The following is a 72,089-nucleotide window of genomic DNA, read 5'->3' as shown; positions in this document are numbered from 1 at the left end:
ATGTCTCTAAATCCAGGATGCAGAGTCTGGTCTTTAATAACTTGGAGGCAATGCCCTCTGCTCTCTCTAACACCCCCACTCCAGTGGTCCGACACAGGGCTCCTGGTTGGGAGGAATTGCTCTTACTCTTTGGCAAGGTTATTCTATTGGATTTCAGAGCTGGTTTTCAAGTCTCTGTCATTCCGGAGAGACTCCCCTTGGTTCTCAGTCACCCAGCAGAGGAGGCTCACATCCTCTCTCCACATGTTACTGTGGATGCATGTGTCAGAGCAAGTTGAGTCATGGGAAAGGCATGAGCTCTCCTACCTGCTCCCCAGGCGGGTCCCTCCAGGGCTATTTTCTCTGGAACCAAGCTTAGTCACTTGCCAAGCTTTCAAAACAGAGATGTCTCTAAAATTCCAGGAGGACTGTTTGTTCCCAGACAAAGTACCTTATTTGGTGGTAAACATAATGGATAGAAGGTCTCTTCTGAGAAAAACCACCCATTGAGTGATGAAAACCGGCTACCCAGAATATAACTGGGCACTTACTAGCACAAGCAAGCATAATCACCATTGCTACAATTTTAAAGCCCTTGCCCATTGATGAAGCCCTTTTACATGCTTTGCATCAGCTTGCTGGCCTCACCACAACTCTATCTAATAGATGGTATTATTTTAAAATTAATTAATTAATTATTGTTATTTTTGAGATGGAGTCTTGCTCTGTTGCCCAGGCTGGAGGGTAGTGGTATAATCTCAGCTCACTGCAACCTCTGCCTCCTGGGTTCAAGCTATTCTCCTGCCTCAGCCTCCCGAGTAGCTGGGATTACAGGCTCCAGCCACCACGCCCAGCTTATTTTTGTAATTTTTAGTAGAAACGGGGTTTCACTATGTTGCTCAGGCTGGTCTTGAACTCCTAGCCTCAGGTGATCCGCCTGCCTTGGCCTCCCAAAGTGCTGGGATTACAGGCGTGAGCTATCGCATCCAGCCTTTTTTTTTTTTTTTTTTTTTTTTGAGACACAGGGTCTTACTCTGTGACCCAGGCTGGATTGTAATGACAGGTATTAAACCTATTTTACCCATGAGGAAAGTGAAGTTTAGGAAGACTAATTTTTGTCCCAAGTCACATAACAGATAAAGAGTGAGTCTGGGACCTTAACTCAAGTCTTCTGACCCTGAGTTCAGTGTTTTTACCATCAATACAACAGAACCAGGAAGTCAATTCAAACCTACATCCCCATATAAGCAGGAAGAACTCCGTGAATACTTCTTGGTCAATGATCTTGTGATTCATCAGCCCAATTTTCTTGACAATATCATTTTTATAGCCGTTTAGTCATTTTCCTGACACAGTATGGCTCATGCACAACAAAATTAATCAGATAAGATATTGGAGCTGCTCTTGAGAAGTTTACATTCCAGAGAAACATTCTTTCTCATTCCAGAAAAAATGAGAGAACAATGTTTTATGATTTTGGTTTAAAGTCAGTGCAGAATTTTTAAGAGACTAAAAAAAAACTTCTTATGGAAAAATTATTTCACTAAGGCAAGTTAAAATCATCAATACATTCTTTTTTTTTTTTTTGAAATAGAGTCATACTGTCACCCAGGCTGGAATGCAGTGGTGCAATCTTGGCTCACTGCAAGCTCCGCCTCCTGGGTTCATACCATTCTCCTGCCTCAGCCTCCCAAGCAGCTGGGACTACAGGTGCCCGCCACCACGCCTGGCTAATGTTTTGTATTTTTAGTAGAGACGGGGTTTCACTGTGTTAGCCAGGATGGTCTCGATCTCCTGACCTCGCGATCCGCCCACCTCAGCCTCCCAAAGTGTTGGAATTACAGGTGTGAGCCACCACGCCCGGCCAATACATTCTTTAATTCACCAAGTATTTGCTAAGCATCTGTTATGTGTCAAGTTCTGTACTAGCAACTAAGGACCAATGACAAATAAGACTTAGTCCCCACTAGGTAACTTAACAGTTCTCAGGGGTAGGTAGAGATGTCAATAAGTCATTGCAATAGAGTGTGATAAGGGCCCCAGGAGAGACACAAAGTTTTGTGGCACATAGAAGCAGAGAAGGTTTAACAGAAGAGGTATTTTTTTTTTTTTTTGAGACAGGATCTCACTGTGTTGCCCAGGCTGGAGTGCAGTGGTGCAGTTATAGCTCACTGCAACTTCCACCTCACGGGTTCAAGTGATTCTCCCACCTCAACCTCCTGAGTAGCTGGGACTACAGGTACATGCCACCATACCTAACTAATTTCTGTACTTTTGTAAAGATGGGTTTTCACCCCATTGGCCAGGCTGGTCTCCAACTGCTGACCTCAAGTTATCCTCCCACCTGAGCCTCCCAAAGTGCTGGGATTACAAGCGTGAGCCACCACACCCAGCCTGAAGCAGTCATATTTTACCTGAGTTGTAAACAATTAATAAAAATTGCCAAATAAATAAGGGGTACATGATCATCTGAGAAAATCATCATCATCAGCACCATCATCATCAGTACCACCACCATCACTCTGTAATTACCTCCTATGTGCCAGACATTCTACTAAGCCTTCCGTATATATTAACTCATTTGATCCTCTCAGCAAACCACAAGGAGGTATTGTAATCCCCACTCTGGAGTCCTGTTTTCCAAAGGGAGGAGGAACTTCCCTTCTGGTCTCTAGGATAAGAGAGGAGGCCTGTCTGAGTAAATAAATATTTTGGAGTTGCAGTATGTCCCCAATTTTTCAGATGAGGAAAATGACGAGAGAGATTAAGTGGCTTACTCAAAGTCACCCAGAGTCAGGATATGAACCTGTGCCATCTGACTCCAGAGATCATATGGTTGATAATGGAAGGAACAACTGGTACAAAGATGAGAAGTTATGCATGGGTGTTTATGTGAAGGATTGAGAGCATTTCAGTGCAGCTGGAACATGGTATACAAATTGTGTCTACCTCAGTGGCTCTCCCAACCTCTGTGCCTCTTCTGTTTTCTCATCATTCTCTCTATGCAGTACTATTTTAAATACCTAGCTTGAGCTTTGGAACCACACTACAGATGCAGACTTGGGCTCCAAATCTGAAAAAAAAATGCTAGCCCATGGTTATAACCCCTTAGAGATCAGTGTTTTTTCTTTCCTTTCTCTCTGACTCTGACTGGTGCCGAGACCTCACTTTCCATCATCCCATGGGGTCTTGTGGGAGGGGCCAGTGTACTTCCGGTTCACGCGGACTTGAGGAGGTGACTGTGGAATCCCTGGTAATCCCTAGCCTTGACTTCTGTGTTCTTGCTTCCAGAATCCATCGAAACCACAGCTCAGTTTTGCAGCTTGGAGAATTCAGATGGACAAATGCCTTCACAGGAAATGTGGCTTTGATGTTCCACTTACTTCTCTGTGTTCTTGCTTTCTCTTAGACTTGAGGCTGGAATTTCTTACCATCCTGTCAGCAATTTAATGCTTTTATGAATATGAAAAGAGAATTATCCAACATGCTTAGTTATTTCCAGCAGGAGAGTTGGTCTAAATTACTACAGGAAACTCAACTACAGGAAATCAAAGTACCAAGACTCATCCAATTTTCACAACAACCCTATGATGTAGATGCAATTAACTTGATTTTTCCAATGAGGCAAATGTGATTCAGGGAGTTTAAATAACTTGCAAAAGGTCACACAGTTAATAGATAATAGGGCCAAGGTTCCAACCCAAATTTCTCTGACTTTAATTTCCACATCTCCCCCATCATATACCCAGGTTCACCACTCACTAGCTGTGTGGCCTTGGGGAAGTCACTTAACCTCTCTGTGTTTAAATTTTCTCATTTACAAAATGAAGGTAATAAAAGAATCAACATCAAAAAATTGTGCCAATGAAATGAATTAGTACATGTAAAGCATTTATAACTATGCCTTGCACATAAAAAGAACAAATGTTTGCAGTTTCTAACATTATTATTATAGTTCTCTAGGGAAATCAAACTTGTATAGAAGCTGGAAGTTTATGACCTATGACCTATTTAGAGAATACTTGCCAATCTCAATCGCTATCTCTCTGCCACACACGCGCGCGCGCACACACACACACACACACACTCCCTCTCTCATTCATTCTTTCATTCACCCTTTATAGGCAACCTTCAGTGTGTAAGGCCTTCTACACAGAGTACATTTATGTCTTGCAGAGCTTTGTGCCAAGGCCATGGGTGTCTCCCCAGTCTGGAGTCCTGTTTTCCAAAGGGAGGAGGAACTTCCCTTCTGGTCTCTAGGATAAGAGGGGAGGCCTGTCTGAGTAAATAAATATTTTGGAGTTACAGTATGTAACGATGCCCTTTCCTGTTTTCTTCTCCTGTTTCTGTAGCCTTGCTTCTTTCAGCCTCCTGGTACACAGTGGATAAACAGGGAGTTACTCTTGTGGAGGCTCTGCCATCAGGCCCTCACCTCCCCCAGATGACAGGAGTCCTAAAGCATTAGTTAGTTGCATCTTTTTTTCCCCAAGTGTCAGTTACCTCTTTAGAGACTGCCAGACCCTCTCTGAAGAGAGGCCAGACCCAGTGCAGCCAGAGAGTCATTCATCAGATGAATAGGTGACTAGCCACAAATATCCATCAATTACTTGCCATTTGCAAGGAATGCTGTGTTGAGGTTGTGGAGGACGGGAAGGTTATCATGACACAGCCTCGTGATGAGGTAAAGAGCACAACAGCTCATAAATAAGTTTCATTTAACAATGGAAGATTGTCATAAGGCAGTATTTGGGTACAAAGTGAATGAAATAGCTGTCGATGCTGGTACAAGGGATTCAGAGGGGAAGGAGGGAAGAGTGTGTGTGTGTGTGTGTGTGTGTGTGGTGGAGTGTGAGTGTATGTATTTTGTGATTGGTGTCAGGGTCCCACTTGGGAGGCAAGTTGAGTGAGAACACTGTCCATGGGATAGGGTGTGGGAAAATGGTGGGGTTCAGGGTCCAGGAAATACGGGGAAGGACTAGAGGCAATATAACTAGTTAGAGTACAAAGATTCTAGGTGTGAGCCAAGGTCACAGTAGGTATTTAATCTGAAGGGTGGTTCAAGGCAACCCATATGAAATCAAGCAGTGTCCACCTTGACCTTGTTCCTTTAAACCAGCTGATCTATCCATGCACCACACATTTATTGGTAAGGCTAGTCCTGGATGCATCAATACCTTTTCTTTTTGAGACAGGATCTCACTTTGTAGCACAGGCTGCAGTGCAGTTGCACAAACATGGCTCTTTGCAGCCTTGACCTCCTGGGGTCAGGTGATCCTCCTATAACTGGGACTATGGGCACGCGCCACCACGCCCATCTAGTTTTGTATTTTTAGTAGAGACGAGGTTTCGTCATGTTGCCCAGGTCGGTCTTGAATTCCTGGGCTCAAGTGATTGGCCCACCTCGGCCTCCCAAAGTGCTGGGATTACAGGCGTGAGCCACCGTGCCCAGTCCATCAACACCTTTTCTAATAATAATCTAGAATCCTTCACTGTTGCCCTTGAGAATAGGAAAGTGAAAGGCTTCCTAACTCAGAGACTTATTAGACAGTGAAAGTGAAACAGTCAGCTTCTGGTCATTCAAAATAAACTGAACCTAACCTCTCTTGTTCCAGCCTCTAAATCCCAAGTTTCATGAAGTTTGTTTCTGTTCTCTTACTACTTCCTGTGGATCCTTATTCCCATAGATGTAATCTTGGGCCTGGATGAAATGAAGCATAAAGATGGAGTCAAATACAGCGATTAAGAACTAAGACCAAGAAAAAGGCTCATCCTATAAGATTCCTGCTAAGCACTGCAGAGGTGGGCATGGCATTTCTTTTTCTTTTTTTGAGACGGAGTCTTGCTCTGTAGCCCGGGCTGGAGTGCAGTGGCCAGATCTCAGCTCACTGCAAGCTCCGCCTCCCGGGTTTACGCCATTCTCCTGCCTCAGCCTCCGGAGTAGCTGGGACCACAGGCGCCCGCCACCTCGCCCGGCTAGTTTTTTGTATTTTTAGTAGAGACGGGGTTTCACCATATTAGCCAGGATGGTCTCGATCTCCTGACCTCGTGATCCGCCCGTCTCGGCCTCCCAAAGTGCTGGGATTACAGGCTTGAGCCACCGCGCCTGGCCGCGAGGTGTTTTCAAGGTACTTCTTTCTTGTATTGCTTTGAGAGAAAGGATAAGGGAACAAAAATAGCAGAATGAGCAATGGAAAAAGGAGGGAGTGGGGTTTTAATCTTGGCCCCCAAGAGGCAGCAAAGGAAAAACAACACAAAGAGAATGAGAAATCCAGACAGTCATTGAAAGGAGAGGGAAACGCCTGAGGAAATGCAAGAGAAAGCAAAGGGTGAGGGGTAGGAAATAGAGACTGAGAGTCCCAAGCATGGGCACTAAAGGGACTGGGGTAGTCTCAGTTGGAGATGGAAGCATTTTCTAGAAAGATTAAAGCCCATTATTACCTTTAGAAACAAAAAGGATTTTGGAAGCAGAGGGCACAGTGGGGTGACTGCCCTGCCTTGGTTCATGAGCTAGATGCCAGCCGAGGTAAAATCCTCAGAGCAGGAGCTGAGAAGGGAAACATCCTCCACATGGGCAGACACATGCTGCAGAGCCTGGGAATCATCCCAACGCAGATCCCTTTTAAAAAGCCCACCAAACAGTGCGTGCAGGTACATTTCCAGCAACTGACTAGGGGTTCAGGTTTGCAGCCGAGCTGAGCTGGGAGTCTCGATAGATTCAAATGGACCAAGCCTTTGACCACAAAGGAGAAGAGAAGGCACATTTGTTGAGCACAATAATGCTGTGAAGAGGATGCTCTTACCTCCATTTTGCAAGTGAGCAAAGAGATGGAGTATACAGTGACAATACATTATTCATCCCTGTCCCAAGGTCACACGTGAGAAAGTGTGAAGCTGGGATTCAAACCCCAGCCTTTCTGTCCTCAAGCCTCACCACTTACGTCATGCTGGGCATCGTTTCACTTTTTGAAATCTCACCTAGGGCCAACTTCTTTATATACTTTCGCTGAGCTATAACAGGATCCAGCCATGCGCTTAAGTGTCAGCATGTCAGCATTTCAAAAACCTGCCACTTCCACATGACCCTAACACCTAGAGCTAAAACTGGGCAGGATCTCAGGGCCCAGGCATCTCTTTCCTTTTCTGATGATTTCATGAGGTGTGGGGGCAGGGATCCCTGAGTGGGTAGAGTCCAGATTAGGAAATATTTCCTTAACTGGCCCTAAGGCCTGTGCTTGTATATTTCTTTCTTTATATTCATAGACATTTAAGAAATATAGACCCCAGAAGATGAACACACTCAATAGATTTTCCTTCTGCTATTTGGAGGAATGATGTGGTTATGACTGATTTCTATCTTTGTTAAAACATTTAATTACATCTTTCATCTTAAATTATTTGAAAATAGAAGCATTTTTAATAACAATGGCTGTTTAGGGGAAAGTAACTAACATTCACTGTGAGCCTGTTTGTGTCAGGTGCTTTAATCCAGATGATTTCCTTCACTTCTAGGGGGAAGGTATTACTATGCCCACTTCATAGAGGAGGAAACTGAGGTTCAGAGACATTACCAAAATAGTAGGTGGTCAGAGCTGGGATTTGAACCCAAGGACACTTGAATCTTGACTAGGCAACATGTCAGGCTTTAAGAAGGAAGTCTTGGGATTAAAATAGAAAAAACATTTAAGGAGCTTAGGACAATATCTGGGACATAGTAAGCTTTAAATAAATGTTAAGTACTGTTACTGGTGTTACTATTGTTGAAAGATGAGCTGTAAGACCACCTTAAAATGTTTTTTTAAATTTTTTGAGACAGGGTTTGGCTCTGTCATCCAGGCTGAAGTACAGTGGTGCAATCACAGCTCACTGCAGCCTTGACCTCCTGGGCTCAAGCGATCCTCCCACCTCAGCCTCCTGAGTAGCTGGGACTACAGAAGCATGTTGCCATGTCTGACTAATTTTTAAAAAATGTTTTGTAGAGATGGTGTCTCGTTATGTTGCCCAGGTTGGTCTTGAACTCTTGGGCTGAAGTGATCCTCCTGCTTCTGCCTCCCAAAGTGCTACGATTATAGGTGTATAACCACACCCAACCAAAGACCACATTTTAAAGAGAATCTCTGGTGTATTAATTTTCAACCACATCTGGCAGATGAATGAATACCTGGAGATATGACAGCAATCGTTATTCTGATGGCAACACTGGCAGGTTACATTTACACAATGATTTGGGCTTTGCAGTCTTTCCATGGTGTCCCCATTCCTAGAGGAAACAGACCATCCTATAGGATTCCAGGAGGCTATTGACTTGTCTTTTGATAGTCAACAGCTGGAAGGAGAGATAGAGGGATTGTATGAGTTCTGAGTGCTGGTGGCAGTTGTAAAAACACAAGCTCAGGCCTTCCTTGTAATTAGCAGAAAACAGTCATAGGTCAGAGATAAGAAACAGAAGGGCTGAGTCCGTTGTGGGAAGCTTGCCTGGAACCCTCTCTGCTAAAGCATTCCCAAGGTTGGTGGAGAGGATCAGGGTGAGCTTCTTACTGAAGACCTGTCTAAAAGATCAGTGGAACGGCTGATATTTAAGGAATTTTTATCTCCATTTTCCCCCTTGAAGCTTGCTTCATGTGGGCTACTGGTTTGCTATTTCATTTTTCCAGTGTTTAGAAAAATAAGTTACATTTTGGTGACTATTTCCTTCCTCTGGCTCCTGCTCTTGGCCATGCTGTTTACCTTCCCTGCCTGAGCACCTCCTGCTGGCTCCTCAGGGCTTACTCAAGCATCTTTTTTTTCTTTTTTTTTTTTTTTTTTTTTGAGACGGAGTCTCGCTCTGTCGCCCAGGCTGGAGTGCAGTGGCCGGATCTCAGCTCACTGCAAGCTCCGCCTCCCGGGTTCATGCCATTCTCCGGCCTCAGCCTCCCGAGTAGCTGGGACTACAGGCGCCCGCCACCTCGCCCGGCTAGTTTTTTGTATTTCTTAATAGAGACGGGGTTTCACCGTGTTAGCCAGGATGGTCTCGATCTCCTGACCTCGTGATCCGCCCGTCTCGGCCTCCCAAAGTGCTGGGATTACAGGCTTGAGCCACCGCGCCCGGCCGCATCTTTTTTTTCTTTTTTCTTTGACTGTTGCCCAGGCTGGAGTGCAGTGGCACGATCTCGGCTCACTGCAACCTCTGCCTCCCGGGTTCGAGCGATTCTCCTGTCTCAGACTCCTGAGTAGCTGGGATTACAGGTATGCGCCACCATACCCGGCTTTTTTTTTTTTTGAGATGGAGTCTTGCTCTGTTGCCCAGGCTGGAGTGCAGTGGTGCAATCTCGGCTCACTGCAAGCTCCGCCTCCAAGCTTCACGCCGCTATCCTGCCTCAGCCTCCCGAGTAACTGGGACTACAGAAGCCCACTACCACGCCCGGCTAATTTTTTGTATTTTTATAGAGGCGGGGTTTCACTGTGTTAGCCAGGATGGCCTAGATCTCCTGACCTCATGATCCGCCTGCCTCGGCCTCCCAAAGTGCTGGGATTACAGGCGTGAGTCACCGCGCCCGGTCCCACACCCAGCTAATTTTTGTATTTTTAGTAGAGGGTTTCACCATGTTGATCAGGCTGATCTTGAACCCCTGACCTTGTGATCTGCCTGCCTTGGCCTCCCAAAGTTTTAGGGATTACAGGCATGAGCCACTGTGCCCGGCCTCAAGCATCTTAAGCCTCCCTGAACTGCCTGCTTCTCCTCCTCTCTCTTCCCACTCTGGGCTAAGTACCCCCTCTCAAGGAGATCCCGGGCATGCTTCTCTACCTATATCATAGCTCATATTACTTTGAAGTGATGTCTCTTTCTGCATTGAAAATATTTGGTAAGTGTCTGAATCTCCTTTCGGAGAGGAGTACCTGGGCCTTATACCCTTCACCAACAGAGCAACTGGTATGCAGTAAGTGCTCAGGAAAGAGGAGTCCAATGAAAATGCCTCCAAAACAGAGTGAACCCATCTCTCAGTCCACCATGCAGGCGATAGTCAGAATCACATGACTAAAAACAACCTACATCCAGATTTATTTATTTATTATTTTTAGTGTTCTCTAATTGCGAAATCTTATTTTGAGGGATGAAAAGTCAGAAAGGTGAATATGAAAATCTAGGTATAAATATAGATGAGCCGGGTGCAGTGGCTCACACCTGTAATCTCAGCACTTTGGGAAGCTGAGGCGGGCAGATCACAAGGTCAGGAGTTTGAGACCAGCCTGGCCAATATGATGATACCCTGTCTCTACTAAAAAAACTACAAAAATTAGCTGGCCGTGGGGCAGGCGCCTGTACTCCCAGCTACTTGGGAGGCCGAGGCAGGAGAATCGCTTGAACCCGGGAGGTGGAGGTTGCAGTGAGCAGAGATTGCACCACTGCACTCCAGCCTGGACAATAGAGTGATATTCTGTCTCAAAAAAAAATCTATATATATATAGATAGATATATAAATAGATATAGATAAATGACAAAATGACCTCGGATAATAAGGATGAAAGTTTGGGTGATGTATCTTCTCTTTCCCAGAGATAGACTTCCTTGGACCTGCCTAATGTTGTCACTATTCATTTTATGTCCCTTTAGGTCAACAGCCAGAAATGGAGACAGATGCTAGCTTCTATAGCAGCAGGCTGCCTCTAGCAATCTTTTTCCAGTTCTAAGCTGGGATCCAAGCCTGTTGTGGGCTACAGTACGCAGGATTTGCACTTCCCTGGCACATGGATCCAATTGGTAGCTGAAATTCCATGTTTATGCAGAAGAACATCTGTAGATTTTGTCTCTAGTACAGCCCAGTTACAGCCAGACTTGGTATTTAAAGAATGAAGCAAAGCAACCACAGAAAGAGATAAAATGGAAGAACTCTCTGTCTGGAGTCTTTGTAGTTGTTTCAAGTATGAATAGACAGGAAAAGAAAATAGGAAGATAGAGGGTGGGGGTGGGGACAGAGATATGAACATTTATCTACCAAAGCTGGCATATGATCAGTCCTGTGTCAGCTTTGGGGTGGAGAGAACCTAGACCATTTAGATCCAGATAGATGTGGGCTCCTGGCTCTGGCATGTGCATGCTGATGTTGGTACAAGGTTATTCACTGTAACATTGTCTATAGTAGCAAAAGACAGGAAACAACCCTATGCCCACCAATAGAAGACTGCTCCATTAAATTATGGTATGTCCATACAATGGAATACTGTGCAGCTGCAAAATAAAAGAATGAGGAAACTCTTTATGTGGTGGTAATGAAAAGATCTCAAGATATTTTGTTGATCTCAAGTTCTTTATGTGCTGAAAGAAAAAAAAGCAAGGCATGGAACAGTATGCATAGTATGCCATGTTTTGTGTAAAAATGGAGAAAAATAAGACTTTGTACTTTATTAACTGGAATATGCATAAAGAAATGCTAACAGTATACAAGGGACAAATGGTGGTTAGCTGTGTTTGTGGCAAGGAGACAGATGGGGGAAACTGACAATCTGGGGGTCAGTAGACAGGAGACTTCGTATTGTATACCTTTCTACCGTTTTGATTTTTTTTTTTTTTTTTTTTTTTGAGCCAGAGTCACACTCTGTCACCAAGGCTGGAGTGCAGTGGCATGATCTCGGCTCACTGCAACCTCTACCTCCTGGGCTCAAAAGATTCTCCTGCCTCAGCCTCCCCAGTGGCTGGGATTATAGGCACATGCCACCACGCCAGGCTAATTTTTGTATTTTTAATGGAGACGGGGTTTCACCATGTTGGTCATGCTGGTCCCGAACTCCTGACCTCAGGTGATCTGCTCACTTTGGCCTCCCAAAGTGCTGGGATTACAGGCGTGAGCCACCGTGCCTGGCCCCCTTTCTACGGTTTTGATTTTTGAATCATATGACTATATTAATTACTTACAAGCCAAATCAAACAAACAAGCATCATAGCTCTGTCACTGTTACCAGCTGACCCTGGCAAGTTACTTAACATCTTCCAGTCCTACTTTCCACATTAGGGAAATGGGGATATTTATATTTGCCCCACAGGGCTGTGAGGTCACTAAATATCACTGAACAATGGAACATAGAAAGCACTAAACACAGAGCAGGGCGGGGTGCGGGGGAACGGGTGCTCCCAAAGGGTGGGTCATACCCCTTCCCTATAGCAATGCCAGCGTCTCTCAGGCCTGGGCATAATTGTGATGTGTTGGCTAACATTTCTCAAGAAGCACTTCAGGAGCCACTTTCTGCTGCTTGCCTTGTTGTGAATCTGTCCGAGTCCTCACCCCAGTTAAAAATGTCCAGTGACCTTAAGAGTTCAAGCACCTCTGAACACTCCTCTGCTAGGCGGGGCAAGCCTCTAGAAACTTCTGCTTCATTTTTCTGCTTGGTTGATTTCTCCCACTCAGCTCCCCCTGCAGAGTCAACTCCCACTCACCCTCCCGGGGAGCAGTCCACACCTCAGGTACCTCACTGTGACGGAAGCTGCTTCATTGAACACTGAACATTCGGACAGTATTTGGGTCCGTTCTGTCTCCATCTCGCCCGATTGCCCTCTCTCTCAATCAGTTCTCTGGGCTTCAGAATCCTAGTGAAGTCAGAGGACAGTTGCCTCTTATCGGCTAACCAAAACCTTCTGCCCCCAGGCAGTCTCCCTTAGGAGGCCACCTGGCATATCCAGCGCTCCCTTGGTAACTGAGGGGCCCCGGGGTGCTCTAACTTCCAGGCTGGCATGTGATCTCCTGCATGCCTGTGTAGAGAGCCCTCAGCGGGGCGGGAGGATGTGAGGAAAGAACACAGTGTTCCGGGCAGAACAAAGCCAGCTGCAAATTTGCTCAGGCCCTTTCATTTCTTCCTTGAAGGGACCAAGTGCAGCCTCTAGCGGCTGCTTCTGGACATGGTCACCAGGGTCAGAACTGTGGAACTTGTGGGACTTGTTCACCTTAAACTGGGCCACAGCTCTGGAGCCCGAGGAGGCAGCAGGACTTGGTGACATGGTTCTCTGAAAACCTTCACCAGGCAGGGTTGTGGTCTGTTCCGCCGGCCCGTGCGTAAGTCAAACTGAACCTGCACCCCACACAGCTCAGGTCCAGGGTTCAGGACCAGGCTGATCTCTGCAGTGAGCTCAGCTTCCTAACCCACAAGGGCGTGTGGAACTCCCCCTTGCTCCTTCCTGTAGCTGCGCCCTTGGCCCTCCCAACCTCCCCACCAGCTCTGTATCCCTTCCCACCTCAATTGTCATGGGCTGTCTGCAGCGTTGGCAGGGGTTTGCAGCTGTTAGTGGCTGCTTTCCTTGAAGTTCTTCTTTGCACAGATCCTGAGACTTGATATTTGTTGAATGAACAACATCAATGCAATTTGAATAAGTTGAAAGCGGACCTGAAGTTGAACCGGACCCATTTGCCTTAATCTATTTTCTAGGTTATTTAAAAACTTATGACATCAACTCTTCTTACAAACTTTGGTATTGTGGAATGCTATGTTGGAAATACTAATCAAATAGATCTCTCTTGTTTCATGGAAGACCAGTATAAATTCTCTGTTCCCTAATGAAAACAAAGCCCCCAAACAAAAACACCAAACATTTGAGCTCTCATCGGGTACGTCAAACTATTTCAGGGGCTAGGCACGGCATTTCCTCTAACCCAGAGTGAATCCCTTTAGGGCACTCAAAGGACTGTAGCACAGCATTTACTTTTTTCCACATATTCCTTCAAATTTCTGTTTTCTATATTACCAGCTACTATCCACAGAGAGGCATAAATCCCCTGGAGGAGTCGTATGTGACCCCACGTGATTAACTTTGCATCTGTTTTGCAGCTGTTCACTCTGCGGTTTTATTTTGCCTTTTGGAAAACTCAGAGTAGTGCTTCTCAAATGCTAATGTGCATATGCCAAATCACGTGGGCATCTTGTTAAAATGTAGAGTTTTGAGTTGAGGGTCTGGGGAGGGCTGAGATTGTGCAGTTCTAAGGAGATGCCAGGTGGTGCCAATTCTGCTGCACTGGACACCACACTTAGAGTGGCGAGGTCACTAAATAATAGGAGCGAAAGGATTGTGAGAACACCGACATCAGTGAGAAGGAGGCTGGCTGCAGAGACTATGGTAGGAGGAGTTTTCCTTGGTGATTCTGCTCTTCTCTCCTCGCCCTTTCACTTTCCCTTTCCTTGTAAATATCCTTTACTGTGGTCTTTCTTTGATTAAAGAGAAACTGTGTGAGCAGAGCCAAAGGCCACATTCATCTATGGGTAGCATCTATGCTTCTTCAGGTCATCTGGGCTGGAAGAAAACAAAAAAGTTCTGCAGCCAGTGATAACTGAAACTAGTGAGACTTCTGTAGCCTGTGTGTACGCACCCGGAAACAGACCCAAAGCCAGCGGTTTCAGTTCCCTCAACTTTGTTTTACTAATGTGATAGAGAGGCAGCAAACATCTGCAAGGAACCAGAAATCCTTCCTTTACGTGTGCTGCAATCTAAAACAGTTTCTCAACCGTGGCACCGCTGATGTCTTGGGCTGTCTCATAGTTTGCTGATGGGGAGGCCAAGTGTCCTGTGCATTGCAGGCTGTTTCACAGCATCCCTGGACTCTGCCCACGAGATGCCAGCAGCACTCCCAAGCTGTGACAACCCAAAATACCTCCAGACATTGCCAGTGTCAACTGGAGGGGCAAAATTGCCCCCTGGTTGAGAACCACTGGTGTAGGATGGGATAAGGTATAATTTGTCAGTTCTACAGGAAGTCTACCTTCCCTATAGGGGAAGAAAGTTTTTTCTTCATACTTGTGGTAATTTCCAAATGTTTCTGTAATAAACATGTTTTACTTTTATAGTTAGAAACAACTATTTGGAAAAAAAAAAGAAAATATTTTAAGAAGAGTTTCATCATTCTTATGCTAGAAATATATATATCTATACACACACACACATACACACATATATATATATATATATATATATATATATATATATTTTTTTTTTTTTTTTTTTTTGAGACAGAGGCTCCCTTTATCGCCCAGGCTGGAGTGCAGAGGCACGATTGCGGCTCACTGCAACCTCTGCCTCCTGGGTTCAAACAATTCTCCTCCCTCAGCCTTCTGAGTAGCTGGGATTATAGGCGCCTGCCACTGTGCCCAGCGAAGTTTTGTATTTTTAGTAGAGACGGGGTTTCACCATGTGTCCAGGCTGGTCTGGAACTCCTGACCTCAGGTGTTCCATCCACCTCAGCCTCCCAAAGCGTTAGGATTACAAGTGTGAGCCACCACGCCTGGCCCTTAGTGAACTGGTTCTCAGTGAGACACCACCAAGTGAAATTTCCAGATAAGTGAAGCTAAGGCATGTGAGTTTGTAGTCTACGCCTCTTCTAACTAATTCGTTCTGGCTTCTAGAGAAAGAGATCTGAGGTTGTCTATACACAGCAGGAAAGAACACTGTCTACCATGGGTTTGGGTGTGGGTGGAGGTGCCATTATTGCTTGCTGTGGATTCATCTTTTTAAAAACTGAATTGCCATCTTTCCTTGCACCCCAACATTTGGTTTGCTCTCAATAAGGCAGTAGCTGTGGTCTAATGGAAAGCATGTTGGCCTCAGGGTCTGAAGATTTGAGTTGGAATCTCAGCTATGCCACTTACTATGACCTTGAATGAGTGGGTCATTGACTGTCCCCTCCTGAGCTTGGACTATGAGCTATTCATTCCCAGCTCATAAGGTGTGTGTGAGGGTTAGAGGAGATGACAGATGAAAGCATCTACTTAGTACCCGGCTTATGGGGAGTGCTCATTTATGTGCATTTATACAACCCTTATTTATTTATCATCCAATAAGTAGGTAACACAAATTTTGGGGCAGGGAATATGATCCTGTACTGAATACTGAGAAAATTTCTGAAGGTGAAAATAGGGCCCTATACGGGCTTGTTCAGGAGAAAGGAAGCATCCTTTCCTTTGGGCCAAACATCCTCTCGAAGTGAAGGTATATTTAGAAGCCTTCAAACTGGCTTCCTGCACTAAGGGAAGAAATATTTGCATTTGTAGAGATGACTCATTAGGGAAGCTCTAATAAGTTCTCAAAGTGTGGTTCCTTGACCTGCAGCATCAGGATCACGTAAGAACTTGTCAGGAATGAAATGACAAGGCCATTGGCCAGGCGCGGTGGCTCATGCCTGTAATCCCAGCACTTTGGGAGGCCGAGACGCGTGGATTACGAGGTCAGGAGATTGAGACCATCCCGGCTAACATGGTGAAACTCCGTCTCTACTAAAAAATACAAAAAACTAGCCAGGCGAGGTGGCGGGCGCCTGTAGTACCAGCTACTCGGGAGGCTGAGGCAGGAGAATGGCGTAAACCTGGGAGGAGGAGCTTGCAGTGAGCTAAGATCTGGCCACTGCACTCCAGCCTGGGCGACAGAGTGAGACTCCGTCTCAAAAAAAAAAAGAAATGACAAGGCCAGCCCCTAAAACTCAATCAATTTGTAGGTAAAATACTCAGGCCCTCGCTCATAGACTTGGTTCTTACAAACTTCAGATGCTTTTAATCCATAGCAGAGAAGAAACAGCATATAAGAAGTGAAGTGGAGCTATTAGAAGGTAGACCAATAAAGGCAGAGATAAGATGGCAATCGATGGAGAAAATTCAAATACTAACTCCAGCCTTAAGCTCTTTAAATGTAGGGTAAACAGTAACATACTTCCTCAATAGCCTATGGTCATTACTTAATATTCTAAAGGGAGTATCTGTAGTGCTGGCCTAGAATCATCAAGAAAAACTTAAACCATGTTTTCGTGTTCGGTTTAAAGTGGTAGGATGGTATAGATTTCAGAAAGTTTTTTTTTTTTTTTTTTTTAAGACAGAGATTTGCTTTTCTTGCTCGGGTTGGACTGCAATGGCGCAATCTCGGCCCACTGCCTCTTCCGCCTCCCGGGTTTAAGTGATTCTCTTGTCTCAGCCTCCCGAGTAGCTGAGATTACAAGTGTGCGCCACCACGCCCAGCTAATTTTTGTATTTTTAGTAGAGATGGGGTTTCACCGTGTGGGTCAGGTTGGTCTCAAACTCCTGACCTCAGGTGATCTGCCTGCCTCAGCCTCCCAAGGTGCTGGGATTACAGGCGTGAGCCACTGCGGTTGGCCAGAAGACTTTTTTTAAAATAAAAAATATACTTCAAATAACATTTGAGTACGTTAAGGAGTTAGCTTTACTTATTTGGGAATTTTACTTCGTGGCATGCTTCCTTCCCCAAAGAAACTGATCAATGAGGCATCACTGTAACTTGTTGAGGTCAAGAACCATTCCCCATGCTTTTACCCACTCCTGTTTGACCACACTGTAAGAACTCAATAAATATGTGTTACTGATTAAGCTTCCCTCTAGGCATGGGGATAAAAATGGGGTAAACTCAATTGTTTTGCAGTTGTCATGCTGTTGCCACCATGCCTGATTATTGCTTTTATCTTCAAAGCCCAATGTTCCCTGCTGATTTCTGTATTGTTTGCTTCTTTTCTTCTTTGCAGAAAATGAAATCTATGCATGGAGTGCAACCTTGCTGAGAATATTTGTTTCCTTTCTATATTGTCTCTCCATGGTCTGCTCGTTCCCTTCAGGTACTAATCATAATTATAGCTCTTCAAGATTCAGTGAATTTCATCATTCCTTGTTACCAGTTATGAAAATCACTGATTGTTTCAAGGATTGATTATTTGTCGAGATGACTTATTAGGGAAGCCCTAATGAATTATCAGAGCATGGTCCCTGGACCAGCAGCATTAGAATCACCTGGGAGCTTGTCAGAAATGCAAATTTTCAGGCCCCACTCAGACCTGCTGAATTAGAAACACAAGGAATGGGGCCCGGAAATCTTGGTTAACAAGACTGCCAGGTGATTCTGATGCCTGTTCAAGTTTGAGGTTGGCTGTTCTGGAGTACCGTCCTTTATCTCACCCCTTACTGTACCACAGGAAGTGGGTGGGGGTGGGGGAGACAAGTAGTCCTCAGTTCAGAACATTTGGAATATAAACCAACAGAGATAACTAAGCTTAGTAGAAACAACACAGGCTGAGATAAACCTCGGCTTAAATTCTGGCTCTGCCTACATGTCTTTGAGCATAGCATTAATACACCCTAAATGTCATTAACCATTTTGTGACTCAGTGTCCTTAATACTTTGCAGAAGCTAAATGTTAGGTCTCTTGCCCTTACATTGTTTAGGCACTAGAAGTGTTTCCACTTGGAAAAATGTGTCTTCCTATGAAAACCACATTTAGTGCCCAGAACCAAATGTATCTGAAATACTAACTTGGCATTATACTTTAGGTATATTATGAGTTAAAAACACACTTAACAGGCTTTTGTATGCTAGCTTGGGAACTTTATTATCCATTTATTTAATCATTTAGCCATGCCTTTTAAAAAAGCACAATACAATTTCCCTATGGGGAAATATATTCCAAGTTCCAAAAATGTAATTTACATATAACTTCTGTTCATTGGATGTCTCTATGCATCCGTTGTATCTTTAATGTAATCCAGATAGTCAAACTCAAGGAGCAGGGATTTGGAAGCTCCACACAATTAGTATCTTTCCTCAAAACTAGTAAATAGTCTTTGTAACTAAGTAAAACTCAAAAGCTGTGACTTGTTTTCAGTACTGACTATGCTCAACTGAAAAGGAATAATAAGACATTAGGGCAAACCTGGGCTGACTGAGGCATAGAAGAAAATGGAAACACAGAGTTTGGGCACCTGTTTGGCCATGAAGCCACATCCATTGTCTGCAGGGTAAGTTCTCACTGAGCCTCCTAGCACCTTAGCCACCACATCATAAGGTGACTTCAATGCTGTAATTCAAGGGCAAGAGCTCTAGACTTTTGAAATGAACCACTCATATGTTTTTTTCTAAGAGGAAATGCACAAATTGTGAAAAGAGAGCTCAGCTTTTGTTCTAGATCTGTGAGTTTTCTCCTCTTTAAAATTGGCCTGAGCCAGGCGTGGTCCCAGCTAGTCGGGAGGGACCTGTAGTCCCAGCTAGTCGGGAGGCTGAGGCAGGAGGATGGCTTGAGCCCAGGAGTTTCAGGCTGCAGTGAGCTGCGATCACACGGCTGCACTCCAGCCTGGGTGACAGAGCAAGATGTTGTCTCTAACAACAACAACAACAAAATTGGTCTGTGAAAATTTAAATAAAGACTGCCAATTTGTGTGAAGCAGTATGGTATAGTAGGTAGCATGTGCCTGAGGGGCAGAGGTCTGAGTAACCCTGGCCTTATTTCTTGCATATAATCTGATTTTCTTTTTCTTTTTTTTTTGAGATGGAGTCTCGCTCTGTTGACCAAGCTGGAGTGCAGTAGTGTGACCTCCACCTCCTCGGTTCAAGCCATTCTCCTGCCCCAGGCGCCAGAGTAGCTGGGACTACAGGTGTGAGCCACCACGCCCAGCTAACTTTTTTTTTTTTTTTGAGACCGAGTCTCACTCTGTCCCCCAGGTTAGAGTGCAATGGCACAATCTTGGCTCACTGCAAGCTCCGCCTCCCAGGTTCACGCCATTCTCCTGCCTCAGTCTCCCAAGCAACTGGGACTACAGGTGCCCACCACCACGCCCGGCTAATTTTTTGTATTTTTAGTAGAGACAGGGTTTCACCGTGTTAGCCAGGATGGTCTCGAACTCCTGACCTCAGGTGACCCACCCCCACCCCACCCCCCCCCCCCACCGCCCGCCTCAGCCTCCCAAAGTGCTGGGATTACAGGTGTGAGCTATCGCACCTGGCAGGATCTGATCTTTGACAAGTGATGCAACCTCTTTCAGCCTAAGTTTTCACATCTGTAAAGGGGTAATAATAATACTATGATACTCAACCTTCCTAATTCTCAGGGCTATTGTTGTAAGGAACAAATAAGACGATGTATATGAATATCTTAACCAGTCTATGCGGACATGGAATATTGATCTAGGAAAAAAACCTAGAAAGTCATCAAGGGGAGCTTTTTTGACCACAGGGGGCTCTTCTGATAGCAGAATGAACAGGAAGTAACCACAGATGGAATGGACTTGCATAATGAGAGAGATTTTTCCAGCCAATATTTAACCCTTTTTCCTGCTTACAGCCAATGACTCTCAATAGCTGGAGAAGGTGTTCATGTATGTTTCTCACAGGTGGTTTTAGGGGAGTTTCTGCAGAGGGCATTTGTGTGGAACTTTTCAACAGTTAGTGAGAATAAATTAGGGCAGTAGAAATACAGTTGAAGAATCTGAACTTGAAAAACTGTAAACGGCAAAGCCATACACAAGTGAACCTAGTGAAACAGTAAAATTATGTTTGTCCTGTCACTCATGACTGCCCTTGCCCGTCCAGAGGTCTGAAGGTTTAGTCTCTGAAGGGATCAAACAGAGAAGCCTCTGGATGGGATACTTGAGACTTATTTGTCTCAAGTGTGAGCACAATACCAGTGAATGCCATGCCAAAAACAGGGATTGAATGGCTATGTGCACACTCAATTCAGAATGGAGGCCGGGTGTGGTGGCTCATGTCTGTAATCCCAGCACTTTGGGAGGGCAGATCTCTTGAGGCCAGGAGTTGGAAACCAGCCTGGCCAACATGGCAAAACCCTGTCTCTACTAAAAATACAAAACTTAGTTGGGTGTGGTGGGACATACCTGTAATCACAGCTACTTGGGAGGCTGAGACATGAAAATCATTTGAGCCTGGTGGGTGGAGGTTGCATTAAGCTGAGATTGCACCACTGCACTCCATTCTGGGTGACAGAGGGAGACTCTGTCTTAAAAAAAAAAAAATCCAGAATGAAGGGACTCATTGTCTTGTTCCTCCAACAAGAACATTAGTACCAAGGACATTACCTCTAGGCAGGAGGATAGAAGGCTTTTCTTTAAGAAATTGACAAGATCAAGAAAAAAATGCCTGAATATACTGACATCAGTGTTTTACCCCAACAGGTACCATCTATACAATCCTAGAATGAAGTTCAAAGTCAACAAAGCTCATTATGTGCTCAGAGTTTCAAATCAGGTTTTCTTCTCTACTGGTTAGTATAAGTAGATGGCCAAGAAGTACTAGTTATCTGAGAAAGTCTCTAACATGATAGGTTGGAATGAAACAAGCAAAAAACCCACAACAGCTTAGAGAATACACAGGCAAGACAGGGAGAAAATGAAGTAATAGAAAATAACCTATTATTAAAACCCTCAGAAAGAAAGGAAAGGATACTCCATCTATGGAAAAAAAAATCAAGATGCTATCTATAAAAAGAAATATTTGGAGGACAAAAATGTGCTTCTGGAAATTAAAAACATGATACTAGAAACTAGAAACTCAGTAGAAGAAAAGGAAATCACCTGGAAAGTAGAATAAAAAATATAGAAATAGAAACTAAGCTAAAAGCGTAAGAAAGTTAAAGGATCAGGAGATCTAATATCTGAATAATGTGAGTTTCCAGAGTGAAAGAACAGAGAACACAAAGAGGAGGAAATCATCAAAGAAATAGTTCAAGACAATTTCTCTGCATTAAAAGACACGAGTTGTCAGATTGGAAGGGTCTGTTGAATTTACAACAAAATGAGTAAAGACAGATTTCCAACAATGCCCATGTTGTGAAGTTTCAGAACACTGGGAACAAATAAGTTTCTACAACCTTCCACAGGAAAAAAATATTATTTTTTTGTATTTATCATACAAAGGATTGGTAACAAAAGTGACTTTGAACTTTTGAGTCACAACCGTGAAGACAAGAAAATAAGAGCAGTGCCTTCAAAATTCTGAAGGAAAATTATTTCCATTCTAGATTTCTATACGTAAACTATCACTTCAATTTGAGAGGTGGAAAACTACATTTTCAGATGTGTAAAATCTGTAAAACTGGGTCTTATGCAACCTTTCTTAAGAGGAATTAGGAGATCCAGTTAGAAGAGAGTCCCCTGGAGGATGAGGAGATCCCAGAATGAGAGCTGTGCCAGTGGTGCAGATTAGAGGAGTTGACTAGAGAGACAGACTGAGTGCTGTCATCAACAATTCCTCTGCTGACATTTACTTTTTTTTCAACCTTAGGAAAGCATGCCTGGGTTTCATGCTAGCTTCTAATCTTGTCTTGACCGCATATTGATGAAATTCCTACATCACTGCTGCTTAGACCTTCTAAGGTCATTTATTTCACCCCACAGATTTTTTCTGTTTTCATTGACTCCTGAAGGCTAGTTGGCAAGGACTGAGGTCAGGTTACGGCAGGTTTAGAAGAAGAAAATACTCAATTCAGAGTATAGTCCATCCATTCAGAATGCTAGACATCCTTTGCCTGGCCCACAGGACAGTCCTGTCTGATGGCCCAGTTGTGGCAAGCCCTATGTTACTGAGGACTCACTGGTATGCCTGGCCCTACGACTTCACTGGAAGGGGCTCTCATAAACATTCAGGGCAACTGGAGACAGAGTGTGATCTGGAGACTTCTTCAGCTTTTCTTTTCTTGGAAGCCTTCATCTAAAAGTTGTGATATTATCTGGGTTTTGTTGTTGTTGTTGTTTGTTTGTTTGTTTGTTTAGACGGAGTCTCTCTCTGTCGCCCAGGCTGGAGTGCAGTGGAGGGACCTCGGCTCACTGCAACCTCTGCCTCCCGGGTTCACGGCATTCTCCTACCTCAGCCTCCCGAGTAGCTGGGATTACAGGCGCCTGCCACCATGCCCAGCTATTTTTTTTTTTTTTGTAGTTTTAGTAGAGATGGGGTTTCAACGTGTTAGCCGGGGTGGTCTCCATCTCCTGACCTCCTCATCCGCCCACCTGGGTCTTCCAAATTGTTGGGATTACAGGCATGAGCCACTGCGCCCGGCCGATATTATCTGTTCTGTGCAGGGCTAGGGTTGTGCTGACTACTGAGTTTTTCAAAATGAAACAATTATTTCTTAGAGGTACATACATTTGTGCTACAACTTAATAAAATGCAAAGAAATGCATAGCATTAAAGTCAGAACAGCGGTTAATTCTCTGGGGAGTGAGGGAGAACAGAGTGCAATTCGGGAACGGCAGGGAGAGCACTTTAAAATGACTTGTAATGTATTAATATTTTTCAACCTAGGTGGTGGGTACATCGTTGTGTAATTCTTACTATTTTGAAAGTGTAGGTTGGGCCTGGTGGCTCACGCCTGTAATGCCAGCATTTTGGGAGGCCGGGGAGGGCAGATCACTTGAGCTCAGGTGTTTGAGACCAGCCTGAGCAACATGGTGAAATCCCATCTCTACAAAAAAATGCAAAAATTAGCTGGGTGTGGTGGCATGTGCCTGTAGTCCCAGCTACTTGGTAGGCTGAGGTGGGAGGGTCACTTGAGCCCAGGAAGTTGAGGCTGCAAGTGAGCCAAGGTTACATCACTGCACTGCAGCCTGGGCAACTAAATGAGACACTGTCTCAAATAAAAGTGTACACATACATTTTATACATTCTTCTCTATATTGTAACACAATTTTTAAAAATTATTTTTAATTTTTATGGATACATAATAGTTGCATGTATTTATGGGGATACATGTGATATTTTGATACAATCATGTAATGTGTAATGATCAAATCAGGGTAATTGGAATATCCATCACTTCAAACATTTATCATTTCTTTGTGTTAGGAACATTCCAATTCTACTCTTTCATTGATTTTGAAATATGAAATAATTATTGTTAACTATTGTTTCCCTATTGTTATGTCAAATACTAGATCTCATTTTTTTTTACCTAACTGTATTTTTTACCCATTGACCAACTCCTCTTTGTCCCTGACCCCACTACCCTTCCCAGCCTCTGGTAACCATCCTTCTACTCTCTATCTCCAAGAGTTCAATTTTTTTTCTGCTCCCCCATATGAGTGATAACATGTGATATTTGTCTTTTTGTGCCTGGCTTATCTCACTTAACATAATGTCCTCCAGTTCCATCCATGTTGTTGCAAATGACAGGATCTCATTCTTTTTTCATGGCCAAATAGTATTCCATTGTGTATGTGTATCACATTTTAAAATCCATTCATTTGTTGGTGAACATTTAGGTTGATTCTCTACCTTGGCTGTGAATAGTGCTGCCATAAACATGAGTGCAGATAAGAGTGCATAAGAGAGTGGATATCTCTTCAATATACTGATTTCCTTTCTTTTGGGTATGTATCCAACAGTGGGATTGCTGGATCATATGGTAATTCTATTTTTAGATCTTTTGTGAACCTTCATGCTGCTCTCCACCTTGTCTGTACTAATTTGTATTCTCACCACCAGTGTATGAGGGTTCCCCTTTCTCCACATCCTTGCCAACTTTCGTTACTGTCTGCCTTTTGGATAAGAGATATATTAACTGGGGCGAGATGATATCTCATTGTAGTTTTGATATGCATTTCTGTTATGAGTAATGAGACTAAGGATTTTTTCATATAACTGTTGGTCATTTATATGTCTTTTTTTTGAGACAGAGTCTTGCTCTGTTGCCCAGGCTGGAGTGCAGTGGTACGATCTCAGCTCACTGCAACCTCCGCCTCCCAGGTTCAGGCAATTCTCCTGCCTCAGCCTCCTGAGTAGCTGGGATTACAGGCACGTGCCACCACACCCAGCTAATTTTTGTATTTTTAGTAGAGATGGGGATTTTGCCATATTGGCCAGGCTGGTCTTGAGCCCCTGACCTCAAGCAATCTGCCCGCTCCGACCTGCTAAAGTGCTGGGATTACAGGCATGAGCCACTGTGCCTGGCCTCATTTTGTATGTCTTCTTTTGAGAGATATCTATTCAGATCTTTAGCCCATTTTTAAATCGGATTTTTCTTTTTTCGCTGTAGAGTTGTTTGAGCTCCTTATATATTGTGGTTATTAATCCCTTGTCAGATGGGCAGTTTGCAGATATTTTCTCCCCTCTGTGAGTTGTCTCTTCACTTTGTGGATTGTTTCTTTTGCTGTGCAGAAACTTTTTAGCTTGAGATGTTCCCAGTTGTCTACTTTTGCTTTGGTCGTCTGTGCTTTTAAGGTCCTACTCAGGAAACATTCGCCCAGGGCAATGTCCTGGAACATTTCCCCAGTGTTTTCTTTTAGTAGTTTTATGGCTTCAGGTCTTAGATGTAAGTCTTTAATCCATTTTGATTTGATTTTTTTTTTTTTTTTTTGAGACTGAGTTTCACTCTTATTGCCCAGGCTGGAATGCAATGGCATGATCTCGGCTCACTGCAACCTCTGCCTCCTGGGTTCAAGTGATTCTCCTGCCTCAGCCTCCCACGTAGCTAGGATTACAGGCATGTGCCACCATGCCAGGCTAGTTTTGTAGTTTTAGTAGAGACAGGCTTTCTCCATGTTGGTCAGGCTGGTCTCGAACTCCCAACCTCAGGTGATCCTCCCGCCTCAGCCTCCCAAAGTACTGGGATTCCGGTGGGAGCCACCGCAATCGGCCGATTTGATTTTTATATACAGTGAGAGATAGGGGTCTAGTTTCATTCTTCTGCATATGGATACCTAGTCATAGTAGAGTTTTGAAATACAAATGGACCCAAAGTTATGCAGCAGATGGGGGGATTCCTAGAGTGGATGCTTGAGTTATGTTGAGCCCCAAACCCCAAGGCTTAAGATAGAATTATTCTGGTTCTGATAGGGGCGAGGAAACTCCCAATTTCTCAGTATTAAATTCTCCTAGGAAGCTGTTTTCTGACTTGCAGTGGCCTGTTCTGCAAGGACCAAGTCACGGGAAACATCAAGAAAGATGTGGTTAGTTCTTTTCCAACTGCTGGACTGCTGGAATATTCTCTGCCTTGATTCAGATGTTACTTGGAGTGGGAGGGAAGCCCCTAATTATAGTCAGTTACTGACTCATATCCATACTTTGCTCATGGTTATTTCTTCAGAGAAGAATATATGTGGTATTTTTGCCTACTGAGTGCGCATGTGTGTGTTGTTTATCATCTCTCCACAACGTCTTTACATGACCTTTAGCTGTAGGGTTGGGCCTTCCTAGGAGCTCTTAAGTCAGCCCCAGCTGTGCACACTGCTGCTGGATTGCTTTCACAGGCACACCCAGAATGTGGGTGTGGCTTTGAAATATACAGCTCTCTGGGGTGTCATTTCACACTACCTGCTGTGGTCAGTAGTAACTGAACAGGATCTGGAACCACACCTGCTCCTAGGAACTAGTCAGGACTCCCTAGGTTATAAGAAGCAGAAGCCCAATGCACAGATTTAAATGCAGAAAAGACATACTGGCATGCTTAACTGCACACGCGTTGAAGGAGATTCAGGTACAGCTGGATCCAGGCCCCCACAGGATCACTGGAAGCTATTTCTATCTGCTTTCTTCTGTATTGGCTTCTTTTCAGGTGCACTCTCCCCCATCTGGTGACCTGGGGCAGTTACAGTCTTGTATTAACATTTTACTTGCTTATTAACTCCAGCAGTTTTTATATACTGAGTTCTTTTTGAATTCTCTGTCTCTCAATAATTCGTATGGCGACTTTTAATGGTCCAGTTAGGGCTATGTAACCATCTCTGAAGCAATCGCATTGGCTAGGGCGATAGAGTGGTCTCACCAAGAGGACACACATGCCCACCCCATTTCTGAGGGAGGGGCTTAAATCCACATGACACGGATTGAGAAAAGAAAGGTAGTTTTTGTTATAACAACTATTTGTACATACAAACTTCTCTGGAGTGAATTTTAGTTAACTAATTTTTGAATACAGTGATGTTTGAAATGATAGATTATAAATCTAGTTTGTGAACATTGTCTTCCTCCCTAGCCATATTTTATGAATTTCCACACTTAATGAAAACATGCTTTAAAAACATAGAAGTTTTCAATTCAAATGAGTAAGAAAGTTTCTGTGCCGGGCGTGGTGGCTCATGCCTGTAATCCCAGAACTTTGGGAGGCTGAGGTGGGCAGATCACTTGAGGTCAGGAGTTTGCGACCAGCATAGACAACATGGTGAAACCTTGCCTCTACTAAAAGTACAAAAATTAGCTGGGCATGGTGGTGGGAGCCTGTAATTCCAGCTACCTGGAAGACTGAGGCAGAAGAATCACTTGAACCTGGGAGGCAGAGGTTGCACTTACCCAAGATCCTGCCACTACACTCCAGCCTGGGCGACAGAGCAAGACTCTGTCTCAAAAAAAAATAATATATATACACACACACACACACACACACACACACACACACATATATATATTAATAAAGCAATTGGGCAGCAACAGAGCTCTTTTTTTTTTTTTTTTTTTAAATTGAGACGGAGTCTTGCTCTGTGGCCCAGGCTGGATTGCAGTGGCACGATCTCGGCTCACTGCAAGCTCTGCCTCCCGGGTTCATGCCATTCTCCTGCCTCAGCCTCCTCAGTAGCTGGGACTACAGGCGCCCGCCACCACGCCGGGCTAATTTTTGTATTTTTTTAGTAGAGACGGGGTTTCACCGTGGTCTCGATCTCCTGACCTTGTGATCCGCCCGCCTCGGCCTTCCAAAGTGCTGGGATTACAGGCGTGAGCCACCGCGCCCGGCCAGAGCTCTTTTTTTTTTTTTTTTGAGACAGTCTCTCCCTGTCACCCAGGCTGGAGTGCAGGGGCACGATCTCGGCTCACTGAAAGCTCTGCCTCCCAGGTTCATGCCATTCTCCTGCCTCAGCCTCCCCAGTAACTGGGACTACAGGTGCCCGCCACCATGTCTGGCTAATTTTTTATTTGTATTTTTAGTAGAGGCAGGGTTTCCCTGCGTTAGTCAGGATGGTCTCGATCTCCTGACCTCGTGATCTGCCTGCCTCGGCCTCCCAAAGTGCTGGAATTACAGGCGTGAGCCACCGCGCCCGGCCGCAGGAGAGCTCTTATGTCTTTCTATTGAATGGAAGAAAAACTCAACAGAAGAAATCTACTGCTTCTGACAGATCTTAGGGTATAATTTATTCAGACTTGGGGGCCTTGAGTTCAATTTGATTCATTGAAAGCTCAGGACACATTTTGGTTTGGTTTAAAGGCTTGCCCATTTAGTTTTCTTACTGAAAGGATTTCTAACCCAGTACCTGGAAAAAGAAAGTGTTTCTAGATTGAAGGAGTTTGCTGCAAATGTTCTCTCTTATTAAAGAAATACTCGCATTTCTGACTTCATATTTCCCCTTCTCTGAGGGGACTTGTATTCTCTTTCATTGCGCAGGGGTAAGATGCATTTTGGAGATGCATTGCTTGATTTTAACTTCTGGCTCTGTTTCTCTGACTGTGACTTCGTCAGAAAGCTAGTCACTCAGTGCCTTTCTATGCTTCCATTCCCTCATCTGTAAAAACCTACATAGGATAACCTACTTAGGATGGTGCCTGGCACATAGTAAGCCCTTTATGGGTGTTGGCTGCCATTATTGTTATTTCATGAGCTCTCAAAGCACACAACCACAGGCCTGTTTTACTTCTGGTTGAGATGAAGCTTGGAGGGCAGAGGGCAGACGCCTGAAGCTAAGCAGCTTATTAAAAGTAGAATAGAAATAGATGAGAGGAAACCAAAGTGCTTTTCTCTTTAGATACTTATCAAAGCATGCTTCGCTGCAGACTGTGGGCTTGGGTATGGCCAGAGATCAAAGGCCCTCTTATGTGCAGTGACATTTCTGAGCACAGGGCTGAGTTATAAAACCCTTGAATGGAAGGTTTTGGCACTTGGAACACGGCTTGGGCTAGAAGGGCAGGGTTTTTATAGAGGCGATTCATGGAACTGCTTATGCTGGTGAAGAACCCAGACTGTTATGACTCACTTGTCTCTTTATTGCTTTGGACCAAGAACTGTTGTTTCCTTTTAAGTCCCTCTGTAGGAGCTGAGCTACAGACTAGGGCCAAGATAACCCTTTCAGGAAGACAGAGTGGCTTCAGTGAGTGTGAATGGGAATATTGCCTTGTTGGGCTCTGGGTCAAGTGTCCTGGACAAGCAGAATAAGGATTTTATTTTACCAGGGTAGAATTGCTTTTGGAAACTGGCAGCATCCTTAAAATCTTAAACTTCAGATAAGCTTTCCTTTTGTCTGTCTGCCATTTTCATTCTCTGAAAGCCCAAGCTAAAATTGATGGTGTGACAAATAGAGGACAGAAGAATGACTTTGGAAAGTAGAAATTAATGTGTCTGGGCTGCTACATATAGAAGTAGGGATAGCAAAAGGGGTCATTTGGAGTCCAGTTTTCCTGAGGTCCTGCTGGGTCTCCTGGGAAAAACTGAAAGGGACTTTTGGCCTGATGGTGAGGCCTCGTGCGGTAGGCAGACTTCTAAGATATATTTCAGTGCTCTCCAACTCCTGGTCCTTACCTCTTCAGGTAAGCTCCTCGCCTTGTGTTCAGGCCAGACCTATTGACCTTTGGATACCTTTGTGAGTTTGGAACTTATTGTGAAGTAGCAGATCATCCAGATTTCAAGGAGACGGTGGTTCTTGGTCCCTGAGGGATCCTAGGTAATGTTATGGTCTCCAATACAGTGCCTGGCAGTTATTCCAAGACATTTGAGAAAGGATGCTAAAGCCAAGAGCGCCAGGATTTCTTTGGGACTCCTAATTGAAGCTGAAGTCACTGGTTGGGAGAAAATCTCCTCCTTGGTGAACAGGAGCAGGAAGTATGAAGTGTGGGGAAAGACAGAGGCAAATCCAAGTCTTTATTTATTTATAATTCTGGTTTCAGAATGGGGCTACCACATGGTCAGGAGGAAGAGACTCACAAAGAAAGATGAAGGTTGCAGAGAGGTGCTGTGGAAATAGCACATGCTGAAGGAGTCTTGTAAACAGCCCAGAGGCGATGACATACCAGTGTCAGCAGAGGAGGAGAACCACGCTTCAGTATAACAAAAACTTCAGTGAATCATGCTCGATGTGGAAAAGTTGAATAGACATGGCTAAGGATAAAAGAAAAAAAATACACATAATCTCACTACCCAGAGAGGAGCAATGTTGATATATTTCTCTTCTTCAATGAATATTTATATATTGTTGATATTTTACTGTCTGTGCAATTTTGCTTTAATTAAACATTTAAATTATGAAATAATTCAAACATACCAAAACAATATGTCACCAAGTGTGGCAGTTTGGACTAAGATGGGTGGCAATAGAATGAGTTCCCCTTCATTCCAGGCAATAACTTTGGCTTAGACGAGAAAGACATTTATTTTTCTCTCACCTAAACTATGTCTGTAGATGGTCAGTCCAGGGCTGGTTTGGCAGTTCTGCATCATCATCACTGGGGATATAACTTCCAACTCTCTGATGTGCCATTCCTGGGATGCCTTTGTGTTTGCGAGATGGTTGTTGGAACTCCAGAAATCTCACCCACATCCTACCCCACAGGAAATCCTCTTTCTCTCTAAAGAAACTCCCAAGAATGTTTATGCCACACTTTCATTCATATCTTGTGGGCTAAAATGTAGTAACATGGCCACATCTAATTGCATGATAGGTGGGAAATGAAATTTTAATTCAAGATGATGTGACCAGCTAAAAAATTATTTGCCAGGCCATGGAGCCATCAACCAGATTTAACATATGACATCACTTCGCTAATTTGGATCTCTTCAAAAAATTTTTTAATTAAGAAATGAAGAGTTAGGCCAGATGTGGTGGCTCATGCCTGTAATCCCAGAACTTTGGGAGGCTGAGAGGGGCAGATCGCTTGAGCCCAGGAGTTTGATACCAGCCTGGGCAACATAACAAAACCCCGTCTCTACTAAAAATGCAAGAAATTAGCCAGGTGTGGTGGCACGTGTCTGTAATCCCAACTACTTGGGAAGCTGAGATGGGAGGATCTCTTGAGCCCAGAGAGTTTGAGGTTTCAGTGAGCTGTGATAGCGCCACTGTACTCTAGCCTGGGTGACAGTGAAACCCTATCTCAAAATTAAAAAAAAGAAATGAAGAGTTAAAGATATAGATAGACTCTACTTTCACCAAGGATATAGAAAGCTAAAAAAGTATTACTCCCACATAACAAGAAAAAGCCAGATACACTACAACATTATAACTTTTCTTAAACCCATCTGAGAATTGAGTTTGGAGGGTGACTAAGCACCTGAAATTCAAGCAAAGACCGGCCCCTCTGAGAAGAGAGAAGATCCACACATTGGCTCCCCTTTGGGCAGAGCATGGATGGTAGAAACATCGGGTGCCATATTAATAGGTAAGAAGAAGTCAAGTAAAATTTTTAATGATTTGGTAAAAGCTGAGTATGGGCTACAGTGACAGTATAGAAACCTTGGGATCCCAGACACCAGGGAAGTTCACAGTTATTGGTAGTTTCTTCTCCATGGACTTCTGTTGAGTGCTCAAAAGAAAGATTGAGTCAAGGAGGGAGAACAGAAAGTTCTCTAGTTGGTTAAGACCTGAAGGATGGAGGAAATTGGTCCCTGCCACAGGAGACTTCTCCCCTATGGAACCAAAGCCATGAGCTATTGAAGGAGAAGCAGCCAACTGAGAGGTAGCACCACAGTGAGGACCCAGGGAGCTGGGGGAAGGGTCAAAGACAACATTCTTTTTATGCCAGGGAAAGGGGTAGGAAAACATTCTGAGTAGGAATGCTATACTAATACAACCAGCAGCCTCCTACTGGTGGGGAAAGTGCAGGAAGCTATGTCTGGCACAAGACCTAAAGCAAAAAAGCAGAATTTGGCTTACAGTGGGGAAGAAAGGCAGGATCAGTAAGAAAGTCACACCTCTGAGACCCAGGCACAAACAGCTCACCAGTTTAACAGAAAATCCTCTTCCTTCCAACAGAGAATTTCCCCTTCTGTCCCTCCCCCTGCCCCACAAAATCAGGCAAGCAAGCACTGAGTTACAAGCAACACAGCTTACTACTGCGGAAGAGACAAGAGCATGGGAGGAGATCCTCCGTGTAGAGTGCATGCACACGGGAAGGCTGAAAGCTAAGGGTGGAGAAGAGATATTTAGAAAAACCCTCCAGGATCCAGCCCCCACACCAAGCACAAGGTCACACCAGAGGAATTTAAAGCCACTGGTTCACTAGTTACACTGAAGGTAACTATAGCAACAAAATCCCCTTCTCAGTTCCTAACCAGATTGATTCACCCTCCCTGCCCCACTAATAACCAATTTAAAAAATGTGTAAATGTGGCAGGGTGCAGTGGCTCATGCCTGTAATCCCAGCACTTTGGGAGGCCCAGGCAGGTAGATCACCTGAGGTCAGGAGTGCAAGATCAGCCTGGACAACATGATGAAACCCTGTCTCTACTGAAAATACAAAAATTAGCCAGGTGTGGTGGTGTGCATCTGTAATCCCAGCTACTCGGGAAGCTGAGGCATGAGAATCACTTGAACCCAGGAGGCAGAGGTTGCAGTGAGCCGAGATTGCACCATTGCATTCCAGCCTGGGTGACAGAGCAAGACTCTGTCTCAAAAAAATAAAAAGAGGTGTATCCATTTTCAGGTATAAGTACTATTTATCTTCATCTTTATTCTACACACACTGTCCAGTAGTCAGTAAAAAAAAAAAAAAAAAAAAAAATTGCAAGATATACACATAAGAAAAAAAAGCCAACCCATTATTAAAGAATGAATAAAACCAATTTATCTATTTTTATTTTTAATTTTTAAAAAATTTCAATAGCTTTTAAGGTACAGGTGGTTTTTGGCTAATGGAAGAATTATATGGTGGTGAATTCTGAGATTTTAGTGCACCCATCACCTGAATAGTGTACATCGAACCCAATAGGTAGTTTTTTTGTCTTACATCCTTTTCTTACTCTCCCTGTTCAGAGGTTCCAAAGTGCAGTATATCACTCTGTATGCCTTTGTGTCCTCATAGCTTAGCTCCCACTTATAAGTGAGAGCATATGATGTTTGATTTTCCATTCCTGAGTTACTTCACTTAGAATAATAGCCTCCAGTTTCATCCAAGTTGTTGCAGACATTATTTTGTTCCTTTTTATGGCAGAGTAGTATTCCATGGTGTATATATACCACATTTCCTTTATTCACTCATTAGTCGATGGGCACTTAGGTTGGTTCTATATCTTTGCAATTGTGAATTGGGCTGCAATAAACATACATGTACATGTTTTTTTCACATAATGACTTATTTTCCTTTGGGTAGATACCCTGGAGTGGGATTGCTGGATCAAATGGTAGATCTACTTTTAGATCTAGATTTCTTTAAGAAATCTCCATAGTGTTTCCCATAGAGGTTGTAATAATTTACATTCCCAGCAGCAGTGCATAAGCCTTCCCTTTTCACTACTTCCATGACAACATCTATTTTTTTGACTTTTTAATAATGACCATTCTGGCAGAAGTAAGGTGATATCTCATTGTGGTTTTGCATTCTCCTGATGATTACTGATGTTAAGTATTTTTTCATATATTTTTTGGCCACTTGTATATCTTCTTTTGAGAAGTATTTATTCATATCTTTTGCCCACTTTTTGATGGGGCTATTTTTTTTTCTTGCTGACTTCTTTGAGTTCCTTTTAGATTCTGGATACTAGTCCTTTCTCAGATACACAGTGTGCAAATATTTTCTCCTAATCTGTGGGTTATCTGCTTACTCCGATGATTATTTTTTTGTGCTGTGCAGAAGCTTTTAAATTTAATCAGGTCTCATTTATTTGTTTTTGTTTTTGTTGCAGTTGCTTTTGGGGTTTTAGTTATGAATTCTTTGTCTAAGCCAATGTCCAGAAGAGTTTTTTTAAGGTTACCTTCTAGAATTTTTATGGTTTTGAGTCTTAGATTTAAGTCTTTGATTCATCTTGAGTTGATTTTTATATAATGTGAGTGGTAAGGATTCAGTTTCATTCTTCTACATGTGGCTAGCCAGTTTTCCCAGCACCATTTATTAAATAGGGTGTCCTTTCTCCAATTTTTGTTTCTGTATGCTTTGTTGAAGATCAGTTGGCTGTAAGTATTGGACTTCATTTCTAGGTCCCCTATTCTGTTGCATTTGCCTAAGTGCCTGCTTTTATACCAGTACCACGCTGCTTTGGTAACTATAGCCTTGTAGTATAACTTGAAGTCTTGGTAATGCGATGCCTCCAGATTTGTTCTTTTTGATAGGATTGCTTTTACTATTCTGGATCTTTTTTGTTCCATATGAATTTTAGGATTGTTTTTCTAATTCTGTGAAAAATGATATTGGTATTTTGATGGAATTGCATTGAATCTGTAGATTTCTTTGGGCAGTATGTTCATTTTCACAAGATTGATTCTTCCAACCCACAGACATGGGATGCATTTCCATTTGTGTCATCCATGATTTCTTCCAACAGTGTTTTGAAGTTCTCCTTGCAGGTATCTTTCATCTCCTTGGTTAGGTGTATTCCTAGGTTTGGTTTTTTGTTTTGTTTTGTTTTGTTTTTTCCAGCTGTTGTAAAAGGGATTGAGTTCTTGATCTGATTCTTAGCTTGACCATTGTTGGTGTATAGCAGCGCTACTGATTTGTGTACCCTGATTTGGTAATCTGAGACTTTACTGAATTAATTTATCAAATCTAGGAGTCTTTTGGAGAAGTCTTTAGGGCATTCTAGGTATATGATAATATCATCAGTGGACAGTGATAGTTTGACTTCCTCTTTTCCAATTTGGATGCCCTATATTTCTTTCTCCTGTATGATTGCTCTGGCTAGGACTTACAGTAGTATGTTGAATAGAAGTGGTGAAAGTGGGCATCTTTGTCTTGTTCCAGCTCTCAGGGAAATGCTTTCAACTGTTTCTTATTCAGTATGGTTTTGGCTGTGGATTTGTCATATATGGCTGTTATTAATTTGAGTACTTTATTAATTTGAAAATGTATTAAGTACTTTCTATGCCTAGTTTGTTGAGGGTTTTTTTTTTAAATCAAAAAGTGATGCTGGATTTTATCAAATCCTTTTTCTGCATCTACTGAGATGATAATATGGTTTTTGTTTTTAATTCTATTTATGTGATGTATTACATTTATTGACTTGCATATGTTAAACCATCCCTGCATCCCTGGGATGAAACCAACTTGATCACAGTGTATTATCTTTTCGATGTGCTGTTGGATTCAGTTAGCTAGTGTTTTGGTGAGGATTTTGCATGTGTATTCATCAGGAATATTGGTCTGGAGTTTTTTGTTGTTGTTGTTATGTCTTTTCCTGGTTTTGGTATCAGGGTGATACTAGGTTCACAGAATGATTTAAAGAGGATTCCCTCTTCCTCATTCTTTTGGAATAGTTTCAGTAGTATTAGTACCAACTCTTCTTTGAATGTCTGGTAGAATTCAGCTATGAATCCATTTGGCCCTGGGATTTTTTGTTGTTGTTGGCATTTAAAAAAATGTACTGATTCAATCTCGCTGCTTGTTATTGGTCTGTTCAGGGTTTCTGTTTCTTCCTGATCTAATGTAGGAGGGTTGTATGCTTCTAGGAATTTACCCATTTCCTCTACGTTTTCTGTTTTGTGTGCATAGAGGTGTTCAAAATGACATTTTTGTGTGCATAGAAGTGTTCAAAATGACATTTTGTATTTCTGTAGTGTGGGTTGTATGTCTCCAGTTTCATTTCTAATTGAGCCTATTTGAATCTTCTCTCTTCTTTTCTTGGTTAATCTAACTAACGGGCTATCAATTTTGTTTATCTTTTCAAAGAATCAGCTTTTTGTTTCATTGTATTTTTGTATTTTTTTGGTTTCAATTTCATTTAGTTCTGCTCTCATCTTTGTTATTTCTCTTCTTTCTTCTTCTTCTTCCTCCTCCTTCTCCTCCTCCTCCTCCTCCTTCTTCTTCTCCTCCTCCTCCTTCTTCTTCTTCTTCCTTTGAGACAGAGTCTCACTATGTCATCCATGCTGCAGTGCAGTGGCATGGTCTTGGTTCACTGCAACCTCCAATTCCTGGGTTCAAGTGATTCTCATGCCTCAGCCTCCTGAGTACCTAGGATTACAGGTGCCTGTCATCATGCCTGGCTAATTTTTGTATTTTTAGTAGAGATGGGATTTCACCATGTTGGCCAGGCTGGTGTCGAACTCCTGACTTCAAGTGACCTGCTGTCCTCGGCCTCCCCAAAGTGCTGGGATCACAGATGTGAGCCACTGTGCCCAGTCTAACTGTATTTTTTAAAATTTCTTTTTCCTCCCTTAAGGATGTGACTTAAATGTTTATATTTTATTGTAGCCTAATTCAGGGGTGAAGGCTCTGTATGCTTTCAGGAGTGCTTTCAGGGGTGAAGGCTCTGTATGAGTTCCTTGGTTATAGAGTCTTTGGATGATGGCTTTTTCAGATGCTGGTTGTAGTAGCACTGTGCTCAGTGTGTGAGCAAGTTCACTGTCTCCCATAGGATTGGAATGACAGAGGTCTCTTTAAGCTTATCTCATTCCCCCATATTATGTACTTCTTTCTGTCTTTATTTTTTCCCCAGTATTTTATTTACTGGGTTGAATAGTCCAGGTGTCAGACCAAAAGGGGAGCTATCCATGGGTGAAAATTGGCTGTGGCTAAGGCAGGTGGGTAAATGCAATAACCGATGATGGGCAGAGGTCCCTGCCTTGACAGAGGTGGCTGGGGGAGTTCTCAGTGAAACATGCTGAGGTCTTATCAGAAGGAAGGACTGGAGCCACCTCAGCTCTTCTGCCAGGCCAGCAGGAAAGCTATCCACCTCCCAGACACATTCTTGACCCAGTGTTCTGGCTAGTCAGAGCAGGTAGGCACCTCTACTCATCTGCAGGAATGTTGGTGTTCCAAGTAGAGAGGAATTGTGACTCTGTCTCTTGGGCAAGCCTGCACCTGGAGGGTGCTCCTCCCGTAGGGATGCAGTCACCCTGAAGTGTTCCAGAGAGGCTGTCTAGAGGTGCAGCCACACTGAGTTCCCATGGGAAAAGCCCCAGCTGTGTTTGCAGTGGTGAATGAGGTGGAAAAGAAATCCCCCTCTCCAAGGCCCTTCACAAACACCAGCACTGCCTGACTCGTGGTGGGAGAGCTACAGATTTTCCCTGCTGATCCCAGTACTGCAATTGTGCCTCTGCTGAAGGAAACTTCCCACCAGCAGAAAGACCCAGGACTCAAGGCTTGCCACCTGGGTTCTTTTGTCCCACAGGGTGTTCCCTTGAAGGGGTGCACTCCCCCTTCCTTTAGGAGTGGGAGGCCCTGAGAGCCAGACTACTGTGAATGCTGTTACTCCTCTGGGTCTAGCCACCCAATGTGGCTGCCACACTGCAGCCTGCTACTAGGGAATATCTGCAAGGGATCCAGAATTGTGACCTGCCCTCAAGTCTCCCAGCAGCGGGTGCCAGCACCAGCTCTAATAGGAGTGGCAGGGGAGTGATGTAGACTCAGAGATTCCTTGGTTATGGATAGTCTTCGTGTATTGGCTTCCTCAAATGCCCATTTGGGTAGTAATACATAGGTCACATGGGCAGATTCACGACCTCCTGGTTAGCCAGAGTGGTGCAGGCAATGGTGATGGCTGGGGTCACATACAAATTTTCTCCTTCCTGGGCACAGTGTTATTCTACCTGCAGATGCTGTAATGGACTGTGTGAGTTGGCCTCCAGCCAGGAAATGATGCTTGCCAAAGAGCACCAACTGTAGCAGAAGTGATGGGATTTGTGCTTGCCTTATGCTACCCAGGGCTGGTACTTTGGATTAACAGGCAATGGGTGGGGCCATACAGCTTCGAAAAGTGTCTGTCCTTTGTGCTCCTAAAAGTTTCTGTCTTTGGCCGGGCGCGGTTGTTCACGCCTGTAATCCCAGCACTTTGGGAGGCCAAGACGGGCGGATCACGAGGTCGGGAGATCGAGACCACCCTGGCTAACACAGTGAAACCCCGCTCTACTGAAAATACAAAAATTAGCCGGGCGCGGTGGCGGGCGCCTGTAGTCCCAGCTACTCGGGAGGCTGAGGCAGGAGAATGGCGTGAATCCGGGAGGTGGAGCTTGCAGTGAGTGGAGATCGCACCACTGCACTTCAGCCTGGGCGACAGAGTGAGACTCCGTCTCAAAAAAAAAAGTTTCTGTCTTTTGTGTTAAGCTACCAGGGTAGGTGGTGGGCAAAGCCAGGTGGGGGCTGGGTCAGGCAGATCCATGTTTTGACTCTTCACATGCGGTGCTAGCAGTGGCCCCTGTGGGAGTTGGGGGGTGGTTCTCTAGAGGCCTTTGGGATAATGTTCCAGAGAGGAGAATAACTGCCTCTGCTGCACAGGAGAGTTCATGCAGGGAGTGGGGAGTAACAGGCAGCAGTAAGCCCCACCCAGCTCCCGTGCACTTGGCAAGGCAGACCCCTTACCTGCAGTATTCTGCTAGCAGCAGCCAGCTAAGTTCCTGGCCATCTATGCTTAGAACTCAAAACTTCCTTGGACCATAAGCCTTCCCCTGCAGAGACAAGAACCATGGCTTTCAGGCCATGCCCCTCCCAGTCTGCCTGCACAGCTCATTTGCTCGTGGCTGCAGCACACTTCCCATTCACTCCTGGGTTCTGGCCAAGGGAGTTCTTCCCCACTTGAGGTTATATCGCAAAATTCATTTGGGAGCTTCTTTTTTTTAATTATACTTTCAGTTCTAGGGTACATGTGCACAACGTGCAGCTTTGTTACATATGCATACATGTGCCATGTTGGTGTGCTGCACTCGTTAACTCATCATTTACATTAGGTATATCTCCTAATGCTATCCCTCCGCCCTCCCCCCTCCCCACAATAGGACCCGGTGTGTGATGTTCCCCTTCCTGTGTCCAAGTGATCTCATTGTTCAATTCCCACCTATGAGTGAGAATATGCGGTATTTGGTTTTCTGTTCTTGCGATAGTTTGCTGAGAATGATGGTTTCCAGCTGCATCCATGTCCTTACAAAGGATATGAACTCATCCTTTTTTATGGCTGCATAGTATTCCATGGTGTACATGTGCCACATTTTCTTAATCCAGTCTGTCACTGATGGACATTTGGGTTGATTCCAAGTTTTTGCTATTGTGAATAGTGCCGCAATAAACATACGTGTGCATGTGTCTTTATAGCAGCACAGGGAGCTTCTTTTAATTAACTCAGGCAATGGTTGCTGCCTGTGTAATTTGGCAGACTTTTGTGAGATCTCCTGGTGGCAGAATAAGGAATGGCTTCCCTTGGTCCATGCTGGAGACTGGGAGTGCATGCAAAGTTCTTCCTGCTGCCATTTGTGCTTTTATATTCCTCTCCACTCCCAAAATCAGTTCCAGTGTTGGGTAGGGTTAAGGCCTTTCCCTGTGGCCTGGATTACCAGGTTCCCTGGTGGGGATGTATACCCTGGAGGCAGTCTCTCCCCCTTTCACACTCTGGGGACTTACAGTTGTGTGTATTTTTTTGTTTGTTTGTTTGTTTTGATTTTTTTTTACCTAGCTCATGCCATAAGTTGCAGCCTGCTACTTTAAAAAAATAATCTGTGGGCCAGGTGTGGTGGCTCATGCCTGTAACCCCAGACTTTGGGAACCCAAGACAGGTGGATCACTTGAAGTCAGGGGTTTGAGACCAGCCTGGCCAACATGGTGAAACCCCATCTCTACTAAAAATACAAAAATTAACTGGTGATGATGCATGCCTGTAGTCCCAGCTACTCGGGAGGCTGAGGCAGGAGAATCGCTTGAACCTGAGAGGCAGAGGTTGCAGTGAGCTGAGATTGTGCCATGCCACTCCACTCCAGCCTGGGTGACAGAGTGAGACTCCATCTGTAAAATAAAATAAAATAATCTGTGGATTTTAGTTTTCCTGTTTAGTTCCTGCATTGTTTCTTGGGAAAAAAGTCACAGTGTGAATATCTACAGGTTATTTTGTCTTTCCAAGTGGGAGAAACATGCTAACACTGCCTCCAATTTGTCATCTTGGAGAATAAAAGCAATTCTAAAGGCTATCTAGATGTTGAAACTATCTGGTAATTTAAAATAACTATGATTAACATGTTAAAGGCTCCACTGGAAAATGTAAACAACATGTATGAATAGATGGATTTCAGTAGAGAAATAAAATATATGAAAGAGTCAAATTTAATTGATAGAAATAAAAAACAAGGTAACAGAGATGAATTATGTCAATGAGCAGTTCAGGAGACTTTACATTGCTGAGGAAAGAATATATGAACCTAAAGACAGGTCGTTAAAAATTATGCAAACCAAAACACAAAGAGAAAAAACTAAAAACCCCAGAGCACCCAAAAGCTATGGGACAATATTGAATGGTCTAACATAAGTCTAATTAGAATACCAGAAGGAGATGAGAGAAACAGTGAGGTAGAAGACATCAACTATATTACTCACCCCAGTTTTTCTTCTTGAAGCTAACCACTTATCCTAAAGTGAGTGTGTATTACTTCCATCCTGTTTTAATACTTCTTAGTATAGCTAAATGTACCACCAATTATGTGTATAGATTCAGACCTGAATGGGTTTGAAGCAATGGGATTGCTTTTGTTTTTAAATGTATATAAATGGCATCATGTATCCTTTTTTTAATTTACTTTTTTAAATTAAAAATTAACATTCATTAATTTTTACTGGGTGATATCCCATTATATAGTTTACTTATTCCCCAAATGATAGAAAAACTGGTTTTAGTTTTTATTATTATAAACAATGATGCAATAAACATATTTACACATGACATTGTGAACATGTGAGTTTCATAATATATTCCTCAGTGTGCAATTCTGAGTTGAGAAAAAGCAATTTTTTTTTTTTTAGAAGAGTATCAGTCTGTCACCCAGGCTGGAGAGCAGTGGTGTCATCTCCACTGCAACCTCCACCTCGCGGTTCAAGTAATTGTCCTGCCTCAGCCTCCTAAGTAGCTGGGATTATATGTGCCTGCCACCTTACCTGCGTAATTTTTGTATTTTTAGTAAAAATGAGGTCTCACCAGGTTGGCCAGGCTGATCGCAAACTCCTGACCTCAATTGATCCGTCTGCCTCTGCCTCTCAAAGTGCTAGGATTATAGGTGTGACCACCATGCCCCACAAGAAAAAGGAATTTTCAATATTACTATTGCCAAATTGTTCATTAAAGTGGTTAAACTGATTTACACCTCCACTAGCAGTGAATAATAATTTCTAATTCATGACATTTTCATAAACACTTAGTATTATCAGACTCTTAATTGCTGCTAAATTATAGGTGTAAAATTATTGTTGTTTTAATTTACATTTTCCCTGAACATTTTATTTTTTATTTTTTTTATTTTTTTGAGACAGAGTCTTGCTCTGTCACCCACGTTGGAGTGCAGTGGTGCCATCTCAGCTCTCTGCAACCTCCACCTCTCCGGTTCAAGCAATTCTCATGCCTCAGCCTCCCAAGAAGCTGGGATTACTGGCATCCGCCACCATGCCTGGCTAATTTCTTTTATATTTTTAGTATAGAGACAGTTGGCCAGGCTGGTCTCGAACTCCTGGCCTCAAGTGATCTGCTCACCTTGACCTTCCAGAGTGCTGAGATTATAGGCATGAGCCACTGCGCCCAGCCCTGAATATCTTTTTGTATCTTTATTGGACATTTACGTTTCCGTTTATGTAAATTCCATGATCATATTATTTGCCCATTTTTAATTGCATTGTTTGTCTTTTTCCTATTATTTTGTAAGATTTCTTCATCCCAGTTGATTAGATATTCTTATCTGTGGCTGGTCTTTTATTTTTGTTATGAGCTCCTTTTTTTATACAGATATTAGAATTTTAATTTGTAAAATTGAACAATTGTTCTCTTTGTGTTTTTGCTGCCTTATGAAGTGCTTTTTTGCTGTAATATCATACAATTACATTTTTCTCTATTTTCTTCCCAAAGTGCTAGAAGTGTTGTTTTTCACATTTGCAAGTTGTTATATGTGAGATAGGGTCTCATTTATCATTTTCTTCATGAAGCCAATTGTCCTGGTACTATATTTTCAATTGTGTTTTCTTTCCCCAGTGTTTTCAAATGCCACTGTTGTCTAGTTTCAAGTTGCCATTTATATGTGGGTGGGTCTATTTTTAGGCTTTTTATTCTGTTCTCTTGACCTGTTTTTCTGTCTTGGTGCCTCTTCTATTTTCTTCACTTAACATTATTTCATAGGAATATATGAGGAAATTTAGAGGTGGCCCACAGTGTCTGGACCACTGAGAGAACAGCTGTAAGAACTAGAGTGTTTATTTTTCTTCCCTTTTTTGGGCTTTATTTTTAATTGACAAATGATAATTGTACATATTTGTAGGGTATAATGTGATATGTTGATACATGTATGCATTGTGGAATGAGCAAATCAGGCTAATTTTGAGGAGTTTTGATTCCTGATGAGCTTACTGGGCATAGACTGGAGAACCAGAGAATACTCCAAAACCTTCTGGAACGCCGCTGTCATTAAGTATGATGAGCAAGCCACATGGCTGGTGCTGTGAGCATGATGATAGGCTTTGGGGAAAAGGAAAGGGGAACTTCAGCCTGTTCTCATCCCATATTCTTTCACCTGAAAGTTTATTTGAATTATTGAAATTCTTACCATAGCTTAGATTATTAAAAATTAAACCTTCTGATGGAAGAGGCAACATACTTACGTACCAGATTAGGGAATTGTTTTAAAGAAACACAAATGTTCCCTACTTTTCTTTTTTCTCATCCTGTAATAACACGTGACGGTGGAAGAAATCTTTGAGGTCATCTAGTATGGGTCACCTGGATGGAATTTTAAGAAGTTTGTTTTACTGATGTACTATGTTCTTATGACAGTTGTGGAGGAAGAGCAGGAGTCATTTTAAGTCAGAAGAAAGTGATTTCACTGATACTCCCTGGCTAGCTTGACATTTGTCTTCTGAAGTTGGAGGGTCTAGGGCAGCTCTATGACTCATATCTGAAAAGTCTAAAATCAGGAGGCCGTGGTTGGAGCTGTTCCTGCCTGACAACAGAGTGACAGGTGATGGCTGTACTCTGAGCTGCACTTTCACTAATGATAGGCCAAGAGGCCTGTTTTTAGAGCTGTGGAAAGGAAGATTTGATATAATATAAATTTATATTATTCATATTACATTGGACTACTCCCAAATTATGTAATTATTAGGTTATTTGAGATTTTATGCAGGAATAGGGAAGAAACTGCAGAGAAAGTTTGAAGGGGTGGGGAGAAATAATAAAGTAAGTTTTCTTTTTTCTTATATTCCTTTGGGTCCTGCTTAATGAAAACACTGGTTAAATACGAATCTTCAGGTCAGGTGCAGTGGTTCACCCCTGTGATCCCAGCACTTTGGGAGGCCAAGGCGGGTGGATCACCTGAGGCCAGGAGTTCGAGACCAGCCTGGCCAACACAGTGAAAACCCATCTCTATTAAAAATACAAAAATTAGCCAGGCATGGTGGCACACACCTGTAATCCCAGCTACTCAGGAGGCTGAGGCAGGAGAATGGCTTGAACCTGGGAGGTGGAGGTTCCAGTGAGCAGAGATCCTGCCACTGCACCCCAGCCTAGGTGACAGACCGAGAGAACATCTCAAAAAATATATATATATGTATATGTGTGTGTATATATATATATACACACACACACACATAAAAATCTTCAGATTGGGGAATCATAACAAGTCACAACTAAGAAAAAATAAACATTTAGGTAAAATCACAAAGAGAATACATTTTATAAATTCCTGCGTGCCCCCCGCAACCCCTCCGAGAATATCATGTGACTCTAAATTTGTGATACTCTGAGGATCCAACATCACCTATGTGATATTCTGGGCAAAAATGAATAACCCGAATCTAATAAAGAAATATCAGACAAACAAAATGAGAAACATTGTATTTAAAAATTTGGGGGAAAGGAGTATAATAAAACTGTCAGTGTAATAAAAGTCAAAAGCTACATAAATAGTCCAGATTCAGGAAGGCTTAAAATATATAACAACTAAATGCAATACCTGAGAAGAGATTGGGTTGTGTACTTGAGGTGGGGAGATCGGGGAAGAATGTGATAAAGGACATTACCAGGCCGATTGAAGAAACCAGGAGAAGAATGGAAGATTAATAAAAATGTATTGTTGTTAAATTTATTAAAGTTGATAACTGAGCTGAGGGTTATACAAGAGAGTGTCTGTACTCTTAGGAAATGCACACTGAAGTATTTAGGGGTAAAGAGCACAGTAGGCATACCATATCCTCAAGTGGTTCAGAAATAAATTTTTTTTTTTTTTTTTTTTTTTTTTGAGTTAGAGTCTTGCTCTTGTCGCCCAGGCTGGAGTGCAGTGATGCAATCTAGGCTCACTGCAAACCTCTGCCTCCTGGGTTCAAGCAGTTCTCCTGCCTCAACCTCCTGAGTAGCTGTGATTACAGGCACCCACCACCATGCCCGGCTAATTTTTTGTGTTTTTAGTAGAGATGAGCTTTCACCATGTTGGTCAGGCTGGTCTTGAACTCCTGACCTCAAATGATCCACCTGCCTCAGCCTCCCAATGTGATGGTATTACAGTCATGAGCCACCGCACCCAGCTGCAGAACTAAAACATTCTAATATCCTAATATTTTCTTTGTAATTAATGCATGTTAAAATTTTAAGATAATTTTTATTTTTAAATTTGTGTTATTATTTATTTATTTATTTATTTAGAGACAGGATCTTGCTCTGTTGCCCAGGCTGGAGTGCAGTGGTGAGATTTTGGCTCACTGCAGCCTGTAAGGCTTAAGAGATCCTCCTGCCTCAGCCTCCTGCGTAGCTGGGACTACAGGTGTGCACCACCACACCCAGCTAATTTTTATATTTTTTTGTAGAGATGGGGTTTTGTCATGTTGCTCACACTGGTCTCGAACTCCTGGTCTCAAACCATCTGCCCATCTCCGCCTCCCAAAGTGCTGGGTTAGAGGCGTGAGCCACCAAGCCCATTCTAAAATTTAAGATAAGAAAAAAAAAAAATCTATAACTTCTTAAATGGTTAGGGGAAAATAGAGGGAATAAAGAAAACAAGATATCCTCACTTTTCCAAAAAAGGTCTAGGAAACCAACAGCATAAGTAGAAATACACAAAACAAATAGGGAAAATACATTTCACTATATTGGCAATCACAGGGCATGTAAGTATCTATAGAATAGAAAATCATGTACAAGTCAAAACAAACTAATCAGATCTATATGTATCAACACAAACAAGTCTCGGATACATTGTACTGCGTTTATAAAATAAGATGCAAAAGGATATCATAGTAAAGGACCAGTTTGTAAAATTTAAAAATGACATAAAAAATGTTATATATTGTTTATAGATACAAATATATGTAGCAAAATTATACATGGAAGAATATATACATGTATAATTTTATATTATAAATGATAGCGTTTATTTCTGAAGATGAGAGAAGGGAGGAATGGGAGAAAGAGATGAGAGTAAATTTTTTTTTTTTTTTTTGGAGACAGGGTCTTACACCATTGCCCCGGCTGGAGTGCAGCGGCACAATCTCAGTTCACTGCAACCTCCACCTCCCAAGTTCAAGTGATTCTCATGCCTCAGCCTCCCAAGTAACTGGGATTACAGGTGTGTGCCACCACTCCGGGCTAAATCTTGTATGTTTTTTTTTTTTTTAGTGAAGACAGGGTTTCACCATGTTGGCCAGGCTGGTCTTGAACTCCCAGCCTCAAGTGATCTGCCTGCCTCGGCCTCCCTAACTGCTGGGATTATAGGCATGAGCCACTGCACCTGGCCTATGAGAGTGATCTTAACTGTATCTGCAATTTTTTCTTTGAAAAAACAAAAAATAACAACTCTGAAACAACACATAACTAAAAGTTAATGTGTTACAGATACCACAAATGGGTGTCTGTTATATTTATTTCTGGATTTTTCTGTGCATTTAAAGTATTTAATAATTAAATATCTGTATTTTCTATTTCTTAATTACATTTTTCTAAGGACATACAGATGATGCAGTCCTGCTCTCACAGGTGCTGGCTGAGGTGCTTATTAAAATACAGCTTCCAAAAATAGTGCCAGAACTATATTGGGGGTGGGGGCGGGTAAGGGAGCTGAGTCCTCATCTATCATAGCAGGAAGACAATGGATAATGTCTGATGCTGGTTATTTGTGTGCCTAGGGTCCCTCCCAGTTTCATGCTCTACCCTGCTCTGCTAAGTCCAGTGGACTGCACTGTCCAGGCTTTCTTCCCAGCTGGCTTTCAGGTTCAGCCAGTGGGAGGCTCTGTGGGAAGATGGGAGGGTGGGATTCAAACAGAGGTCAGGGTAGCTCTTGCCAGCTCTCTTCCTGCTTTGGCATGCTATATCTGGCTGTAGCTGCATCCCAGGTACCACTCTTACTCACTGGGCTCTGATAAGTGTTTCTTTCCCTTGTCTCAATAGGCCCTGGAAGTGGGGAGGGTGGTAATAGCTTCTCAGCACTGCTAGTCTCTAGGTGTCCTACCATACCTTGTTTGTTACCTTATCCAGTCCAGAAAATCTGTGAATAGTCCCTTCATTAAAGCCTTTTCATTTTAACCATCTGGGATGACACAAGAAACACTGTGAAAAGTAAAAATTGCTTTTGTTTGTTTGTTTCAGAACCCTTTGCTGTGGATGAGAAGATTGACTAGGTGACTTGCTCCAAGTTCAAAGCCTGTTTGCATAAAACAATAATGACCTGTCTTTGTTTTGTTATTTTGAGACAGGATCTTGCTCTGTCGCTCAGGTTGGAGTTCAGTGGTGCAATCATGGCTCACTGCAGCCTCAACCTCCTGGGCTCAAATGATTCTCCTGCCTCAGCCACCTGAGTAGCTGGGACCACAGGTGCATGCTACCACATCCAGCTAGTATTTTAAAATTATTTTTGTAGAGATGGGATCTCCCTATGTTGCCCAGGCTGGTCTTGAACTCATGAGCCCAAGCAATCCTCCTGTCTTGGCCTTCCAAAGTGCTGAGGTTACAGGTGTGAACCACCACACCTGGTAACAACTTGGTTTGAGAGCATATGGTTGACAACATCTTGATGAAAAGGGATATGACTGGCCAGGCATGGTGGTCCTGTAATCCCAGCACACTGGAAGGCCAAGGCAGGCAGGTCACAAGGTCAGAAGTTCAAGACCAATTTGGCCAACATGGTGAAACCCCATCTCTATTTAAAATTCAAAAACTAGCTGGGTATGATGCGGTGTGGCTGTAGTCCCAGCTGCTCAGGAGGTTGAAGCAGGAGAATCCCTTGAACCTAGGAGGCGGAGGTTGCAGTGAGCTGAGAGTGTGCCACTGCACTGCAGCCTGAGTGACAGAGTGAGACTCCATCTCAAAAAAAAAAAAAGATATGGCTGATACACACAGAATGATCTACTCTCCTAAGACCTTGTGCCCAAGAATTTTGTGACTTCTTGGATGGTATCAAGTGTGTTTTATGTTTTATTTATTCATTTACTTGGTAAGTTTTGATCAAGTGCTGCTCTGTACCAAGAATTGTGTCAAGAAATGGGGATACATTGCTGTGTGAGAGGAGGTGCTCATGTGCCAGGAGCTTACAGTAGACAGGGGAAGATATGCAAACTCATTATGAAGAAATATGGTAAATGCGAGGGGAATGGAAGCAGAGGGTGCTCTCGAGTACCCAGGAGGGTTATTCGGCCCAGCCTTGTACTGTCAGGGATAGTTTCCCACAAGAAAGGACATCTAACCTGAGAGCTGAAGAATAAATACTAGTTAGCCAAGTTAAGGAGGATGGGTAGATGGGAGGGAGTGAGTTTTAGTTTTAAGGCATTGTAGGTAAAGAGAAAAGCAATTTGGGTAAATCCAGGAGGGGATAAAAATCATTTGGGAAACTGAAAGTCAGTCTCTTGAGTTGATTGCCGGAGGACAGGGTGAGATAAGTTAGAAGAAAAACAGGGATCGGATCACAAAAAGCCTTGTAAGTAAGATTAAGGGTAGTGGTATTATTATGAGGTCAATACAAAGCCATTAGATCTTTTGAGTAGGTGGTGCACAGTGTAATTGCATTTGCATTTTTAAAAGATTACCTTGTCTATACTGTGAGAATAAATTGGAGGTGGATAAGAGCAGAGGCAGCTCCCTTAGGAAGTTGTTGCGCTGGCCCAGGCCAGAGATGATGAGTTGGACTTGAGGCTGGGGCTGGAGAGAAGTGGCCAGAGAAGAACATATGGCTAAAGCAGGCAACCTGAAAACATTCAGGAAATTATTGTTATTAGAAGACAACCCGGCAAAATGCAAACTGTTCTGTCCTTATTTGATCTCAGATGGACTGTGAACCCGGGGGGGACAGGGACTGTTTTGTATTCATCCCCGTTTCCAGTACTACGGAAGTACTCAGGAAATGAATATTCTTCCTAAGTGAGTCTCAGTGACGTGGTGTCTGGGTAGAGTGATAACCCTCATGCCTTTGCTGAGCCACCTTTATTAGGGAATTTCAGTAGCGGTTGTGAAGTCAATGTGTAGAGCTACTGCGGCAGGGAGATTAAGGTGCAGAAGAAGCTTTACCCAGTTCACAGTTCACACTGAAATGCCCATGCTGGTTTTTCCTGACTCAGTTCTCTTCTGCCATCTGCTGGGACAGCCTTTCATAGCACATCAAAGCAAGATCACCAGCGAAGACAAGTCTGAAAGATTTGTGGGAGCCGCGGTGGACAATGACTTGGATAAGTTTACAACTTAGTTGGAGATGCATGTATCACATCCAAACCACTGTCCATTTGAGGCTAATCTTCAATATTTATTTCCCAAAGACAAAATGGCTTTTTTATAAGGATGAGTTCATGTCCTTTGCAGGTTCATGGATGAAGCTGGAAACCATCATTCTCAGCAAACTAACACAGGAACAGAAAACCAGACACTGCCTGTTCTCACTCAAAAGCGGGAGTTGAACAATGAGAACACATGGACACAGGGAGGGGAACATCACACACTGGGGCATGTTGTGGGGTAGGGGGCAAGGGGAGGGAGAGCATTAGGACAAATACTTAATGCATACGGGGCTTAAAACCCAGACAACAGGTTGATAGGTACAGCAAACCACCATAGCACATGTATACCTATGTAACAAACATGCAGGTTCTGCACATGTATCCCAGAACTTAAAAGACAAAAAGTCTTTTTTTTTTTTTTTTTTTTTTTGAGATAAAGTCTTGCTTTGTTACCCAGACTCCAGGCTGGGGTGCAGTGGCATGAACATGGCTCAGTGTAGCCTAGCCTCTTCCTGGGTTCGAGAAATCCTCCCACCTCAGCCCCGCAAAGTACTGAGATTACAGGCATGAGCCGCCATGCCGGCCCACGCAGACTGTCTTAAATGTCTGTGTTCTCCTCTGAGTTTTTGCAACAACCTTATGATAGCCATATACTATAACATTTTTCAAACAAGGAAACAGAAACACAGACATTTAAATGAAAAGCCAATTTTGAACAATAAGTAGCCCAAGCCAGGACTGAAACTTCCTTGACTCCTGGTTCCACACTTTTCTCACAATGTCTCAATGTCTCCAACACACCAAGGGGGAGTTCCAATAGGTCGAGACAGGCTGCTGATCTGCAGCAGGGACGGGGCAGGCCTAATGTGAAGGCTGACAAGGCTAGCGGCTCCCTGATATTCAGCACAGAGATGCAGGATGTTGGCATGGGGTGGGGTGGGGGAGAGCAACAGAAACGATTCTCCACATTCTATGTTTCCCCAAGATATGTCAAGGTGAACTTTCCAAGGGAAATTTTTTTTTAAGTATATGAAAACCAATAGAACTTGAACTTTTGGTGGATGGGTGTTGTCAAATAAAATAGACCCTACTATTTTTGTTAATGTATGTGGTTAAGACTAAGAAACTATTGTGCCATCCTTTTCTCTCTCTTTTTTTTTTTTTTTTTGGAGACAGGGTCTCACTCTGTTGCCCAGGCTGGCATGCAGTAGTGAGATCACAGCTCGCTGCAGCCTTGAAAGTCTGGGCTTAAGCAATCCTCCCATCTCAACCTCCCAAGTAGCTGGGACTACAGACATAGGCCACCACATCTGGCTAATTACTTTTTATTTTTGTAGAGACAAAGTCTTGCTATCTTGCCCAAGGAATCCTCCTGTCTCACCCTCCCAAAGCACAGGGATTACAGGTGTGAGCCACTGCACCTAGTCAACTTTTCTCATTTAAACTTAAGTTATTCTTATATGAATGCCCAAATACATTCTTGGTGTTAAAAAATCCAAACATTCAGGTAATGCTAATCACTTCTTTTACTACAGGTTTCAACCCTTTCCCCAAAGACAGCCACAGTCAGGAGTACGCTTCCAGATCTTCTTCTAGGAAAAATGAGTGACCGTTGCAGGAAGTCAGGGACCCCATATGGAGGGACCAGCTGGAGCCACAGCAGAGGACCATAAATTGTGAAGATTTCATTTTAATATGGACATTTATCAGTTCCCAAATAATACTTTTATAATTTCTTATGCCTGTCTTCCTTTAATCTGTTAATCATGTTATCTTTGTAAGCTGAGGATGTACGTCACCTCAGGACTACTGTGATAGTTGTGTTGACTGTACAAATTGATTGTAAAACATGTGTGTTTGAACAATATGAAATCAGTGCACCCTTGAATAAGAACAGAATAACAGTGATTTTTAGGGAACAAGAGAAGACAGCCATAAGGTCTGACTGCCTGCGGGGTTGGGCAAAAAGAGCCATATTTTTCTTCTTGCAAAGAGCCTATAAATGGATGTGCAAGTAGGGAAGATATCGCTAAATTCTTTTTCTAGCAAGGAATATTAATATTAATACCCTGGGAAAGGAATGCATTCTGGGGGGAGGTCTATACATGACCACTCTGGTAGTGTCTGTCTTATGCAGTTGAGATAAGGACTGAGATACGCCCTGGTCTCCTGCAGTACCCTCAGGTTTATTAGGGTGGAGAAAAACTCTGCCCTGGTAAATTTGTGGTCAGACTGGTTCTCTGCTCTTGAACCCTGTTTTCTGTTGTTTAAGATGTTTATCAAGACAATACGTGCACTGCTGAACATAGACCCTTATCAGTAGTTCTGCTTTTGCCCTTTGCCTTGTGATCTTTGTTGGACCCTTATCAGTAGTTCCCCTTTTTGTCCTTTGAATCATGTGATCTACTCCCTGTTCTTACAGCCCCTCCCTTTTGGAATCCTTAACAAACGACTTGCTGGTTTGAGGCTCGGGGGGCATCACGGTCCTACCAATATGTGATGTCACCTCCGGTGGCCCAGCTGTAAAAAAAAAAAAAAATTCCTCTCTTTGTACTCTTTCTCTTTATTTCTCAGCCAGCTGACATGTATGGAAAATAGAAAGAACCTATGTTGAAATATTGGGAGTGGGTTCTCCCAATGTCTGGCATGCCTGCGTGGTTTTCTTTTTCCTGAGTGCATGTGGGAACCTGATTCCCTTTGGTAGGTGCATCAGGCTGGTTCACAGAAATGCTTGTTCGGCTCCCTGATGATTGGTGAGTCATCTGTGTATTGTCCTGGGTAACTATGGGTCACATGGAGTCTAAACATTATACTTATCTCTGCTATATTAAACTCTCGTTAAAACAGGGAGGAGTTCAAGCGCCCATGGAAAATATGGTCACCCTATTTAGGGCAGTGGAGGAACACTGTCTTTAGTTTCCTGAAAAGAGAACATTAGATGTGGAACTATGGGATCGTGTTCGTGCAAAATTCTGGGAAATGGTCCCAACAGGGAATTATGTTCCCATCACTGTTTGAGGTGATTGGGCCTTGGTACGTGCAGTCCTAATGACATACCAATCCCGTGACCCCCTGCAGTTACCACAGTTTTCTGAATCTGGTGACCCTCTACCTCTTCCTCAGCTTTCCTCTCCTGCTGCGCCTTGGTTATCTGCTCAGCCTCTCCCTTTGTCTACTCCTCCCCAACCTGATGATGTTGAGGTTTCAATATTTAACTCCAGTGACTTTGGCTTAATGTCACCCTCTGATGATCTTATTTCTTTTCACAAAGAGCCAGTATTTGTAGTACTCACAGTCCCAACTTGGACAGCCCGGGACCATATCTATGCTAACTCTTCCCTCTCCAAACCTTTGCAGTCTTTGCCTTTGGAGCCATCTAATGGCTCTGGGACCAAACTACAATTTACCTGTAATTCTGCAGGCCCTCCCCCATCCATCACAGCCCCTCACCCTCCTGTCATTTCAGTCCCTGAACTGGCCACTTTGCCATCCACCCAAACTGCTTCTCCATACTCTTCTTCATGCATGGATGCCCCTGCCACTCTGGTTGCACAGGATTGGGACAATAATCACCAGCATGCTTCTGCCTCTTCTGCTCCCCCAATGCCCCTTTCTCACACTCTCATACCGGTCTGACCTCCTCAACCTCAGTTTCCCTTATCTACACATACTTTTCCTGTCACTTCTGTGCCAACTCCATCTCATGTGCCTGTTTTTGAAACTTCTATGCAACGCTTATTACACCACAACAAAGAAACAAATGGATTAGAGGCATAGGCTTATCCAGTGATGCTGGAACCTCCCAATGCTGAAGGGGTACAAATGCATCAATATGTGCCACTCAGTCTTACCTTTTTAAAAGAATTCAAGGATGCTTGCACTAAGTATGGTCCTATTTTCCATGTGTTAAAATGGTATTACAGACTCTTTGTACTGAGGTCATTTTGCCTCCTTTAGACTGGGACCTTTTGTCAAAAGCTGTTCTAACTCCATCTCAGCATTTACAATTCCATACCTGGTGGTCAGAGGAGGCCCGTCTGCAGGCTCAGCTAAATCAGGCTGATGGCATTCCAATTACTCAGGCTCAGCTCACAGACTGATAATTTCTCTGATACTACCACTCAATTAGGCTTTGATGCTCTCACCGTGGAACAAGTAACAAAGGTATGTATGAGAGCTTAGGATAAATTACACATCCCAGGCCAAGCTCCTGTTTCTTTTACTACTGTTAAACAGGGTCACAATGAATTATATCCTGATTTTTTGGCTACATTACAAGATGCTGTTGAAAAAATCTGTCTCTGATGAGTGCATTCAAGGTATTCTCCTTTGTATATTAGCTTTTGAGAATGCGAACCATGAGTGTAAAATAGCCATGTGTTCCATCCAATGACAAAATTTACCTCAATTACATTTAGCATTGTTTACTTTAAACTTTCTAAATGTTCCTAAAGACAATACTCTGACTGCAACTGACCGCCATTATACAGGCAAAAAATTCTCCCTAAATGAAGGCAAGACATTGTTATGGAAAAACTCCCAAACCAATACCTAGGAACCTGGAAAAATTATAACATGGGGAAGAGGGTATGCTTGTGTTTCACCAGGAGATCATCAGTACCCTGTCTGGGTGCCCACCAGGAGACTTAAACTTCATGTGAATACTGACAATGAAAACCACAGGGAAGAGATGTCCACATCAGAGACCACCCTCATATGTGGTGAGATCTGTGCCAACTCCTCAGAAAGTGGCACACCAAATCAAAATGGGTCTGGTTCAATCCTCACTAATGGCAGTGGAGACCCCTCTAACTAATCCCACTTCTCCTAATTCCTTTTCTTTTTTTCCTTATGAACCTAAAAATCTCACCATTTCTATTAGCCTGAAAATAACATCCTCCTGTTCTTCTCTTCCTTCCCCCTTCAGCATTGGATCTTGCTAACTATAGGTTTTATTTAATAATTCTCCTCCTTATACTTTATGTCTCACCAGTTTCCCCCAAACTGATTTACCTGCTACACAAATTATTCTTATTGGGCTTATGTGCCTTTTCCTCCACTTATTCGACCTCTCACCTGGATGGATGCTCCTGTGAAAATCTATACTAACAATAGTGTGTGGATGTCTGGAGCTACAGATGACCTTTGCCCCACTCAACCAGGAAAAGAAGGCACTGCATTTAACGTTACTATGGGTTATAAATACCTTCCTCTGTGCCTTGGACATGCACCTGGTGGTATCCATCTAGAAACTCAACTCTGGGCTGCTTATCTTCCGGAGAGATTAGCCACAGGAGAATGGGGACATTTGGTCTCTGGCCTCTCCCTTTCTCCTTTAAGACAAATAAAAAGGGGAGTAATAGGAGATACCCCATACTTTCAATATAAACCTGTAGGAAAACCATGTCCTAAAAATTTTGAGGGCCCATCTAAAACTTTAATTTGGGAAGATTGTGTTAACTCACATGCAGTAGTATTAAAAAATGACTCATATGGTTTAGTAATAGACTGGGCACCAAAGGGCTATTTAAAAAACAATTGCTCCTCTAGTGGAAGGGAATGCCTGGAGGCTACTTATTTTATTTCTTATTTGGAGGACTAGGATCATCATCCTACTTTGCATAGGTGGTTCAGCTTGTTCTTTCCCTTAAAATGGGAAGATAAGGACATTACCCCCCTGAAGCCTTGTGTGATATTCTCCATTCTGTGCCCAGAACACTCAGAACTTTGGAAATTGGCTATTTCCATGTCCAGACTGCAAGTATGGGAAGGGGAAACTTTTCTGTCTGTTGTCCCCACTACCGCTCCTCACATTCGTGATTCTGAATCCCATGATAAATCCCCTTTGAACCCTTTTCCTCTTTTTGATACCAAGCCCCCATTGTGGGACTCTAGTTTGCATTATGATAATTCTTCTCGACCCAGGTATCCCTCTCTACCCCTTCAGCATCCCCGGGCACCTCGGATTGCTTCTTTATGGCAGAGAACGTCGGGCGTTGCCACTGCCACTCTTCTCCCTCAGTATCAACATCGATTCAAACATTCTGCTTTGTTTACCACCAACCTGACTATTCCTATACAGAGTTGTGCTAAGCCTCCTTACATGCCGTTAGTGGGAAATATCAAAATTTGGACTAACAATCAAATTGTCCAATGCATATATTGTCATTTATACACTTGTGTTAACTCCCGTTTTGACTCCAGGAAAAGTATAATGTTGGTTGGAGCTGGAGAAGGAATCTGGATACCGGTAACTTTACCCAGACCTTGGGAATCTTCCCCCTCAATGCATTTAATTTAATGAAGTGTTACAATGAATTCTCAAAAGATCTAAGAGATTTGTTTTCACTTTAATCACTGTGATCATGGGCCTAATTACAGTCACTGCGCTGGCCACCACTGCTGGAGTGGCATTACACCAATCTATTCAAACGGCTCATTTTGTTAATGATTGGCAAGCCAATTCCACCCAAATGTGGAATTCTCAACAAGGCATTGATCAAAAATTAGCTAATCAGATTAATGATTTAAGACAGTCTGTTATTTGGCTTGGAGATTGGCTAATGAGTCTAGAACATCGCATGCAAATACAGTGCAATTGGAATACTTCTGATTTCTGTATCACACCATATTCCTACAACAAGACTGATGATTCATGGGAGATGGTCAAAGGACACTTTCTGCGTAGGGAAGATAGTTTATCCTTGGACATAACTAAATTAAAGAAACACATTTTTGAAGGCTCTCAAGCTCATTTATCCATTGTGCCTGGAGCTGAGGCGTTAGATCAGGTGGCAGAAAGTCTTTCTGGACTAAACCCCACTACTTGGATTAAGTCTATTGAGGGCTCCACTGTAGTAAATTTTGAATCATGTTTCTACCGGCTTGTTTTTAGTGTGCCCGACAAGTCAAAGAATCCTTCATCAAAACCGAGAGAATGAACAAGCCTTCATCACCATGGCACATTTATATAAAAGAAAGGGAGAGATGTTGCAGGAAGTCAGGGACCCCGAACAGAGGCACTGGCTGGAGCCACAGCAGAGAAACATAAATTGTGAAGATTTCATTTTAATATGGACATTTATCAGTTCCCAAATAATACTTTTATAATTTCTTATGCCTGTCTTCCTTTAATCTGTTAATCCTGTTATCTTTGTAAACTGAGGATGTACGTCACCTCGGGACCACTGTGATAGTTGTGTTAACTGTATGAATTGATTGTAAAACATGTGTGTTTGAACAATATGAAATCAGTGCACCTTGAATAAGAACAGAATAACAGTGATTTTTAGGGAACAAGAGAAGACAACCATGTGGTCTGACTGTCTGCGGGGTCAGGCAAAAAGAGCCATATTTTTCTTCTTGTAGAGAGCCTATAAACGGATGTGCAAGTAGGGATGATATTGCTAAATTCTTTTCCTAGCAAGGAATATTAATACCCTGGGAAAGGAATGCATTCTGGGGGGAGGTCTATAAATGACCACTCTGGTAGTGTCTGTCTTATGCAGTTGAGCTAAGGACTGAGATATGCCCTGGTCTCCTGCAGTACCCTCAGGTTTATTAGGGTAGGGAAAAACTCTGCCCTGGTAAATTTGTGGTCAGACTGGTTCTCTGCTATTGAACCCTGTTTTCTGTTGTTTAAGATGTTTATCAAGACAATACGTGCACTGCTGAACATAGACCCTTATCAGTAGTTCTGCTTTTGCCCTTTGCCTTGTGATCTTTGTTGGACCCTTATCAGTAGTTCCCCTTTTTGTCCTTTGAATCATGTGATCTACTCCCTGTTCTTACACCCCCTCCCCTTTTGAAACCCTTAGTAAAAAACTTGCTGGTTTGATGCTCAGGGGGGCATCACGGTCCTATCAATATGTGATGTCACCCCTGGCAGGCCAGCTGTAAAATTCCTCTGTTTGTACTCTTTCTCTTTATTTCTCCGCTGATGGACACTTATGGAAAAATAGAAAGAACCTACATTGAAGTATTGGGGGTAGGTTCCCCTGATAAGTGTTCCTATGGGAGCATAGTCTTGTTTAGTGTTTTATCTCCCTTACATGAATGGGATCTTGCTCCCCATTCTCCTCCCCAGGCCTCTGGAAACCACCTTCTACTTTCTGTTTTACGAATTTGAATACTCCAGGTACTTCATGTAAGTGAAATCACACAGTATTTGTTCTTCTGTGACTGACTTATTTCACTTAGCATCATGTCTTGAAGGTCCTTCCATGTGGTAACCTGTGCCAGAATTTCTTTCCTTCTTAAGCTGCATGGGATCTTGCTGCCTTTCCAATGGAGCGACCCACACTCCCCTGCCTCAGCAGGAGGTGCACATTGACTTGTCCAGGCCCCTCCTGGGAAGCTCCATGTTATCCCCGAGAATAGATGCCCTCAGTGCCCTCATGCTGGTATACCATGCCTCCCAGCTGTGAGCTCCCCACAGCCCTCGTCCAGCTTCCTCATAGCTTACCTTCCCCCCCGCTTTTTTTTCATTGTGGCAGGATACATAAAACATAAAATTTGCCATTTAAACCATTTTAAAGTATACAGTTTAGTAGCATTAGGTACATTTTAATTGCTGTGCCACCATTAGCATCATCCATTTCTGAAACTTTTTCATCTTTCCCAACTGAAACTCCATTCCCATTAGACAATAATTCTCCATTCCCCTCCCCAGGCCTCTGGAAACCACCTTCTACTTTCTGTCTTATGAATTCAACTACTCTAGGTACTTCATGTAAGTGAAATCACACAGCATTTGTCCTTTTGTGACTGGCTTATTTCACTTAGCATCATGTCTCGAAGGTTCTTCCATGTGGTAGGCTGTGCCAGGATTTATTTCTTTCTTAAGCTGCATAATAGTCTATTGTATGCATGTACCATGTTTGGTTTACCCATTCTTCTGTTCGTGGACACTTAGTTTGCTTCCACCCTGTGGGCTATTGTGAGTAAGGCTGGTATGAACGTAGGTGTACAAGTATCTCTTTGAATTCCTGCTTTCCATTCTTTGGGGTATATGCCCATAAGTGCTGCAGCAGCTTTCTGAGTACGTTTCAGGCTGTGGGTGTCTTCTTCACTTGAACACCCCTTGCATTTGGGCTATTTACCATAGTTACCCACTGATGTAGTTTGGATGTATGCCCCTGCAAAAATCTCATGTCAAATTGTAATCCCCAATGTTGGAGGTGGGGCCTGGTGGAAGGTGACTGGATCACAGGAGTGGATCCTTCATAAATGGTTTAGCACCATTCCTTTGGTGCTGTATTCATGACAGAATTCTCACGAGATCCAGTTGCTTAAAGGTGTGTAGTACCTCCCTGCTGTCTCCCTCCTGGTCCGCCATTTGAAGTGTCTCTCTCTCCCTTCACCTTCTGCCGTGATTGGAAGCTTCCTGAAGGCTCCCCAGAAGCGGAAGCCGCTATGCTTCCTATATAGCCTGCAGAACCATGAGCCAATTAAACCTCTTTTCTTTATAAATTTCCCAGTCTCAAGTATTTCTTTATCGCAGTGCGAAAATGGACTAATATACCCACCCACCAAGGGCACTCCTTTTTCCTTTCTAGGGTAGGTATAGGCTTAAACAAGTGGTTCTCCATTTCTAAAGATTTGGGGCAGGAGAAAGAAGCTGTTCTCAGGCTCCTGTACTGTAAGACTCAGTTTGAATGTCTCTGCCTCTGTTGTCTTGCCTGATCAATCTGGGGACTGAATGCCCTTCTCCTTTTCACTGCAGTAGCACTGTGCTCTCTTATTTAATGGCACAATGTTGCTGCTCTTTGTTTAGAGTCCAGCTTCCTCATGATCCTGGGAATTCCTTATGGGAGAAGATTGTGCCTTTTCAGTCTTTGATCTGCTGTATTGTACATAGTGGACAGTGTCTGTTTTTAAATTTTTAATTAGTTTTTAAAACATCTTTAATAATTATATACAGTTAAAAACAGTGTGTTTTTAAATTTTTAATTAATTTTAAAAACATCTTTAATAATTATATACAGTTTAAAAATTCAGGGCTGGGCACAGTGGCTCATACCTGTAATCCCAGCACTTTGGGAGGCTGAGATGGGAGGATCATGAGGTTAGGAGTTCAAGACCAGCTTGACCAACATTGTGAAACCCCATCTCTACTAAAAATACAAAAAAAAAAAAAAATTAACTGGGCGTGGTGGCATGTGACTGTAATCCCAGTTACTTGGGAGGCTGAGGCAGGAGAATCACTTAAACCAGGGAGGTGGATGTTGCAGTGAGCCAAGATCGCGCCACTGCACTCCATCCTGCATGACAGAGCAGGACTCCGTCTCAAGAAAGAAAGAAAGAAAGAAAGAAAGAAAGAAAGAAGAAAGAAAGATGCTTGTGTAGTAGGTAGGGTCTGTTCTGTTGTACCTCTGTCATCATCTGTCTAGCCTGCTGGTCTTGGGAGAAGGATAGAAGATGTAGGGCAACACCATCCCAGTGAATTGTAGACTTGCAGACAAGGAGCAAAGCAATCTGGCTAGCCCAGCCTAGATCAGCTGAATTCTAGCACATCTACAGGTGGGTGAACAATCATAAATGATTCATCTGTATCACCAGCCATCTGAGTTTCTGGGGTCAGTTTGTTATGCAGGCAGTCAGCTAACCAATACCCATATCCATGATCTACCTTCCCAGTCCCCCTCCTCCTTCTGCCCAGTTATATCATCATTTTTGTTCACTCAATTGTTACTCAGTTATAACCTTTCTCATTTCGATTATGGGATGTATTGCATGGCATCACTGTCTCTCCCCATTTTTTTTATGCTTGTGTTTCTGAGCATGGAGTCTCACTCTTGTAATGCCCAGGACTTTGGGAGTGCCAATGGTGTGCAGATCACTTGAAGCTCACTAGTTCAACACTCTAGCCTCCATGGGTTCAGAGCACATGTCTCCTGCCTTAACCTCCTGAAAATGAGCTGGGATTACAGGTGCCCACCACCACACCTAGCTAATTTTTGTATTTTTAGTAGAGATGGAGTTTCACCATGTTGGCCAGGCTAGTCTTGAACTCCTGACCTTAGGTGATCTGCCCGCCTTGGCCTCCCAAACTTCTGGGATGACAGGTGTGAGCCACTGCATCTGGCCCCCATTTGGTATCGTAACTTTATTTTCACTCTTCTTCTTTCCAGTCCACTCAGCACTTTCCAACAACTGCTTTCCCTCAGCTACACCTTAGCTTTTACACAGAGATGTCTGATTTCATTAACATTTTGTTTGTAATAGAACTTTTGGACACTTGCTGTTTTCTAAGTCCATCAGGTTTCTATGGAGGAAAACTGACAAGATACTCTTTTAGAGCAAACCCACAATTTCCCATGAACTAGTTTAATGTGTTTCTCTTTCTTGCAACCAAATGATCCCAGATTAATACACCCTTAGGCCCATCAAATCTCCTGGGACTGAAATGTAAGCAGCAGGAAGACTGAACGGCAGGATGAGACTTCTTTGCATTAAGTTATGTTGGGTTTTAGCAGCGGTAATAAAACTCTGGGATGTTTCCTCTCTGACAACTCTTTCCACTGTCACAAATATTTGTGCTAGTAGCAGATGGATAGGTCATATCAATTAAACATAACAACTGTACATTACAAAACTCTCTCTTAATTAGTAAAGATCAATTAAACCAAGATGGGCATTGTGCCCAGGAAGTTAGTGTGGCATTTAACAAGAAGGATATTCTCAATTGATACACTTTGCCATAAATTATTTACCAGGTGAAATAAAAAAAATTGGAGATGAAAATGAGTAGATATTTTCTAAGGTTTAGACGGGAGATGGTGATGTTGGAAACTGGAATTTTCAATTGGTAGGAATGTTATCCTTGGGTTTGAGGAATCTCAGATCTTTCCTGATGCCTCCACACCTACATGGGTCAGAGAGTGTAATGAGGGACTTTCCCTTCTAAGGACATTGGTTCTGAGGAGGTTTTACTTCCTCCGTATTCTCTGGAATCATGAAAAGAACATGGATTTGGGAGTAGACAGTTTTGCATTTGAGCAGCCACTTTACCATGGCTTGGCAAGTGGAACTTGGGTAAGTTCCTTAATGTTTCTGATCTTCAGTTTCCTCAAATAAGGAAAATAAATAAATGCTGAATAGGTTCTGCTGTGAAGAGTGAATGAGCCAAGCATCTCATATGCCTGAGTCAAGAGAGAACATCACAAAAGGTAGCTGCTTTGATTCTTACTATTATTATTCACGACCTTGAGACACATGTTTATCTTAATATTTAACTTAACTCACTTTATTATCCCATACAACTTATAGTGAGAATGTATTTTTACCCCTGCTATCCTTTCTTCTGTGATAACTCCAAGATCTCTCCTCCCTCAGCTATATTCCTTGATTCTTGGATGCTGTCACTTCCAGCAGAGAAAACCGGAAGACAAGGCTGCTTTTGCTTGTCCTAACACACAGTGGTATTGTTGAAACAGGCAATCTTGCCCCTGGGTGCCATCCTCCTGGTCCAATGCCCAGAGATCTTAGAGAACCAGGCAGGCACCTCCGTGGAATATAGAGATCTGGCAGCAGCTTCTATAGCCCATCTTAGCCTTGTGGAGATACCACTTTTATTTAAGTACGGCTTGTGATGACTATCGTGTGTGCAGGAGGGATCCTCACCCTGGTGTACCCATCTGTGTCTGAGGCTCAGTCTTGCTCCCCTGTTTAATTACTCTGAACTTTCAGTTGACACATCCAGAATCTCCATAACAAGTGATTTATCTAGACATGCAGCCACCATACTCGAGTAATTAGCATTCTTCTCCCTGGCAGTATTCACTTGCAGGTTCCTGCCACAAAGATGCCCTTGTAGGGAACCAGCTCTGAATAAAGCTTGGAAAACTCACACCTCTCTGGGCACATCCCTGCCCAGATGAGTTCCTTGGGCCTGGATGTTTCTGACCACACTCATGAGACCTGGGCTGGAATTAAAAAGCTGTCAGTGCTGAGGGAATGTTGGAGTTAACATCACTTGTTCGCTTTCACCTCTTAAGGCAAACCTCAGGACTTTAAATGTATTGAGGGCGTTTGCCATGGGAAGGAGGGACATGAAGAGATACCCAAGATAAATGGTTTAATCGGGAAAACAAATTGGCAAACTAGATGTATAACATGATCCCATTTCCCTGTTTTTTCTTTTGCACTTCTCTATTGTCTGAATTTAATGTACAGTTATAAAGAGTATGAATTCATTTTACATATAGTAAAAAATGATAAAGATTTTAAAAACGACCGTATTCTGCTGGCAAGCTTGTTGGAAATAGAGGCTTCAATTGAAAGAAAAAAGCAGGGGGATAATGTGATGTCTTTATTAGGATGGCTGTCAGAAAAATTGAAAAAGCATCAAAATTATTCACTTCTAGTGTTACATAATCCAGAATCAAAATTATTTTAATATTTTGAAATTTATTTTTGAGACTGAGTTTCACTCTGTGACCCAGCCTGGAGTGCAGTGGTGCAATCTCGGCTCACTGCAACTCCACCTCCCGAGTTCAAGCAATTCTCCTGCCCCAGCCTCCTGAATAGCTGGGACAAAATTATTTTTTAAAGGAGCACAAAACAAAATTCATAAGGTGATGTAAACTATATTGTGAACTGGCCTTTTCTTCCTTAAAATGATTTCTAAAGAGATCAAAACAATTTCAAGGGCCAGGTGCAGTGGCTCACGCCTGTAATCTCAGCACTTTGGGAGGCCAAGGCAGGAGGATTGCTTGAGCCCAGGAGTTTGAGACCAGCCTGGGCAACATAGTGGAACCCCATCTATACAAAAATTTAAAAAATCAGCTGGGCATGGTATTGCATGCTTGTAATCCCAGCCACTTGGGAGGCTGAGGCAGGAGGATCACTTGAAGCCTGGGAGGTCCAAGCTGCAGTGAGCCGAGATTGTGTCAGTACACTCCAGTCTGAGTGACAAAGCAAGACCCTGTCTCAAGCAAAACAAAACATCTGTATCAAAGTCTGACAATAACCATACATGAAGGACAACAGCAGTATCAGGCAAGAGCAGATGGTGTTTCTGTCTACTTGTGGCCAAGAAAGGTTTCTATGCCTTCCTTTCATGTAGGCTTCCTTTCTCTGTTTTTGCTTTTGATCAAGTGGCTAGTGGCTATATTCTTTATATTTGATTATGCCTCCGCAATGTAGAGTGTATGAGTAGCATCCCTCTATTCAGTTAGAGATTAAAAACTGAGGAGATGACGGAAATTGACATGTAATTGATACCAATTAGTACTGAGCACTGGGCCAGTGACTTTATAGCCTTCATGACTCAGAAGCCTATGTCCAAGAGGGTTTAAGAGCAAATTCAAAGCTGCTGTCTTTTCTTTTTTATTTTTTAATATATTTTTTATTTTTATTTTGTATTTTTGAGACAGAATCGCACTTTGTTGCCCAGGCTGGAGTGCAGTGGTGTGATCTTGGCTCACTGCAAGTTCTGCCTCCCGGGTTCACACCATTCTCCTGCCTCAGCCTCCCGAGTAGCTGGGACTATAGGCTCCCGCCATCACGCCCGGCTAATTCTTTATATTTTTAGTAGAGACAGGGTTTCACCATAGCCAGGATGGTCTTGATCTCCTGACCTTGTGATCCACCCGCCTCAGCCTCTCGAAGTGCTGGGATTACAGGCATGAGACACCGGGCCTGGCCAACCTGTTGGCTTTTCAAGATAGTTGGTCCTTGGATCCTGCATCTATGAATGTGGGAATTGCAAATATATATACTTCTTTATGGAAGGGAAGAATTCAGATTTTTCCAAATATATATTCATGTCTATTTTAGCTGCATATGTTTTCTGTATTAATTGGGTGATGTTAGCTGCTGTAGCAGATTAACACCACATCTCAGTGAACAAACATATTTCCTTTGTTTCCTGGTTCATACTGGTCGGGAAGTGTTCAGTATGGCTACTCAGAGCCCAGGTGCCTCCATCCTGTGGCTCTGCCCTCTGCTCTGTCCCCAGAGTTCTTTTCATTCAGCAGATGGGTCAGGGAGAGCGATTGTGTGGAAGACACACATGTTTCTTAGTCACTTTGACCCACAGGAGACAAGAGCACAGCATCATTTCCTTGGTAAGAACTAGTCCTGCCTAGAACTGGGGCTGGGCAACCCCTTCCCACAATGACTGTGCGCCGCGGAAGGGATCACTTGTCTTTGATGGTCAGCTGATTCTTTCTACCACGGGTAGAATGACTCAAATCAACGATTCCGGAAAAATGTCATATTTAATGTCCTCAGAGTCACTTTCTTTTTTTTTTTTTTTTTTTTTTTTTGAGACGGAGTCTCGCTGTGTCTCCCAGGCTGGAGTGCAGTGGCGCGATCTCGGCTCACTGCAAGCTCCGCCCCCTGGGTTCCCGCCATTCTCCCGCCTCAGCCTCCCAAGTAGCTGGGACTACAGGCGCCCGCCACCTCGCCCGGCTAATTTTTTGTATTTTTTAGTAGAGACGGGGTTTCACCGTGTTAGCCAGGATAGTCTCGATCTCCTGACCTCGTGATCCGCCCGTCTCGGCCTCCCAAAGTGCTGGGATTACAGGCTTGAGCCACCGCGCCCGGCCTAGAGTCACTTTCCAACTCCAGCAGTGAAAATGGCAAGAAAGAGAGGTCGTTTGGAGTCCACTCAGAGAGAAGGTCGAGCTTCAGATCAGGCATCCTGGAACTTCCTGTTTGTATTTGCACAAGCAATCTATCTCCAGACCCGGTATCTCCTCAGCAGGTTGGTCAGAGGGCAGGCAGAAGCATATCTATCTGTCAACATTCTTTTTTTCTTTAGATGGAGTCTCACTCTGTTGCTCAGGCTGGAGTGCAATGGCACAATCTCAGCTCACTGCACCCTCCACCTCCTGGGTTCAAGCAATTCTTCTGCCTCAGCCTCCCAAGTAGCTGGGACTACAGGCATGTGCCACCAGGCCTGGCTAATTTTTGTATTTTTAGTAGAGACGGAGTTTCACCATGTTGGCCAGGATGGTCTCAGTCTCCTGACCTCATGATCCACCCGCCTCGGCCTCCCAAAGTGCTGGGATTACAGGTGTGAGCCACCATACTTAGCCCCATCTGTACCATTGATGAGGATTTATTTCCCAATCAGCAACCCTGGACAACCAAATAGTCCAAACAACTACATGTAGGAATGACTCCCAGGGGGTTCTTTTTCTTTCTTTGGCGGGGGTGGGGGGCAAGATGGTATCTTAAGAGTAGGAAAAAACTGACCAAGTTCTTATGAGAGAGAAATAAATTCTTCCAGCATGCCGCTGTCAGTAACCATAGATAAGTCGCCAGAAATAAGATCTAGGTCCTACAAACATGTCTGCTACATGGGACAAGCCCAGAGCCAAATCACATCTCACTATCCAGAGTGTGCTTGACAAATGTGTCAGTTTCGCTTAGACACACAGCATATTAATGCTGCCGTGTAATTGGAGTTTTTTAAAAAAACTTTTTAACAGAAGATTCCATAGAAGAGGAACAGATGAGTGAGCCATTGGGATCAGCGTTGAACCTCATAACTTTCTCTTTAGTGTCTGACTTGCATCTGTTCAAGTAGGTCTGTTTTATTAATGCTTACTGGCCTAAAGCTACAGCCATAATATTAAAGATGCGATGTTAGCACAGCACTGACATATAGATTGTTTTCTATAAGAAATAAATTAATGCTTGCATAGGATATTGAAGCCCTGGCTTTCCTCCAACTTTCTGGCCTTCATGTTCAGAGTCTGGATTAAAGATAAAGATTACAAAGGGTCCCCTAAGGGGGTTACCATTAAGAATAAGGTAGAGATCAGCGAAAGCTGGGCTAGGGGACTAAGGCTGAGATATCAGCTCACCTCAATGTGAGACCCAACTTCCTCCCCATTGCTCAATCCTCAAGCATCAGGTAATCCATATGGACTAGCAGGTACTTGATAAAGAAGGAAACAAAGTGATCCCTTAACTCATAAACATCCAAACAGCTTTGTCAGGCAGGTGGCAGAATTTCATTTATCACAAATGCTGGGGTCCTTTTTTCACTAAGAATAAGAGAGTGTAGCCACCTCCAGTTTGATCCAGGCCAATATTCATGCTCAAAATATTGAAGGGTGGAGCATTTAAATTCAGTTTCTAGTCAGCTGCCATCTTGGATACCAGGGACTCTGAAGCCCCAGCCCAGGAGGCCCCTCCAAGCAGATAACAAAGAGAGTCTCAACCACAAGGGAAGGCCAGGGTTGAGTGGGAAGATCATAACCCAGTAACCCGGTCCATGCTTCAGGGCAGGACTCCAGACCCATAAATAGAGAGGGCCTTAGAAACCAGAGGCTGGGTGGAAGGAAAGCTGCACCAACAGAGTGCACTCAGAATCAGGAACCAGGGGACTGGAGGTGATGCCGCTGCGGACTCCTCGATGCTAGGTGCTCCCGATAAAAGAAGACTGACTCCTCAGGAACTCCCTCTTCTGTGGGAACAAGTTCCTCTTGGGAATGGTGGCTGCCATGGGTTCCAGGTCAGAGGGAGATTGCCTGTGGCTGACCAGCCTGATTAGGGCTTTGTTCCTGAGCTGGGCTTGGCAAAGTTCTTCTGCAAAGAGTGGTAAATATTTATATATATATGTTTATGTAGAGACAGAGTTTTGCTCTCTTGCCCAGGTTGGAGTGCAGTGGTGCAATCTTAGCTCACTGCAGCCTTTGCCTCCCAGGTTCAAATGATTCTCCTGCCTCAGCCTCCCTAGTAGCTGGGATTACAGGTGCACAACACCATGCCCTACTAATTTTTTGTATTTTTAGTAGAAACGGGGTTTCACCATGTTGGCCAGGCTGGTCTCTAACTCCTGGCCTCAAGTAATCTGCCTGCCTCAGCCTTCCAAAGTGCTGAGATTACAGGCGTGAGCCACCATGCCTGGCCAAGAGTAGTAAATATTTTAATCTTTGCACGTCATAGGCTCTATCTTGCTATCATTCAACTCTGCCCTTGTAGCACAGAAGCAGCCACAGACAATATGTAAAAAACGGGCATGGCTGCATTTCCCACGCCGCCAAAACAAAAGCTTTATTTACAAAAACAGGCAGTGGGCCAGATTTGTCTTGCAGAATGTAGTTGGCTGACACCTGTTCTGGAGAAAAATACTCTTTTCTCCACAAGGCCATCCCTCCTATCCATCAGGCCTCTTGTTTACGGCCCAGTGTGGGTGCTCCTCGATACTTCCATTTTCCTCCTTTCTCCTTTGCTTTTCTTTCTCTGCTTCTTTTTTGTTTCTCTCTTCTATATCTTCAATCTCTTTCTGTTTTTCTTGTAAAGCACTTGCCCACCACATTGTAATGTAATCATCTGCACTACAGATCTGTCCTCTACTAGACTTCCTTAAGGCTCTGTTTCTGAGAGTTTGTAGTTTTTCCACAATGCCTTATAGGCAGTAGGTGCTCAGTCAATGTTAGCTCATAAGCCTGCTCAACTGGGATATTTTACTCCTTTTCCTGAATGCCTGGTCTTCCCCTCATAACCTCCACAGCAGCTGTGTTTCAGGAGTAGCTCCTCCTCTCTGTTTGGAGCTCTCAGTATTGGAGGAACAGCCACTTGGATGGGATTCTCTGAGTCTAAGAACCCTCAGCAGCTGGTCCCTGCCTGAAGAGAGAGCTGCTGTTCCAGTTCACAGCACACTTGGTTGTGACAGGAGAACAAAGGAGCCCTGGCAGGAGCATGAGTCAGACCAAGAGGGTGCAAGAGCCTTTCGATGAAAGTCTCAGAAGGCAGAAAGCCTTTCACAGGGCTGGGATCAGAGGTGTTCCACCCAAGAGGATGTCTGGCAGGTGGCAGCTTCCTTTCTATACTCTTGCCCCAGTCATCCTCTCTTTGGCCCTCATCTGTTCCAAGAGAAGGACTCCTTCCTCCTATTTTGCAAAATGACTGATTTTCATTTATGCCAATCTAGTTGACATACCCGGGTCAATGCAGGGCTAAGGTGAGTTGTCTGACTTCACAAGCCCCTAGGGGGCAGCAGCTCCTCTGATGGTTATGAAGAGCCATTCAGATGTTAGGCCTCCCAATGTGGTCTTTTTCTGGGAAAAAACTTACCTGCTGAGTGTACATCTTAGAGGCCTGCTGTAATTTTGGCTCCAGAAATGGTGTCATCTGGGGCTTGGCCTGAGTCCATGTTGCTCTTGGTCTCCTTCAGTGAGACATTTCCCCTCCCACTCCTCCTTGGCCTCTTGCTAGTTTCACAGATGCACCAACTCATCCATTTTTAATCTGACCAAATCAATTACAAATGTTACAGATTGTAATTACCCAAGGAACTCCCAAAAACTAATTATGTAACACGCAATCCCCAAAATAAATTACTTTCCTTTGGCTTGATGTTCCAGAAAGGTGTTTTCTGCTCACACTTGTAATCCCAGAACTTTGGGAGGCCGAGGTGGGTGGATCACCTGAGGTCGGGAGTTTGAGATCAGCCTGACCAACATGGAGAAACCCCGTCTCCACTAAAAATACAAATTAGCCAGGCATGGTGGCACATGCCTGTAATCCCAGCTACTCAGGAGGCCAAGGCAGGAGAATCGCTTGAACCCAGGAGGCAGAGGTTGCAGTGAGCTGAGATCACTCCATTATACTCCAACCTGGGCAACAAGAGCGAAACTCCATCACAAACAAACAAACAAACAAACAGTGTTTTCTGAGGAGGCAGAGAAAGAGTGTTGCTCATCCCTGTTAGGGATGCTCATGAAGCAGCTCTTTATTTAGCTCCGATGCGTGTTTGTGGGTGTTTGTCAGAGGTGGCCACAGGCTCCATGCCAGGGCTCTGTGCAGTAGTCACATCATCTTTTGCCACGATGGGGGATGTTGCCACAATACCCATGGAACCAACCCATGTCTTGTTGTTCCACCACCAAGAGAAACTTCAGTTTCCTTGGGCAAAATCTGGGAGGCCAGGTAATGGAAAGCAAACATCAGATGCAGGAGATGCTTAAAAAAGAAAGAGAATTAACGTGTTAACCTTGGCCTGAGACTAGTGGAGTCATGTTAAGTGATGTATCACTAGAGCGTTCCTCAGCAACAGTGCCTGTCAGAGAAGAAACCCAGAGCCGACATTTACATTTTTCTTTCCTTGTTTTTTGTTTACTATCAACAGACAATGGAATCTCAGAGTTTGCTGAATCTAAGCTTTGGGTACCAATAAAGGCTTTCCTTGACCTAAATGCATTTGAAAAGCACACTTTAAGACTATGTCAGTGATAAAGTAAGAAATTAGCTCATTCACAGGACTCATAATCTCAGAGTTGCAGACCGTTCGCTGGGAGCTGCCATTCATGTGAAATACTGTTCATAACTGTTAACAAAATCATCAGGACAAAAGGGGAAACAGGCAGCAAACTTGTAAACATCCTCAGGCATGGAGCAGGGATGGAGAAGCTTAGCAACAATTGTTTATGTCAGGAGGGCCAAGGAAGGCTGACAGAAAAAAAACTTTCTTTGAGTTTGTATTAGTCAGGGTACTCTAGAGGGGCAGAATTAATGGAATATATATATATGTACACATATATATATATGGGAGTTTATTAAGTATTAACTCACACGATCACAAGGTCACACAATAGGCTGTCTGTAGGCTGAGGAGCAAGGGGAGCCAGTCCGAGTTCCAAAACTGAAAAACGTGGAGTCCGATGTTTGAGGGCAGGAAGCATGCAGCATGGGAGAAAGATGTAGGCTGAGAGGCTAGGCCCATCTAACCTTTTCATATTTTTCTGCCTGCTTTATATTTGCTGGCAGCTGATTAGATGGTGCCCATCCAGATTAAGGGTGGATCTGCCTTCCCAGCCCGCTGACTCAAATGTTAATATCCTTTGGCAACACCCTCACAAGCACACCCAGGATCAATACTTTGCATCCTTCAATCCAATCAAGTTGACGGTCAGTATTAACTCTCACAGAGTCTCAATAGTAGTGAGAAGGTTCCCAGTGAGAAAGAGTGAGCTTGGGGGTGGTCCTGTGTGTCTAGGTATGCGCAGGGGTGGTATGTGTATGTGGCAGTGACTGTGTGTGCATACACATGTGCACAGGCATTTGTGCATGTGCAGATATGAATTGTGTGCATGTGTTTATGCATATGTGTGGATGTGAGTGTGTACATGTGTGCATATCTGCATTTGCATATGCGTTGCTGGGTACGGGTGTGTGTGCATATGTATGTGGGTGTACATGTGTATATGTGCCTCTGTGTGTGTGCATGTGTGTGTGTATAGGGACATCAAAACACACTAGATAAGATTAGAGCCCTTTACTCTACTCCTGCAGCTTTGGCCTTTACTTCCCTGTTACAACCTCCATGGTTCTTACTGTAGATTCCCATTGAACAGACCGCCTCCTCGCCTAGAAGGGCTGGGGAAGGGAAAGGCAATGTGTTCTTCAGCTGCACACCCAGCCCTGAGCCTGCCTCCTGGTAAGTGCTAGCTCGGTATCTGCAGAGTGGTGGAACTGCACCCCACACTGATGGGATGGGTGACAGTGTGCATGGCAGGCAGTTCTCATCTCACCTCCTTCCTCACCAGGCATGCTAAGTTCCATTTTGCAACATGGGGAGTCTAGGTTTTGTCACTTGTTTTTTGAGCATTGGTTTTCTTTTTTTAGTTTTTTTGAGATAGAGTCTCACTCTGTTGCCAAGCTAGAGTGCAGTGGCACAATCTCAGCTGACTGCAACCTCCAACTCCCTGGTTCAGGTGATTCTCCTGCCTCAGCCTCTCGACCTAGTAATCTGCCCTCCTCGGCCTCCCAAAGTGCTAGGATTACAGGCGTGAGCCACCTTGCCCAGCCGAGCATTTGTTTTTAAAACAGAAATGCATTTTTTTGAATGAGCATGGACCCAATTCTGGCATATAGAATAAAGTGTATAGAAGTGTAAAGAAACTCTTCCTTTTTCAAAATTCTTGACATTGGAAGAAGTTGAACCTCATGGAATGCTCTCAGTGTCTTTTATTGCAAACCACAGCGTCTTCCTGGTGATTCTCATGTTCTCGCCTCTCATGTCCACTTGGTAATCCATCATTTTAGTTTGGAAATGATTCAGGAACCTACTCAACCATTCCTTGTAAACGCTGCTATTACAAAAACTCCTTGCCTGTAGCACCACAAAAGTTCTAACTTGGTTCCTTTTTCCATTTCGCCTTCATTCTGCACACTTTGCTGAGGCTACTGTATTAGTCCGTCTTGCACTGCTATGAAGAAATACCTTTATGTGGCCAGAGCAGGAGGAAGAGTGAGGGGGCATCTTCACCACTTTTTTTTTTTTTTTTGAGGCCAGTCCTCCTCCTGCCACCCAAGGGGCTGGAGTGCAGTGGCGGATCTCAGCTCACTGCAAGCTCCAGCCTCCCGGGTTCCGCTATTCTCCTGCCTCAGCCTCCCGGTAGCTGGGACTGCAAGCCCAGCCACCTGCAGCCCAGCTAGTTTTTATGTATTTTTTAGTAGAGACAGGGTTTCACCGTGTCAGCCAGGATGGTCTCGATCTCCTGACCTCGTGATCCACCTGTCTCGGCCTCCCAAAGTGCTGGGATTACAGGCTTGAGCCACCGCGCCCGGCCCACACTTTTAAATAAGTAGATCTCATGAGAACTCACTCACTATGCAGCCCCAAAGGGGGATAGTGCTAAACCATGAGAAACTGCCCCCATGATTCAGTCACCTCCCACCAGCCCCCACCTGTAACACTGGGGATTATAACTGAACATGAGATTTGGTGGGGACACAGATGCAAACCATATCAGTTACCTTTCAATAAGAAGATCTAGTTGTATTAAATGGGAAACTATGAAATTGCCAATATCCAACCTCTCTTGACCTACAAAAATTTGCGGTCTAACACAGGTCACCATGACACTGCTACCTAGCACTTGAGTCTGTGTTGGCCTCTCATGACAATGGTTTTTTGAGAAGAAATTGCTGTACTTTGTTTCCTAATCCCTTCCTTAGAATTAAATAAGTGGGGTGGTATCCAGAATCTCATGTCCCATCGATGTCATTTGCTGGGTAACCAACAGCAAACATCAGATATTTACCTCTGACATGCAATGTTCAAATCAAATAGTAAAATGTCTCTATGTAAACATTTTATGCCTCTTTGTAATATCAATTGAATTCTATCCTTTCTGAAGTCACTACACCATTTCTCCCAGTAAAAAATTGTCTACAAAATCTTAGAGTTGGTTCTGACACTACTAATTTTGAGTTGAGTGACCCTAGACAAATCGCCCACCTTTTTAAGCTTCACTTTTCTCATATAAAAATAAGGTGTGTTAATAATAGTTAACTCATTGGGCTTTTCTGAAAATTAAAATAAAAGTGCATATAACATGGTAAATAGGGTGACTCACACCTACTAAGTGCTCCATGGAGTACATTGTACATTTTAAAATAACTCAAAGAGTGAGATTGGGTCGTTTGTAACACAAAGGATAAATGCCTAAGGGGATGGATACCCCATTCTCCATGATGTGTTTATTTTACATTGCATGGTTGTATCAAAATATCTCATGTACCCCATAAAAATACGTACCTACTATGTTCCCATAAAAATTTTTTAAAAGAAAAAAAGTATTAAAATTTGTTTTTAATTAATTAATTACTTATTTATTTAGAGACAGGGTCTAGCTCTGTCCCTCAGGCTGGAGTGCTGTGGCCCAATCTT

The 72,089-nt window shown here is 43.4% G+C and overlaps 1 long non-coding RNA gene across 6 annotated transcripts; it reads left to right on the top strand.

Moving 5' to 3' along the window:
• Positions 1 to 12,558: 12,558 nt before the first annotated feature.
• LOC103885987 lies at positions 12,559 to 50,334 on the top strand. 6 transcript variants are annotated; one of them, XR_001904538.3, is made up of 4 exons: positions 12,559 to 14,053; positions 17,451 to 17,540; positions 20,881 to 20,969; positions 45,204 to 45,254. It is a non-coding gene; the product is annotated as an uncharacterized LOC103885987 (long non-coding RNA). The 6 variants fall into 6 exon arrangements; XR_002523627.2 differs by lacking the exon at positions 45,204 to 45,254 and adding an exon at positions 49,987 to 50,334 and having other exon boundaries at positions 12,560 to 14,053; XR_001904536.3 differs by lacking the exon at positions 45,204 to 45,254 and adding an exon at positions 29,564 to 30,539 and having other exon boundaries at positions 12,560 to 14,053.
• Positions 50,335 to 72,089: the final 21,755 nt, after the last annotated feature.

Source organism: Papio anubis, chromosome 7 (assembly GCF_008728515.1).
Source record: "Papio anubis isolate 15944 chromosome 7, Panubis1.0, whole genome shotgun sequence".
In the NCBI taxonomy this organism is placed as follows: Eukaryota; Metazoa; Chordata; class Mammalia; order Primates; family Cercopithecidae; genus Papio; species Papio anubis.
The sequence above is the reverse complement of the archived record's forward strand: the minus strand, read 5'-3'. Positions and strand labels throughout refer to the sequence as shown.